The sequence below is a fragment of the Callospermophilus lateralis genome, chromosome 4, assembly GCF_048772815.1.
Source record: "Callospermophilus lateralis isolate mCalLat2 chromosome 4, mCalLat2.hap1, whole genome shotgun sequence".
NCBI classification, from domain to species: Eukaryota; Metazoa; Chordata; class Mammalia; order Rodentia; family Sciuridae; genus Callospermophilus; species Callospermophilus lateralis.
In genome coordinates, this window is record NC_135308.1 from 60965287 (window position 1) to 61037375 (window position 72089).

Below are 72089 nucleotides of genomic sequence, written 5' to 3' on the forward strand. Positions count from 1 at the left end.
CAGAGAATTAACATTTTCTATAGCTTCCATTCAGACTGCTCTTACTTCAGAAATGAACTTCTCCCTCAATCTTTTTAGGTATTGTGTCAAATGTCCACCTGAGTTCTCAGCAATGGCACTGACCACCTTATCCAAATGCCCTGTCTCTCCCTTTGTCCATACCTTGCTTAACTATTTTTATAGGACTTATTAGTATTTAACATTAGATTATATCTTTGTTCATTTTCAGTCTTCTTCAGCACAGGCAACTGATTCATAAGAGGAAAGACTGTTTCTCTGTCCCCAAATGAATGATTTTGCTCCTTCAGGAAGAATTCAGCCTCTTTGCAAAGACAGTCAAGCAAAGGAGTCTTGCCAACAGTGCAAGGTGTTTCTGGGAAACCGAGACAGCACATAGCTCTAGCCACTAGGTCCAGGTTTTATAGAATCCTCTTTGAGAAAACAATTGAATATAGGTTGTTACAGATAGCCTAATGTGAGGAATACACAAATGGGGAAAAGCCAGTTCTTGAAAGAGACCCTTGTTATTTCACAATAAAAAAATCCAGGGGTTTCACCACGAACCTCAAAATGCTTTGATTGACTCATGAATAATACTTTCAATTTGTCATTACTTATTTCTATGCTTTTTACAATCATAAAATGCTTTTAAATAGATAATGAAATTGTGAGTATGTGAAAGTTATTGATTATCTCTTGAATAGGAATGGACTTAATGCACTTAAATCCCTTAAAAATTTTGAAGCATCCTACTATGTTTCACGAGGGGACGGGGTTGGATAACTGAAAATAGGACAACCCAGGGTTTATGTAATGATCTAAAGGAATCCCTTAGGTTTGTGCTTCTCCTAGCCCATCATTCTAACATAATATTTCTCAAAAGGGTGATCTATGACCACTGAGCATCCTGAAACTTTTCCGGGAGTCCATAAGATTGCCATGGTAATTTCATGATATCACCAAAGTCTTGTTTACTTTTTTCATTATTTTTGTCACAAGCTTACACTGGCATTCACCACAGGCTACCTGTGTGTGGTAGTGCAACAGATTAAATGTAGAAGCAGATATGAAAGTGTAAGTATCTTCTACTTAGCCAAACATTAGAGATATTTGCAAATATGAAAAACAATATCACTCTTCTCACTGAATAATTTTGCTTGGAAAATGTAGTTTGGGTGGAATTTGTGTAGTGTGCACTCTATTTTTTTTTTATTTTTTATCTTTTTAAATATTTTTTATTGGTTGTTCAAAACATTACAAAGCTCATGGCATATCATCTTCCATACATTTGATTCAAATGGGTTATCAGCTCCCATTTTTACTCCAAATACAAGTTGCAGAATCACATTGGTTACACATCCACATTTTTACATAATACCATATTAATGACTGTTGTATTCTGCTACCTTTCCTATCCCCTTCTATCTCCCCTCCCCTTCCCTCTCCTCTTCCCTCTCTACCCCATCTGCTGTGGTTTAATTCTCTCCCTTTTTTTCCCTTTCCCCTCACAAACTCTTATATGTAGTTTTATGTAACAATGAGGGTCTCCTTCCATTTCCATACAGTTTCCCTTATCTCTCCCTCTCTCCCATCCCACTCGTCTCTGTTAAATGTTAATCTTTTCCTCATGCTCTTCTTCCCTGTTATGATCTTGGTTGCTCTCTTTATATCAAAGGAGACATTTGGCATTTGTTTTTTAAGGATTGGCTAGCTTCACTTAGCATTATCTGCTCTAATGCCATCCATTTCCCTGCAAAATTTATGATTTTGTCATTTTTTAGTGCTGCGTAATACTCCATTGTGTATAGATGCCACAGTTTTTTAATCCATTCATCTATTGAAGGGCATCTAGGTTGATTCCAAAGTCTAGCTATTGTGAATTGTGCTGCTATGATCATTGAAGTGGCAGTATCCCTATAGTATGCTCTTTTGAGGTCCTCAGGGAATAGACCGAGAAGGGCAATAGCTGGGTCAAATGGTGGTTCCATTCCCAGCTTTCCTAGGTATCTCCATACTGCTTTCCATATTGGCCGCACCATTTTGCAGTCCCACCAGCAATGTACAAATGTACCCTTTTCCCCACATCCTCGCCAGCACTTATTGTTATTTGACTTCCTAATGGCTGCCAATCTTACTGGAGTGAGATGGTATCTTAGGGTGGTTTTGATTTGCATTTCTCTGACTGCTAGAGATGGTGAGCATTTTTTCATATATTTATTGATTGACTGTATGTCTTCCTCTGAGAAGTGTCTGTTCAGGTCTTTGGCCCATTTGTTGATAGGGTTGTTTGTTATCTTATTGTTTAATTTTTTAAGTTCTTTGTATATTCTGGATATTAGGGCTCTATCTGAAGTGTGAGGAGTAAAAATTTGTTCCCAGGATGTAGGTTCCCTGTTTACCTCTCTTATTGTTTCTCTTGCTGAGAAAAAACTTTTTAGTTTCAGTAAGTCCCATTTGTTTATTCTTGTATTTAATTCTTGGGCTATGGGCGTCCTATTAAGGAATTTGGAGCCCGACCCCACAGTATGTAGATCAGAGCCAACTTTTTCTTCTATCAGGTGCAGAGTCTCTGGTTTGATATCTAGCTCCTTGATCCATTTTGAATTAACTTTTGTGCATGGCGAGAGAAAGGGATTCAGGTTCATTTTGTTGCATATGGATTTCCAGTTTTCCCAGCACCATTTGTTGAAGATGCTATCCTTTCTCCATTGCATGCTTTTAGCACCTTTATCAAATATAAAAAAGTTGTAATTTTGAGGGTTGGTCTCTGTGTCCTCTATTCTGTACCATTGGTCCACCTGCCTGTTTTGGTACCAGTACCATGCTGTTTTTGTTACTATTGCTCTGTAATATAGTTTGAAATCTGGTATCGCTATACCGCCTGATTCACACTTCCTGCTTAGAATAGCTTTTGCTATTCTGGGTCTTTTGTTTTTCCATATGAATTTCATGATAGCTTTATCTATTTCTACAAGAAATGCCCTTGGGATTTTGATTGGCATTGCGTTGAACCTGTAGAGAACTTTGGGTAATATTGCCATTTTGATGATGTTAGTTCTGCCTATCCATGAACAGGGTACATTTTTCCATCTTCCAAGATCTTCTTCTATCTCTCTCTTTAGGGTTCTGTAGTTTTCTTTGTATAAATCTTTCACCTCTTTTGTTAGGTTGATCCCCAAGTATTTTATTTTATTTGAGGATATTGTGAATGGGGTAGTTTTCCTCATTTCCATTTCAGAAGTTTTGTTGTTGATGTACAAGAATGCCTTTGATTTATGCATGTTGATTTTATATCCTGCCACTTTGCTGAATTCATTTATTAGTTCTAGTAGTTTCTTTGTAGACCCTTTTGGGTCTTCTAGGTATAGGATCATATCGTCCGCAAATAGTGATATTTTAAGTTCTTCTTTTCCTATTTTTATGCCTTTAATTTCTTTTGTCTGTCTAATTGCTCTGGCTAGTATTTCAAGGACTAAATTAAATAGAAGTGGCCAGAGAGGGCATCCCTGTCTAGTTCCAGATTTTAGAGGGAATGCCTTCAGTTTTTCTCCATTTAGAATGATGCTAGCCTGAGGCTTAGCATATATAGCTTTTACAATGTTGAGGTAAGTTCCTGTTATCCCCAGTTTTTCTAGTGTTTTGAACATAAAAGGATGCTGTACTTTGTCGAATGCTTTTTCTGCATCTATCGAGACGATCATATGGTTCTTATCTTTAAGTCTATTGATGTGGTGAATAATATTTATTGATTTCCGTATATTGAACCAACCTTGCATCCCAGGGATGAATCCTACTTGATCATGGTGTACAATTTTTTTGATATGCTTTTGTATTCGATTTGCCAGGATTTTATTGAGGATTTTAGCATCTATGTTCATTAGAGATATTGGTCTGTAGTTTTCTTTCTTTGAAGTGTCTTTGTCTGGTTTTGGGATCAGGGTGATGTTGGCCTCATAGAATGAATTTGGAAGAGCTCCTTTTTCTATTTCTTGAAATAGCTTGAAAAGTATTGGTATTAATTCTTCTTTGAAGGTTTTGTAAAACTCCGCTGTATAGGCATCCGGTCCAGGGCTTTTCTTGGTTGGTAATCTTTTGATGGCTTCTTCTATTTCTTCCTTTGTTATTGGTCTGTTTAGATTGTGTGTGTCTTTCTGACTCAATCTGGGCAGCTCATATGACTTAAGAAATTTATCGATGTCTTCACTGTCTTCTATTTTATTAGAATATAAGGTTTCAAAATACTTTCTAATTATCTTCTGTATTTCTGTAGTGTCTGTTGTGATATTGCCTTTTTCATCCCGTATGTTAGTAATTTGAGTTTTCTCTCTTCTGCTCTTCGTTAGCTTGGCTAAGGGTCTGTCGATCTTATTTATTCTTTCAAAGAACCAACTTTTAGTTTTATCAATTTTTTCGATGGTTTTTTTTTGTTTCAATTTCGTTGATTTCCGCTCTGATTTTAATTTTGTCTTGTCTTCTGCTATGTTTGCTGTTGTTTTGCTCTTCCTTTTCTAGGGTTTTGAGAAGTAGTGTGAGTTTGTTTATTTGTTGGTTTTTTCTTTTTTTGAGGAATGAACTCCAGGAAATGAATTTCCCTCTTAAAACTGCTTTCATTGTGTCCCATAGATTCCGGTATGTTGTGTCTGTATTGTTGTTTAACTCTAAGAATTTTTTGATTTCCTCCTTTATGTCTTCTGTAACCCATTGATCATTCAGTAACATATTGTTTATTTTCCATGTGATGCAGGATTTTTCCTTCCTTCTTTTATCATTGATTTCCAGTTTCATTCCATTGTGATCAGATATGGTGCATGGTATTATCTCCACACCTTTATATTTACTAAGAGTTGCCCTATGGCATAATATATGATCTATCTTTGAGTAAGATCCATGTGCTGCTGAGAAGAACGTGTATCCACTTGATGATGGTTGATATATTCTATATATGTCAGTTAACTCTAGGTTATTGATTGTGTCATTGAGCTCTATAGTTTCTTTATTCAGCTTTTGTCTGGAGGATCTGTCTAATGGTGAGAGTGGTGTGTTGAAATCACCCATAATTATTGTGTTGTGGTCAATTTGACTCTTGAACTTGAGGAGCGTTTGTTTTATGAACGTTGCTGCACCATTATTTGGTGCATATAAATTGATAATTGTTATGTCTTGTTGGTGAATAGTTCCTTTTAGCAGGATATAGTGTCCTTCTTTATCCCTTTTGATTAGCTTAGGTTTGAAGTTGATTTTATTCGATACGAGTATGGCCACTCCTGCTTGCTTCCGAGGGCCATCTGAGTGGTATGCTTTTTCCCAACCTTTCACCTTCAGCCTGTGTATGTCTTTTCCTATCATATGAGTCTCCTGTAGGCAGCATATTGTTGGGTTTGTTTTTTTGATCCAGGTTACTTGCCTGTGTCTCTTGATTGGTGAGTTTAGACCATTAACTTTTAAGGTTACAATTGAGATATGATTTGTACTTCCAGTCATGTTTATTTATTTATTTATTTTAGTTTGGCTAGTTTTTACTTTTTGGTTGTTTTCCTCCCCCTTTACTGAGATACCTCCCTCTGTTGGTTTTGGGCACTATTTTTCATTTTCTCTTCTTGTAGAATTTTGCCCAAAATGCTCTGCAGTGCTGGTTTTCTGGCAGCGAATTCTTTTAGCTTTTGTTTATCGTGAAAGATTTTAATTTCATTGTCAAATCTGATGCTTAATTTTGCTGGATACAGTATTCTTGGTTGAAGACCATTATTTTTCAGCATTTGAAATACATTGTTCCATGATCTTCTTGCTTTCAAAGTCTGTGATGAAAAATCAGCTGTTAACCTAATTGGTTTACCCCTGTATGTAATCTGCCTCCTTTCCCTCATAGCTTTTAATATTCTCTCCTTGTTCTGTATGTTGGATATCTTCATAATTATATGTCTTGGGGTTGGTCTATTACAGTTTTGGATGTTTGGGGTCCTGTAAGCTTCCAGGATTTGGCAATCCATTCCATCTTTCATCTCTGGGAAGTTTTCTAGGATTATTTCATTTAATAGGTTGTCCATTCCTTTGGTTTGAAGCTCTGTGCCTTCTTATATCCCAATGACTCTCAAATTTGGTTTTTTGATGAGATCCCACATCTCTTGAATAGATTGCTCGTGAGATTTAAGCATCTTTTCAGTGTTGACTATGCTCTTTTCAAGTTGATAGACTTTGTCTTCATTATCTGATGTTCTGACTTCTACTTGATCTAGTCTATTTGTGATATTCTTGTTTGCATTTTTAATCTGGTTTAAGGTTTCTTGCATTTCTAAAATTACTGTTTGGTTTTTTTTTAAGATCCCTATCTCCTGGTAAAGCTCGTTCTTTGCAGTTTGAATTTGTTTGTTTAGTTCAATTTTGAAATATACTTTCAATTCTTGGACTTGCTGTCTAATGTCTTCTCTAAGATTCCGTTCCATCTGAGTTAGGTATGCCTTGATTTCTTTCCCTGTCCATGTTTCTGATGCTTCTAGGTCCTCCTGTAGATTTAAATTGTCCTGCATTATCTGTAATCCTTTTTTCCCTTGTTTTTTCATGTTGTTCATGTTACTTTCTTGCTCTGTTTGACTGCTTTGTAACTGCTTTCTCCTATACATTTGTTTTGGCTTTGTTTATCACTGTTGTCTCTCCTTTGTGGTGGGAGATTATGCCTGTAAATGTTGGGCTTTATTGTTCTTTAGAGCTGATTCATTCAATTTATAAAGGGCTTCGGGATTTTGTATGCATATAGTGGTTTGTTTTTTGTTCTTAGGACTTTAGGTTAGGTGCTATGCAGGTATAAGGGTTAATATGTCTAGGCTACTTTAGAAGATTGTTCTACTGAAGGGGGGTACTAACCGTCGATTGGATCAGGGTGTTGGTAGTAGCTAGGCGTTTAGGAGCACTATAGACGTCCTCGAAACATTCACCTATTTGCATTTAGACAGTTACACGAAATAGAGGACGTAATGCTTGGGATGAAAGTTGGGGGGAAGGGGAAGGAAGGTGCTCTTGAAAAGAATGGAGAGGGAGATAGATAGCATAGAGGAGAATGGCAGGAAGAATAAAACTTGGAAGGGGAGAGAAAGCGGGAAAAAGGGAGAGAAAAAAATGAAATAAGAAATAAAATTAGGTCTTAGAGATCCATTTTCTTCTCTCCCCGTAGGCAAAGCTGTGCCCTCCGGGCTGAGATTTGCCCTCAGTGTGTCAACAGCAATCCCTGTAAGGCGGCTCCTGGGAGTCTCTCAATCCTGTTGGTCCAGAGCCGTTTCACTTCTACGGCCCCTCCTCCCCTTCCTCCTGCCAGCCAGCCAGGTCCTGGTCACTGGAGGCAGTTCCCCAGGGATTTGGTTACACTTTCAGCCCCACCGAGTGCTCTATTTCCCTAACGACTGAGCACTCTCTCTGTCATTCATCTAAGCCCCAGTGCTGTGGAGCTGTGGTCTGGGAATCAATAGTTTAATTTTTCCGGACCCCTTTGGTGAGCACTCCTTCGGAATCTGGCGGCTAAGACCATTAGTGTCGCCGCTGGTGGTAATGGGAGTTGGGGGTTGAGGATCCCCTCTGCTTCCCTCAGCCCCTACATCAAGACCGCTCCACTGGCGGTAGGAGGAGTTGGGGGTCTGGGGTGTCCTCTGTTTCCCTCCGCTCCTACCGTCAAGCCCTCTCAGTTGGCAGTTGGGGGAGTTGGGTGTGGAGAGTCCTTTGGCCCTTACTGTCACGCCCACAAAAAGGTTATGAAGTTTCCCGGTTGTTTGTATCTGATGTGAGTGGGAACCACACACCTGCTAAAGTAGAATCCGCTGGGAAGGAATCTCTTTGGCCGATCTTTGGTGACTTCCCCTCTCTGCTACGGCGGGCCCCTGGCTCCTTGCAGGAGTGACCGAAGGGAGAGGTGGAACTGGCTTGTCTCTGGTCTGACACAATCTCTGGTTTTAGATCCCAGTTCGCTAATTCATAGAGGCTTGGTTAGATTTCCTTCCAGTCCTCTCAAGGGGGGGAGCCCTTTCCCGGGTGGGCAGGGCCGTTAGCAGAGCCGGAAGGGCACGGGCCTTCTGTCCGGCCAGGCGGGGACCCTTCTGGCTGCGCTGGGCCGCCGGGGGCGCCCGCAGAGCCGGGCAGACGGCGCCCGCGTGGCTAAGAGCCGGGCGGGGTGACCCTTCGCAGAGCGGGCCGGGATGGCGGGAGCTGTCTGCCGGCCGGGCAGGGACCCTTCTCGCCAAGCAGGGCCTCCGGGGGCACTTGTAAAGCTGGGCGGCTGCAGTCGCATGGCTAAGAACCAGGCGGGCGGGGTGGCTGTTTGCAGAGCAAGAGCGGAATGGCAGAAGCTGTCTGCCGGCCGGGCGGGGACCCTTCTCGCTGAGCAGGGCCGCCGGGGGCCGCTTGTAAAGCCGGGTGGCTGCAGCCGCGTGGCTAAGAACCAGGCGGGCGGGGTGGCTGTTCGCCGAGCGAGAGCAGGGCCGCCAGGGTAGCCGGGATGGCGGGAGCTGTCTGCTGGCCGGGCAGGGACCCTTCTGCCGTGCTGCTCTGGGCCGCCTGCCGCTTGCAGAACCGGCCGGTGGCCGCGGGATTGGACTCTGCGCCCGCACTGCCGGTCAAGTTTCACTTGTCTAGGGCAAACTGTCACGTCTAATAAACTTACTAATTCTCGGCAGGTCTCCTTTTAACGGAATTTTGCTAGAAGATCCTCAGTAGGTAGAATGTAGCTGTTTTAATGGGTGTTTCTGATCCCGTTAATGTGGAGATATTGAAAGTGCTGCTTCCTCGCCGGCCGCCATGTTGGATCCCCCTAGTGTGCACTCTAGTAATTGAACACAGAGCCTCCCCCATGCTCAGTGTGTGCTCTACCACTGGCTTTTATCTTTAGCCCCAGAAAATGTACTTGTATTTAAAAAACCATTAGTTGATAGACATATAATGATTATATTATTGTCATTTTTATATGAACTAATATTAACAAATTATTTTCATATTTAATGACTTCTGAATTCTAATTTCTAATAAAATAAATGTCTATAGATAGTCTTCACAAAAGCAAACATTTGAGTGCTGAATAACTTTTAAAAGCAGAAGGAAGCTCACAAAGTTTAAGAACTACTGTTCTAAGACATTAAGCTGTCAACAGATACACTCCTAGTGAATATTTTATAAATTAAATTTTAAGACAATGAAGACATAGTGAGACTTTGATCATTTCAATTAGCTGATTAATTTTAATTAGCTATATTTCTCTGGACTCCAAGATAATTGTGATTCATATTTGTATTCATTATGTCTTCCTCTTTCCACAAAGGTTTTTATAAGAGACATTTGTTTCAGCCTATCTGTACATACAGTTAAATAAAGTCTTGCAGATACGAAACCATGGAAGCCAGTGGAAAGTTTCTGTCCTAGCATTGTGACTATGAGCACAGGGTCCTGAGCTGAAATGCCTAGATTTATTCAACCCTTGGGTTTCCTTAAAGTATGGGTTATATTACTAGTTCAATCAAAATTCTAGTTATATGATTACATAACTTCATACTTACAAAGAATCCAGAATAGCACTAGACAACTTAACAAATGTTAGTTACCCTTGTATCTAATTTAGTAACATTAGCTATCATTATATTCATCACTGAGAATAGTGTCAAAATAAGACTGGGAATTCTGGAGGGAAAGGGCTATTAAAAACTTAGGAAGTATTGATGAATCAAAGGAATTAGTGGATGGTAAATAAATCTTCAAATGAGTCAGTTTCCTTTTCTGAGAAATCCTTTATGTTTTCATCCAAGAGTGAAGTTCTCCTTCTGGTACACTAACTAGTAAGCATATAATAAGGCTTCATTATGCAGTCTAAATATATGCCCCAACAAAGAAAACAAAGACTGCATGTTATGAAGACTAGTAATTATAGAAAAGGCAATCTGTTAACTCCCAACTATATCATCTCTTAATGACATTGTTTCCCAAGCTGGGACACCATCTTTAAAATGATATTGCTAGAGGATAAGAGTCCTGACATAGCATCCTGAGAATCAATGAAAACCAGCCTTATAAAAGACAGTCTGTTGAGACCTGCTCTCATTGTTTGTACTACAGAAAGGACAACAGTAGGAATCATTTTAAATAGAATACCCTAGATCTCATAAAATATTCTTATATCTGCACTGTGACTATGACGACCTGTGAAATGTTAGTTTTTGTAATTTCTTTTTTTCATCATGGAAAACTGAACCCAGGGCCTCATGCATACTAGGCCAGCACTCTAACACTGAGCTATATCCCCAGCCCAGGTGATTTTTAATCCTAATCAGTATATGCAGATGTTTATATTGAATATCTCTCCATATTAAAATTAGAGTCACTAAATATATTTTTCAGAGCATCATAATTTGGTCAAATGTAAGAGTACACTTTCAAATATCTGGTTTGCCCATGAGGTGGTGAGTGCCCCACAATTGGCTGCATAAAACAAAAGTCTACATATCTTCATTAGAAAGAAATTTTAAATCCCACAGATCCATTTAATTCTGCTCTTTACTCTTTGCAGTAATGTGCAGCAAACAAGCCCACTGCCCTTCTTTTGCCTGTGACAGAAATAAACCATTCTGCACAGCTACCCCTTTCATATCCTGGACAACTCTCATTCAATTATCCAACAAGTATTTATGGACCAGAAATTCTTCCAGGAACTTAAATTATGGCAAGGAACAAAGCATTTAAAATATATGCCTTCACATAACATATTATTTTGGGTGAATGTAAATTAAAAATAATAAATTAATATATAGATTGACAGAAAGCTGTATGTGCTCTGGAGAAAAGCAGGACAGAGGGAGAAGGAATTTGGGGATGGAGGCGAGATGTTAGTGAGAGGGGAGGAGATTCTCAGAGGAAATAGAAGAGACAGGTGTGAGGGTTTTAGAAACATTTATATTTGTCTATTGATTGAAATTTTCCACCTGCAACCACACCAAATAAATTTATTTATAATCAGGCATATTTAAAGTCTTTCATCCAAATATCTTCCATTCTTTTACCATTTATCATGTGCTCAAATTTCTACTTCTTCTATGCCTTGGGTTTCTTTTCCTTTTACAGACCATGCCAGAAATGGGATAGTCTGAAATACAAAGTAGACTGAGAAAATGTCCCACCACCCTCATTCTGTGTTCCCTTTTCTGATGTGAGCAGCACTTCCTTCAGACTTTTTTTTATGACATCCACATTTGAATTACAAGTCTCCTCCTCACAATTATCTTAGCTTTATGATGTTTCAATGCACCTTAAATTTGTGGAGCTCTAGGCTGCCTTCTAACAAGCTCCATGGCAGCAGGCATTCTGAATATTTCATTTCATCATTGTTCTTGACATATATTAAGTGCTCCTAGTAGGTTGAGTTAGATGAATTAATATTAAAAACTAAGGAAGCAAGTTTTTAATGTTAATTATTTTACTATTATTGTACTTTCCACTGATTCTATATGTAAACTCCAAGAGGCCAGAAAATTTTACAATGCTAATTGTTACATTGAAAGTTTCAAGAACAGGCATTGTCTGTATTAAGCATTAAAAGAACACTTGTTGAAGGACTGTACTTTATGAAACGGTCAAGTTTCATGTACAAATAGAAAATATGTAATAGGCAAAAAAATTTTGAAATTCAATCTTGTGTTGATATGTTACTTTATATTTCATGAAAGGTGTTCTAGCATAGTCTCTGCAATTCTATGGGGGTTCATAGGATAGAATGCTTTATTTCCATTTTATTAAAAGAGCAATTTTATGAAATTCTCAGAGATTAAAGAGTTTGAGGCACGGATGTCGTCAGGCTTGAATCTACATCTTCCATTCAAGCTCTTACTTTCTTTATTCCACAGTGACTGCAGGGTTCTCAGGTGAAATGGACATTTCCTTGCCAAATCTGAAGTCAGAAGTTCCCCTTTGTCAGCTCTGGATCTTTCCTTCCCCTTCAATGGGCTTCCATTGCCCATGTTTACAATCACCCCTGGTCCAGACACAGGTCAAGTCTGTTGACAGTGAATCATGATCATTCCTTTCTCCAGGAGGAAGAGTTCTGTATACTAATCAGCCTGATACTCTGCCTTTTTCATTGATTTGCTATGTATTCCAGCTAGTTTAAAATTGTTTAAATATTTTATTTTATAAAATTTTCTAGCATGATACAGAAACATATGTACTGAAGTATTATCTTCAGAAGTTTGCTTAAAAAATAGACCTTGCCCTATCTTGCCAGAGTTATCTGATGTATTTTTATTTGTAATTTCAAAACAGAAATCATTTCTATTCATTGTAATTGTGGTAATCATTTCAGATTTCAACTTTATTGCCTTGGGTGTGTGAATAGAGTATTTCCAGATGGATGCCTGAGGTCAGTAACTTCTTATTTTAATGAAGGGAGTGCTTCCCCTATATGACTGATGGAGAGACATTATTTTTAGGGAGCAACAGCAATTCAGTGTGTTTAGTTTACATGGTATTACTTTCTCAGTATACAGGGCAGGCGGGAGTTGCATCTCCCTGATTCAGAGGGGCTGAAATTGTGCTAATGTCATGAGAGTTCAGACATTGATGAATAAGGTAATCTATTCCAACAGAAATGTGGTGACAGAGAATTAAGTAAGAGTGTTTCTGTGTGGTTGAGGCTTGTCAGATTGGACTTCCAAGGTGGAAAAGATGTGAATAAGACATGTGGAATACAGTGGTCAAGCAGGGAAAGAATGGACACTGGGAATACAAAATTCTGGGTATAAGTCCCTGAATAGGAGCTTTTCCATGGTCTCTAAATGTCTTCTAGATATGGGCTTTTCCATCTTCTGTAAAGTAAAGTTATTCATACTTATGTCATAGGGTAATTCTAAAGATTAAATGGCATAATGTGTATAGAATCTCTGTGCACAAGAGAACATTAGCAATGACAGATGCTTCTGGTTGGGAAGCTAAGGCTTTAGTGTAGAGTTTCCAGCAGCCTATCACAGCATAAAATCAGAAAATTTACAGGTGATAAGCACTGAGTCTTCACATTCCATTTAGAGAGTTGTTAGAACTCATAGTAATAGCAAAAAACTGATCCTTTTTTTATAATTTGCAGCATGATATTTAAGAGAAGAATAAACAGCAATATGCATTAGACATGATTGGCAAAGTCCATACTAACATGGTTAACTGATATTTGGCAAGGATGCCAAGAATATACAATGGGGAAAGGTCAGCATATTCACATAATGGTGCTGGGAAAACTGTATCCATATGCACTTGTGTCACACATGAGAAACCAACTCAAAATTGATTAAAAATGCAAAACTAAGACTCAAAACTAAGTCAAGAAGAAAATATAAGGTCCTTGATACTGATCTTGGCAATACTTCTTGGAAGGAACACCAAAGACACAGGCAAGAAAAACCAAGAGAGAAATGTGGCTATTTCAATTTAATTTGTTTCTATACAACAAAGGAAACAACCAAATAAAAAGGCAATCCAGAAAATGGAACAAAATATTTGCAAACTATGTTATCTTATAAAGGGTTAATATCTGAACTATATAAATAACTACTACAATTCAATATCAAATAATAAATTTCTCTATTACAAAAATGAGCAGAAGATTTGAATAAACCCTTCTTCAGTGAAGACATACAAATGGCCAACAGGTATATGAAAAGTACTCAATGTCACCACCCATCAGGGAAATGCAGATCAAAAACAAAATGTTTTTGTACACCTATAGGTATGATCATTATATATACATTAAATAACTAGTATTAACATGGATGTGGGAAAAAAGGACCACACTTAGAATTTAAACTGGTGCTGCCACTATGGAAAACAGTATGGCATTCTCTCCAAAAAATTAAAACTAGAGCTACCATAGGATCTAGCAATCCTACTTGGGTATGTATCAAAGAAACTGAAATTAAAATATGTTAATTTCAGGTTGTTCACAATGACCAAGATATAGAAGAAAATTAAATGTTCTCAGAGGATTAATGTATAAAGATAATGTGATACATACACACAATGCAGTACCATTCAGTTTGAGGATAGAAGGAACCTTGACCACTTGTGACAACTTGGGGGAACATGGAGAACAACCTAGTGAGGTAAGCCAGGGTACAGATAATATAAGCGGTTATATTATGAAACTAACACAAACTCAGAAGAGGTGAGTGCAGTGGTGGTTTCAGGGGATGGGAAGAGGGCAAATGTGGAGAATGAAGCAAAGGACTCAAAATTCTGGTTCTACCATATAAATAAGTCCTAGAACACTACTGCAGCACACAGTGCCTATAGTTAAAACTGAAGTCTACTTAAAGTTATACTAAGATAGTAGATGTTAAGTGTTCTCATCATACAAAATAATAGTAATAATAAATAAAAAGCTAAAAGGAAATTTTTATAGGTTCTGGTCAGGTTTATGACAGATCATAGTGATGGATTCATGAATATATAGATTTTGCCAAAATCATCAAGTTGTATATATTAAATATGTACAGATTTTGAACATCAAAATATCCCCAAAAAGGGTGTTTTTAAGGAGAAAAGAAAGATATATATTCTCTTCAACTAATCTATCTTTTTTCAGTTAAATTTGCAGAAACACAGATACTGAATCTAAAAGGGTAGAAGAAAAGATGTTCTCCCCAACAAAGCCTTTGGCTGCAAGAAACAGAAAAGTCATTAAATAAAAACTGAGTTCAGCAAGGACATTTTCTATGGCATATAGGAGTTTGGAGCTGTGGCAAAATAGGAATAATTAATGGATTAATTAAGTTAAATTATTAAGATTTCTTCAGTCACTTTTGTTTTAACTTTGGTTCTTTCCATCTTCCATACTACAATCATCAGAATGGAAACATATGTCTTCAGGCTGGTCCTAATTATTGACAGCAAGATGGCTGCAGCATCTTTATCACATCCTTCCACAACAACATCCAAAAGCCGGAATGGAGAGAGGGCATATTCATCTCCTTGTATCCCTAAATAAGAATGACTAGAAATATCCCAGAAGTTTCCCACCTGATTTCCCTTCATGTCCTTCTTGACAAAATTCTGTCAATGCCCATGCCAGCATGAATCAGTTGGCAGGGATGTAGAATTACCATAATTGGCTTGGACAAGTCAAGCTTCACCCCTGGAGTTGGGTAGGAAGCCAAATTCTCCTGATGCTTAAAATCCCTAGGCAAAGCATGGACAAAATCAGTGAATGCTTGTAGGCCACCAAACAACACTATCTTCATTGGTAAAGCTATCCCTTGTTGGTCTCATCCATTTTATTCTCTCCTATTTTCATTATAGTGTATTAAAAGTACAGACATTTTTTTTAATCTTTCACAACCTCGGGTTTGTAGCACCAGTTTCCACTAGACCACTTGGTAGCATGTCTTATAAACAGCCTAACATTCAGTTCACAAAAGAAACACTTATAAGCACGTTAAGAAATGTAATTGTCCATTAAACTTCCAACTCTCTGAAGATCAGCAATGTAATCCCTCACTGTACCTGGGAGGTAGGAAACAGCCACAATATGTCCAGCTGATTCTATTGCTTTTAGTTCCTCACAATCAGAGACTGTGAGTTTTGTGGTACCTTATAAAGTCTTTAGGGGCAAGACTCATCTCCTTCAGTGGTACATTATGGGCAGCTAATATTTATTGGATGAATTAATCCATTTGTGTTATGCTGTTTGTGGCTCTACAGTCTGAATAGATGAGTATTACCTTTGGGAAGCTCATTAAGCCCGTATCTATTTATGGTCTGACTCTTCTTTACCCCAGGGAATCTAGATTAATCCTGCAAAAATGACCACTGTTTTGTGTTAGACTGAACCATCCTATTTCACAACACTTCACAGATTTGTGTTATTACTGAACATAGTGTGCTTGAGGAGTATAATTACAGCATTATTTCTTCTGACATTTCAGAGTTGGACAGGTTCCACTGTGGGACATTCTAACATGGCCTAGTGTGCAAGGCTCTCCATGAGCTGCTTGGGGCCACACTTCAGGATCCTGTCTTTTGATGACTGCACTAGCAGCCCTTCCTTCATTTTGCAATTTGCTTAATACTCTCTCCTTTAAGCCCTTTTGGTGCATTTATTTGTCTAGATGTTGCCTCTGCCTGAAATGCCCTTTGTGACCTGATCTACCTTCTGAAATTATCTTCAGATTCATTTTTTTTGCTAGACCCAAGGAGAAAAAAGATACCTTGATTATTTTTTTCCTTTTCCTTCTTTTTGAGAGAGAGAGAGAGAGAGAGAATTTTTTTTAATATTTATTTTTCAGTTTTCGGCGGATACAACATCTTTGTTTGTATATGGTGCTGAGGATAGAACCCAGGCCGCATGCATGCCAGGCAAGTGCGCTACCGCTAGAGTCACATCCCCAGCCCGGACACCTTGATTCTTTTAACCATGTTTTACTCTAGCTTTGGTTTGGTTTGGATTTTACCATGTTTATTTCCCTGTTGAGATGGTAAATTTCTTGGAAATGGATTCTGTTTATTCTCTTAAAACTTTGTCCCCATTGCCTTTTATAGTAACTTTAATGTAGATAATACTCCATAAATATTCATCCATTAAAATTTTTAATTCCACATAAACACAACAAGCAAGGAAAGATTTTAATATTAGAGAACTAGTGTCTGTATAAATTGTAATATTTTACTTGTAATCCATGTTCAGAATTAAATCCTTTGATGGACAGTAATTTTAGAGAAAAGCACATTCTCAGCGTTAAACTCACATTGAAAACTTCAATATGTTGAAGTATTTTGTTTTATATAATGTTTACATAAACAATTCAATGTGCTATCTGGCTGTCCAAAGCACTTTCATTTTTTTTTCCATTTCTCTTTCTACCTCCTGTATCCTTTTTTTCTTTTCTGTCTCTATCACCTCATTCAAATTGATGAAGTATAAAATGATTCTGAAATAATTTTAAGTATAAATACTCTTGAGATGCTTTACTCATTAGTTCAAATGGGATATTAATGACCAATAATATCTAACTCCAACAAGCAAAATTCCAGCCTACAGTTTTGCTGCAAAAATTTAGAAATAGCTCCACCACTTCATAATAATTTCCCCTGTCACAATCAGCATTTGTGCTGCCACAGTTGTCCCATTCACAAAGAATACCTGTGGCATCCTCTAGGAGGCAAACATCTTGGGAGTCATAGCTTTGCTTTGTTCATTGATATATTTCAGGCATCTAGAAGTGTAGTTGGCTCACAGTAAAGACAATAATTGAAGTGAATGAGGGAATTCATATCTTCTGTAATTATACCTGTTTAATTGTAGTTGAAAGCTTCAATCTTATCATTTCCTCTAATCCTTATTTCTCCTTTTTCTTTCAGCAAATGAAATGTTCCATGTACTTCATATGTGCTGGGTAAAAATGAAAATAATAGTAAATAACATCAACTTCATCTCTCTCCATTTCCCAATCTCATTCACACACCAAAATTTCAACTTTCAAAAACAGTTAAAGATCTTGTTACACTGATAAAGCCTTAATTGGAATCCAAAGTGTGCTGCAACTTGGCCCACCTGGCAGCTCTAATTCAACTTGGCAGTTACTCAACATTTTCTTAAAAAATTACTTACTATTTTGCTGTGTTCTATCATCCATTCACATTGTCATCCTTTCATAGAATGCTCTGCCTTTTCTCTGTATGTCTCCACTATAACACTTTTTTTTCACACAAAATTTTGTTGCCAGGCTTATCTTATTTTTCAAAGAGACCATCTTTGATTACTCCAAAAACTCCATAAACAATGAGAGCAAATGTGGCTCCAGAAATTGGAGAGACATTAATGAAACATGTGATCCTTTCTCCAAGAACTATGTGCATGCACATCTTCCCAATATCCTCCCAAGGACTCAAAAATGTCTTTATTCTCCTGACCCACAGTGAAATCTGTGCCACTCACAAATAAACTTATATCCTCATGGCATCTACTTCTTTTCTCTTGAACTGAATTACCAATCCCTTGAGAATCAGGACCATGCCATGTACATACATACAATCCCTGGGAATGTCATAATGCCTTAATCACTGTTTAAAATTTTTAAAAACTTCAAAATCTGTACATTACTGAAGTCCATCATATGAACAATTCTTATCAAGATTAATGACAGCTAAACATATATATATTTTCTGTGCACACTACCTTTGTATAATTACTTAGGCTTGTGTTCATAGCTACATTTAAAAAAACATCTCCAAATGATGTTTGCAGTCATTCCAATTTAGTAAAATTTAAAAATTTAACTATGATTTTTGATAATACTTTGACCATATAAAAAGACCAAAAATAAATAGAAATAACAGTGGGTAATTTTGTGACCTATATCTGCACTTTCCCTTATTTTTTCTTCTCCAAAATCAAGTATTTATATATACATAATGTTAAATAAATTGTTATCTATTACTTTACAGAAACAAACCAGGGATACCAGTAGAGTAGAGGAGGGGAATCAACCAAAGGGAGGAGAGGAGGCCAAGGGAAAGTACTGGGGGAATGAAATGGTGCTAATTATATTATGTACACATATGAATATACCACAAGGAACCCCATGATGGTGTATAACACTAAGGCACTAAAAAAAATAAAAAGAAACAAACATACATTTTTAAGTCAAGTTTATAGCCAAATGTTTAAGAGCCAAAGTACAATAATAGAGAAAGAAGATAGCAGAGAATGCGATGGGGGAGAGAAAGAATCTCAGAGAGAAATCACTTTGCCTTCAAAAGTTTCCCAGTAACATGTAGAGGAACTAGTTTTAAATTGCTAAATCAATTTATTTTATGTTAGGAGACACTCTTCTCTTGAATACGCCAAATCCCTTATCTATTTTAACTTATTTCTACAATTTTGTCTCTGCTATTAAAATATAAAATATCTTGGCTTTTTAATATATAGCATTCAATTTATAGAAAATTCTCAGAATCAAAGATAAAGCCAATTTTAAAGGAACAGGTAATCATATTAGGATTCTTCTGCAAGAATTTACTTGTGTCACTCAGATTCTCAAAAGAGGATATAAACAAATTTAGAATATACAAAGAACCCATTCATCATTTGGTTAAAAGTATAAATCATCCACTGGGGTGAAATGTGGGGAGAAAAACTCAAGAGCAAAATGTGACTCTGGAATGCAAAATTAGTTTGGACAAATCATTAAAAAACACACTGTATAAAAATAATTCTTTGCTACTCCCCACAGACTGAACAAAGAGAGAAATTCAGATTTCTGTCATCAATAGAACATTCCATCTAGAATAACAGAGAATAGAAATCAACTTCTCAACAACTAACCATTTCTTAACCTGCACTATTCTTCAATTTCTACAAAATATTGTCACATTTCTAGGATTATCCATATGGATACACCATGGATCAAATGAGACTTTCAAATTCCCAGGTCCCTACTTAAAAAACTACACAAATTTCAAGGGCTGGAAGATCATTAATGTGCCCAACACATGCAACACCTCTGAACCATCTCTAAATCCTTTAACCTGTTGTGCGTGGATTAATGTCTAGGGTTTATGATTTAGTATGGTGTTGCTTATAGAAGTCCCAAGGATTCCTGCTCTGAATATTCTTGAGACCCGTGCAAATAAAAATTTAGTCTGATTTTACTGTTTGAGTTCTCGACAAGCTTTGCCACTTCAAGTAGGTACCTGAAATCTTATCTGACTGCATTAATGTTACCTCTAGGCTAATCTGACATGTTTGGGCAAGAACTAAATTGGCCTTGTAAAACTGGAAAATAAATTCTACATTCACTCCATCTTTCACATACCACAATCCACATTTCCAATTCAACTCTACCTATATCACACTGGATTTTTTTCACCTGAAGTAGTAATCTTTACCATTTCTCTCATGAGGTAACCATTCATACATACTTTAATTATTTTTTATATATTTAATAACCATTTGCTATTGTCTAAGTATTATTCTAAGTACTTTAAGTATATTATTTTAATTAATTCTTACAACAATCCTTTGATATGTATATCATTATTTTTCCCATTTGAAAGATAATAACACTGAAGTACAAAGAGGTAAAACAATTTGCCCAAATCATACAGCTTGTAAACAGTGAAGATAGAAGTTTTAATTCTGCATCTTCTTAAGTACTATGGCTCTCTGAAATTAACCTCTCTAGATACCATTTTCATTCTATGATATTCTTCTACTCAAAAAAGCAGAAAGAGGTCACTGACCCATTAAGTTAATATTTTTGACAAGGGTCCACCCTGTTTGATCAGGCCACTATGTCCATGGTTGAAGTTGAAGTGACTTGGTTGTTTTGTATCATGAGTTCACCTGCTTTGATAGCTGAAACCACAGATCATGCCCCCCTCTTCTTTTCCCCTCCCATGTTTCTTTTCTGTACCATGTATTCTTTTTTCTTGTAACTACATGCTTAAAGCATCACATACAACTGTAATTTGTTGAGTATTTTCTTACTTGAGTCATCTGATAAAACCTCCTACTCTGTTCGCTGGATATGACCTCTTGCATATAAGACTCTCTTAACCTAACCAGATATTTGGACTTGATCCTAAATAGCAGGTTTTGCCTTGATATCATCATTGTACAGCAATGTATATGTCACTATGTTAGCCCACTAAGAATGGAGGATGGATGAAGAGACAGAGAACAAGAGAAGAATGACCCAAAACGGTATTTATCCTATGTTGAGAAAACAGCAAATTACAAGTGCTTATTATTTAAATGAAGTTTTGACTTCCAAAAGATGATATAACCATTAAATTTTCAATTATATCCATGGCCTAATAGACATACTGTTACATAAACTATGATACTTCTAGCACTATCTCCTACAAAATATTTATATAATAACCTCAAATTCCATTTTGAAAACTCAATCTTTTAAGTAATGATTTATTTTTTGTAATTTCTACAAATGTTACTACAGGGGGAAATGAGACACAAAAAGATAAATGTAGAAATTAAACTAGAATTATCTCTCTTATGCTTGATGATGCATTTATAAAGCCACATAAAAATATGAATCATCTTTATGACAATCATTACAAAAATTACTAGTACTAGTCTTGCTTTAAGTAAGGAAATAGATTGCTTTGCTCAAAATTTAATCCAACTATTTCTTTACATATTCACTAAAGTGAACAGCATATTAAATGCTAGAGGGCAGCCAAGGACCCTAAACTCTTTGCAGGGAACAACTGACATGTTTTTATCATTACAAAATCTCTAAATTTTGACAGTATAATTAGACTAAATTGCTATAGAGGCTTGTTTGTTTTGATTTACCTGACTTATCAAATTAAGTCAAAATCATCAAATAATATTTGGCAGGGATAAATAACCCCCTGCCTAAGAATACCCTATTTCATAACTCATTAGAGTAGGGATTTTTAGGTAGCAGTAAATAATAAAGACATTGTATATGTCAGTAATAATACTTATCATAACAGGAGTTTCTATTTTCCAAGGCTCATGACATTTTATCTTTTGCTTTTCAATTTCATAAGAATTACATTATCTTCTGTTGTTTTCTTGTTTATGTACCTTCTTTTTCTTTATTCAGAGAACTGCCTTTTGGATATTGTTCTAGTAATTTACAGTTTGTGGGCTTTAGAGAAAGATTTAGGAAAAGGAAACAAAATACACGCAAAAATTGCATTTGCTTTTGGATATTCGTAAAATGTTGTTAGAGGAGACATATTTATTTTTAAAATTAAATTTTGGGATTATAAAGTTCTATCTCAGTAACATATATAATAGTAACTTGGACTCAAGATACCATAAGGCTTAAAAAAGTATGAAGATGCACTAAAATCATCAGAGGTTGATAATTTTTTTTAACTGTGAAATTTTTGAAATTTAGATATAAGCATTATTTTTAAGTCTTTAAATATCATCTAAAAGTAAAACTAATGCTAGTAAGTAACATATGTAAGAGAGGTTTTCCAAGTCTTTCAAGAAAAACCTATGGTTTCATTTTCTACTGGAAAAAAAAAATCTTAGACCAGTACCATTTGTACATAATTGGCTCTGCTATCAGTCTTTTCCTATTTGACACAAACTCCATAGTATCACTTTATAATCTATTATTAAAACCCATTAATTTGTGTCAATCCTTTGCTTTAAAATAGGCCAGCTCTTTATGCTTACAGAATACATTTTTATAATAGCATAATCCCCTTCTTATCCTGACCTTAACTAAGCTTTAAGCTCCTTGGTTACTTTCCCAATCCTATGGATTTCAACTTCTAGGCCTTTTCTTAATTGACAATACTCTTTCATACTGTTTTTTCTGTTGGAATGCTCTTTATTTCTAATAAGCGTGATATATTTCTATACCTATGACTTGGTGTATTTATATGTTCAAAGTCAATCTCTATAAAGATTCCATATTCCATGAGCTGGGGTTGTAGCTCAGTGGTAGAGTGGTTGCCTAGCATATGTGCGGTACTGCGTTTGATCCTCAGCATCACATAAAAATAAATAAATAAAATAAAGGTTTTATGTCAGTGTACAACTTTAGAAATGTATATTTTTAAAGGTTCCATATATTTTCAATATTTCTGCAGAAATTAAAACTATATCCCTAATGACTTTAAAATGGCTTCTTTTATAAGTGGTAAGAATGAAAGTGGTAAGAATGAGTCTTTTGTTGACAATTCTAAATCTTTGATAAAAAATATTTTTGTCATTTTTACATTTTACCTTTTTTATTTTGTGTCCAGTCTTTTACAAAACCTACGATTTTGAATAAAAGGCAAGGATAAGCTATAAAACTAATAAGATCTGTTTCTAGCTGGAGGAGTACTTGTAATTTTCATAGAAACCCCCACAGGTGGCATGTTAAAATGAACCATAGAAGAGGTATAAAAAGAGGAGTAAAATAGAGGAGATAAAAACTAACCCATACATCCCCTACCACTAGTCATGCATAAGTCATCAAATCCAAAATAAGCAAGAGAAAAGAAAAACTAAAATAAGCCATGTCCTTAAACTAACCAGATTGAAGGATTATAGGCAGAAATTATTGCTGATTTAGATACTCAAGATGTTTTCTTTCACAGATCTAGATTGTCATATACTCTTGATGCAAATTATTTTGAGTGTATCCTTCCTAAACAGTATAGGAAACTGCTACTCTGATGAGGATTGCTAACTTGCATATGCAGCATCAATACATTTTTTGCACAAATTATTTTTGTATTAGAGGCATATTTTAAAGCAATTTTACTCAAAATAAATATCAGAAATCAGATTTTGGTTTCTGCAATAATTTTATGCTAATTGAAAAACTAAAGAGATTGGCTCATAATCACTGAGTAGTCCTGGTTAGGGCAGCTGGATTCATTATCTAAACACACAGGTCTAGACCAGTGAATCTCAAATATATTTCTGGTTGTGGTGGTTTAGACCCTGTGTTAAGTAGGTAAATTTCCAGTTTATTTAATTTATAATAAAATGTCCTCACAAACAGTATTGCTAACAGGGCCAAAATGAATGTGCACTTACACGTGTGTTCTCTCCACGTATGCAGCATTTCAAATTGATGACTTGTAAACTATTTAGAGACACTTACAATCCCAGATGGCTACTTAATTTTATCATGAAATTATTTAAAATTTTCAAACATTAACCAATGATAAGCTATATTGACAAAAATATATGTGATTGATTAAAATTGATGTTTATAGTAGGTGGCCAAATTATATAAACCTGCTTTGTTGTGAAACTGTATTGAAAACACCAATCATAAACATAACCCGCCATTTTAAGAAAACAGTTTTATCCAATCAACTAGCTGTTGCATTTTAAATTTTTTTACCATTTATCTGACTACTCCCTAACAAAATGCTAATATACATCTGGAACATAATCCATAAAAATAATTCAAAACTACCAAATGGAATGATTATCCAACTCTCACACACTACCTCAAAATAGTAGGCTGAAAACACTCCTAAAGTCGTATTTTTCCCCTTTTGTGTGTTTAATATTATATTTCAGGAACTTGTGAGGAAAATGTCATGATGGCCATAAGAAACATCCAAGTTGTCTTCATACTCTACTTAGATCTATTATGCACTCGGTAAGATGGTGAATAATTAGCTTAAAGGGGAGAAAGCTCATACAGGTCTGGCAACAGATCCCTATCTCATCAGACAGGTAGAATATGGGACTTCAGGGAGAATTTGAACTGACACCAAAATTCAAAGGTTTTATAACCAACATTACTAGCTAAACTGACTTTGGACCTCAGGAGGTGTCCATCACCAAGTGACAGAGGTAAAAGAAGTCAATGCTGGTTTACAGATATATCCACCAATAAACTTGTACTACCTTCTGATATTTCAGTTCCACAATGTAACAGCCTTTACAAAGGGCAAGAAAGGAAATCTTTCTAGTAGTCAGACCACATTCATTTTCCTTAAAAGGCCTACACAGTGGACAGTGGATAATGATTTTCCCATTTCTTAGAATTTTGAAAGCAACAAAAACTGAGGCATTGATAACAAGTTCTGAATAAGAAGCAATAAACTTCTGGAAATGGCAAAAGTACAAAAGAATTTGTTTTCTAAGTTAGTGCCCAACTGCAAAGCATTTTCTCAGTAGCAAAGTGGAGATGATAATCCTTTCTGTGAATATCAGCCAACATTTCTCCAGTCACTTCAGCTTGAACAATGGGTTCATACACAAGACAGTTAAGGCATCAGGTATAGAAGCAAGACATGTGGTCATAAATTATAGTTTTCCCTTCAACAAGACTACTACAATTGCCACTGTCAATAAACACATCACATGCCATCAGTGGTCCTTGATACCGACTCCTTGTGGCTCCATTCCCACTGGGATATGCTCGCCAAATTGACTGTTTCCATGATGGAAGAAGGAACATCCTTCACCAGAACAAACACAGTAGATATAAATTGCCTTCCCTAAGTGCTCTACTTTTTCAATAACTATTAACCATAGGCTAATAATTATTATGGTTCTCTATAATGATACCTACTCAACTTAGATTCTAGCTCTCTAGGGAGAGCTTCACATCTGTGGAACCTCTTATCCTATACCACATCACCTCAGGTTGGCTTGCTTGAGACAGCAGTGAAATATCCTACTGAAGAGTTGTAGTGCTGGCTAAGTATTAATAATACCTCATTAGGGATGTCCTACAAGATTTTGTGTATTTTCTGAACCAGCAAAAAGTATGATACTACCTTTTCCCATAGCCAGATACATGCATCAGGGAAACAAGAGGTGGGAATGGACATGGTTCTTCTCTCCTGCAATCCTTAAGGGCCAGTCACAAAGCTTTCCATCCTGTTTTCCCCTTTTGGCTCTGTAGGTTTAGAGTATTGAATTTCTGAAACTAAAGGCTTCCACTAGAAGACCTAACAATGAGTCCATGGAACTTGCCTAGTCACTTTGAATTCTTTATACCATCAAGGAAATAGACAAAGGATTTGCATGCTAACTTGAGAGCATAATACTAATTACCAAAGAGAAAAAAGAGTTGTGGCTGCATGATAAATGCAACAAGGATTCAAGGAATTCACTGAGTTGCCTCCTAGTACTCATATAGCTAATGTAAAAGGTTAACAGAGGAGAAAGCAGTCCAATGAAGGGAAAGCTCTAATAACTCCAGCCTTTAAAAAAAAGGAAGGATTTGCATTACATATTTAGATAAAGAATGATGATGATACAAGGTATTTACTGAAGACAAAAGGAATGGGTAGTGGAAAGTGAATTAAAAATACAATTATGGGACTAGGGTTGTGGCTCAGCAGTAGGGTGCTTGCCTAGCACATGCAAGGCCCTAGGTTTGATCCCCAGCACCACGTGAAAATAAATTAAAAAAAATAAAGCATTTGTGTTCAACTACAACTAAAAATATAAATATTTTTTAAAAATTACTAATATGACTATTTATTTGTAGAAATGAAGCATGTAGAAGTTAGGCCTATTTGTTTCCATTTTTTACCATTCTCTTCTAATGATGCATATTAGTAACATTGGCTTTATAATGCAGCCTAAAAGTAACACAAAATTAATGGAGAATTGGAACCAAGTCAAAAAAAATTAACATCACTCAGAGATAGATGCAGTGGTTCACAAAACTTTGTATCCACCCTTCTGTGGAGAGGGTAAACTGGATGGCCATATAAGGCAGAGTTATCATATCCTGTGGAAGATGGATCAGGTGGTGGGTTTTGAAGCTCAAATATGCACAGAAGAGAATCTGAGGATTCTGAATTGACAAAATTTGGGCCAGTTCAGATTTCAGTTCAAACTGACATCATTACTTTCCCTCTCATATATTTTTGTGTGCTTCAAAGGAGAGAAACCTGAAAGTCAATTTTCTAGAGCTCTTTTAACTGGATTGTTACAGAATTAGTCTGCAAATGACAAACAGGCATTATGATGCAGAAGGAAGCAAAAAATAAAACAAAACAAAACATTGCTTTCTGGCAGAAGTTTAAAGAAATGCACAGGGAGACAGGAGCTTCAGTGTGAGAGGGCTTCCAAATCAGTCACTTCAGGTGCTTAAGGCAGCTTGAACATTAGAAGCCATTTCCTGGGGATTTCTGAGATTCACAGTAGCATCCAGGTGAATTTGAGGATCCTCTTTGGGACTACTGGCCTCTGATATCAGCATATAGGTTTCCCTGGACTTCAACTCCACAAATACAATGGCTATACCTATAATTTCTTTATTGTAACCCCTGCTATTTGAATATTCAGAGTGACTTCTGACATCTGGACTAAAATCCACTCTTTTTGTCAGCTTTTTTTACTGTTGTGGCCAAAAGATCTGACAGGAATAATTAGAAAAAGAAAAGTTTAATTGGGGCTCAAGGTTTGAAGGTTTCAGAGCTCTCAGTACATAGATGGTTGCCTTCATTCCTCAGGGCCTTAGATGAGGCAGAACAACATGGCAGAATGAGAGAGAGAGAGAGAGAGAGAGAGAGAGAGAGAGAGAGAGAGAGAGAGAGAGACAGCTCCACTCTTCAGGTACAAAACATATAGCCCAAAAGTATATCCCCAATGACACTTCTTCTCCTACCACACCCTACCTACTATTACTCAGTTAATTCTGTATCATCAGATTAATTTAGTGATTGGTTAAGGCTTTCTTAAACCCAATCATTTTACCTCTAAACCTTACACACATGAGCTTTTGGACACCTCATATTTAAACCATACATCTATCAACAGGAAAAAATACTATAAATTTGAAATGGACCAAGTCTTTTTTTAGAGTATTTTAAATGGAAAACAAACAACATCAAAAACTACATCAATGTTGGTTCTGGTGAAGTCCTAGATCAGGACTTCATGCTATGCAAACTGTCTTCCTCAAGCCTGTGTGTATGGTGTAGAAATGCTGTTGAATTTATTCAAAATAACCACTCTTCTCTTGTTACACTTTTTAATAGAAAATGAAGGGAAAAGAGTTCACCACACAAGCATGAACTCAAAATCTTTAGTCCAATGTCTGAACCCCTTCCCAGTCCCTACTCACAAGGCAGGATAATCCTCTATAGATATCTCCACAGATTCCACTGTTAATCTCAGAAAATTCATTATTAGTTAGATGGTATTATTACATTTAGTCTAACAACATATTTAATCTAACAACAACTGAAATATTTTATGAATTACCCATCATCTGAGTTTATTAAAAATATGGCATTTAATATGAGGTGATATTAAATGCTGATTGGGACTGTGGGAAGGAGAAAAAAAATTCCAGTCTCCTGGGCCCCAAAACATTTCATGCCAATGACCCTAATTAAGGTTTTTATTTTAAAATTAGTCCTAAAATTAATGCTGATTTAGAACAGATTCTTATACTTCTATAATTAGGGACAATACCTCCATGGGCATTCTGAACACAGGCTGAATTCTAAGTATTAAAAATTCAATACAAAAGTCCCTTATGGAATCAACCTAACAAAAGAGGTGAAAGACTTATACAATGAAAACTACAGAACCCTAAAGAGAGAAATAGAGGAAGATCTTAGAAGATGGAAAAATATACCCTGTTCATGGATAGGTAGAAGTAACATCATCAAAATGGCGATATTACCAAAAGTTCTCTATAGGTTTAATGCAATACCAATCAAAATCCCAACGGCATTTCTTGTAGAAATAGAGAAAGCAATCATGAAATTCATATGGAAAAATAAAAGACCCAGAATAGCAAAAACAATGCTAAGCAGGAAGTGTGAATCAGGCGGTATAGCTATACCAGACTTCAAACTATACTACAGAGCAATAGTAACAAAAACAGCATGGTACTGGTACCAAAACAGGCGGGTGGACCAATGGTACAGAATAGAGGACACAGAAACCAATCCACAAAACTACAACTATCTTATATTCGATAAAGGGGCTAAAAGCATGCAATGGAAGAAGGATAGCATCTTCAACAAATGGTGTTGGGAAAACTGGAAATCCATTTGCAACAAAATGAAACTGAATCCCTTTCTCTCGCCATGCACAAAAGTTAACTCAAAGTGGATCAAGGAACTTGATATCAAATCAGAGACATGGCGTCTGATAGAAGAAAAAGTTGGCTATGATCTACATACTGTGGGGTCGGGCTCCAAATTCCTCAATAGGACACCCATAGCACAACAGTTAATAACTAGAATCAACAAATGGGACTTACTCAAACTAAAAAGTTTTTTCTCAGCAAAAGAAACAATAAGAGAGGTAAATAGGGAGCCTACGTCCTGGGAACAAATCTTTACTCCTCACACTTCAGACAGAGCCCTAATATCCAGAATATACAAAGAACTAAAAAAATTAGACAATGAGATAATGAATAACCCAATCAACAAATGGGCCAAGGACCTGAACAGAAATTTCTCAGAGGAGGACATACAATCAATCAACAAGTATATGAAAAAATGCTCACCATCTCTAGCAGTCAGAGAAATGCAAATCAAAACCACCCTAAGATACCATCTCACTCCAGTAAGATTGGCAGCCATTAGGAAGTCAGACAGCAACAAGTGCTGGCGAGGATGTGGGGAAAAGGGTACTCTTGTACATTGCTGGTGGGACTGCAAATTGGTGCGGCCAATTTGGAAAGCAGTATGGAGATTTCTTGGAAAGCTCGGAATGGAACCACCATTTGATCCAGCTATTCCCCTACTCGGTCTATTCCCTAAAGACCTAAAAAGAGCACACTATAGGGACACTGCTACATCCATGTTCATAGCAGCACAATTCACAATAGCAAGACTGTGGAACCAACCTAGATGCCCTTCAATAGACGAATGGATAAAAAAAATGTGGCATTTATACACAATGGAGTATTACTCTGCATTAAGAAATGACAAAATCATAGAATTTGGAGGGAAATGGATGGTATTAGAGCAGATTATGCTAAGTGAAGCTAGCCAATCCCTTAAAAACAAATGCCAAATGTCTTCTTTGATATAAGGAGAGTAACTAAGAACAGAGTAGGGACAAAGAGCATGAGAAGAAGATTAACATTAAACAGGGATGAGAGGTGGGAGGGAAAGGGAGAGAGAAGGGAAATTGCATGTAAATGGAAGGAGACCCTCAGGGGTATACAAAATTACATACAAGAGGAAGTGAGGGGAAAGGAGGAAAAATATAAGGGGGAGAAATGAATTACAGTAGAGGGGGTAGAGAGAGAAGAGGGGAGGGGAGGGGGGAGGGGGGATAGTAGAGGATAGGAAAGGCAGCAGAATACAACAGACACCAGAATGGCAATATGTAAATCAATGGTTGTGCAACTGATGTGATTCTGCAATCTGTATGTGGGGTAAAAATGGGAGCGCATATCCCACTTGAATCAAAGTGTGAAATATGATATATCAAGAACTATGTAATGTTTTGAATAACCTACAATAAAAATTAATTAAAAAAAAAAAGTCCCTTATGTTTGTGATTTTACATTTAGTTTTAAAGAGATTACCCCTGCTTAAAAGAAAATACTTTTGAGTGTCAAAAAAATGATATTGTGGATAAATGCTCCTAGTTAAAGCATTCAGATATTTAATTGTTGTAGAGAATCCATCATTCAAATTCACTGAATATTTATTCCCTTTTCATGTCTTAAAAACAAGACTAAGTTAAAGAAGTTATTCATTAAAGATCTATTTAGCCCATAAGCAGTAAATGAAGGGCTGGGGTTATGGCTCAACAGTAGATTGCTTGCCACACATACAAGGTGTTGGGTTTGTTCCTTAGCACCACATAATAAATAAATAAATTAAAGGTATTGTGTCCAACTACAACCACAAAAATACATATTTTTTTAAATTAAGAAGTAAATGAAGCTTTTCAAAATAAAAATAATCCTGGCCTCTTGGTATGCTTTCAGCAAGATGGCAAATGACATGCGATATGGGAAAAGCTAGACAGCCAGAGTGAACTCACTGTCTTTCGGCACAGAGTCAAAAAATCTATCAAAAATTCTATCAAGCTTCACGACTGTCTACTATACAGTGTGACACCTACATCTACCAGTTATATCATCTTTAGCTTCCAGATAAGTTTTACTGTTGACATGTTCTTCGTAGCATCAAGTGACAAGAGAAAGTGTCCAGTAAAAGTTCTGAACTGCAAGCACTCCAGAGGCAGGACAACCTAATCTACACCCAAGGAAGCATTTGGGTCAACTGATAAAAATGGCAACCAATTGTGAAGGAAGTTGATTCTGAGGCAGTTTCACAGATGGCAGAGTGCCTGAAATGATTCCATAACTCGGCACAGTTCAGCCTGAAACATGCAGGGACAAGGAGAAGAGCCAGAATAACAGCAGAGCAGCCATCACTGTCAGAGAGAGTGTAGGGGAGAAAATGTGAGTTTGAGAAAGAACGAATAAAACTGCAATCAGCAAATATCTCCAAGAAGTAGGATTTTCTAAAGGAGAGAAAGCAGAGTGGAGAAGAGAAATGCTGAATATTTTTAGGCAATACCCTTAAGTCCTTTAAAAATATAGTATATGATGATCGGCACTGTGGGAAAGGAGAAAAAAATTCCAGTCTCCTGGAATTATTTTTAAGAGAAAATAATGATAACTGCCATTTGTTGACACTTAACGATATGCCAGGCATTGTATCAGGCCCATTATTTCATTATTGTTTTCCATCCTTGGAACAGACAACACCTGAAGACACATGTTATTATCATTTTGTACATGAAGACACTATGGTCTGGAAGCTAAGTGACTTGTCCAAATCACAACCAGCAAGAGTCAATATTTGATTCCAAATCCATGTGGCTTGTGGTCCAAACTCTTCTCTCATTGAAAACTGTGTGAACCCTATACTTCACAGGGTATATGTACATATGTAGACACATTTAAACATAGACCAGTCATATGTACATATTCTCACAGTATCATTCATACACATATCTTAGGGCATTGTGACCACTGTGCTCAGCACTGTGAGGATAGACCATATCTGCACTTGGCTCACTTACTACTTTGAAAATCTGAGAAGGCATTAAAAATCATGAAGAAAGGGACACATGTTTAAGAGATAAATTGCAATAGGTTAGGTTAGAATATGCAAAACATTTGTAACCCTTTTCAGGGACTTTCATTGTATTGCAGCCTTTTCCCTAGAGAGGGCAAATACTACATAAAATTGTAAGATGTAGAAATCAAGAAAGGACATTGTAAATTTCTTTTACAGGAAAAAATATCAGTATTCAGTAAAATTCTGATATCTCAAAGGAAATTTTAAAGTTCATTGATATTATTTATCACATAAATAAGTAGCCTTTGGGGGTATTGCAGGGGAGAGATGGAAAAGCACATAGAAACTATCCAAATGATTCATGAACTGAAGGTTGAGTTCCCAGATAAAAAGCTAAAACATATATATACATGTTTCCAATAAAGAAACTTCCAGAGATTGGTAAATACTGTTATTGTGTTTTTACCTGCAATTTGAAACTAAAAAATGGAGGCTTCTACAATGTATTCAAGATGATAGTGAAATCATAAACTACCACTTTGTTTGCCACCTTAGTCAGCTTTCCTTTTTAAAATCTCTTCCATGCTCAATTTTAGTTCATGAAATCTAGGATAACTTTCCCTGGTAATGTAAGAGGAAAAAACATGTGGATAAATAGTTTCTGTGCCTATAGGTGACATGAGAGCAAACCAGGATCTTCTCAGTACCAGCCAAGCTTCAGCAACTCCATAGCCTTCTTTGTATCTCATTGTTCTCTAAACTAAGGGAATTGGATTAGAAGATGTGTACAAATTTTCCAGGCCTTTCTTTTATGATTGTATGTGTTGAGCTGCTAACCAAAGCTGACTCCAGGGAGTAGCTTTCCATGGGAATGACACCATCCATATCATGTACCTTAATTTCAGTTCTGGTTTATTTTCTTTGGGTATGAACTGCTTCACTTTTGTAACAGAAACATCAATATCTATTTGTTTAAACTGATATTGTGATAACTGACATGATGGAATTTTGTTACTTTGAAACCTCTCATGGAAACTTCCCCCTAGGTGTTTTCTAGAAATAATGCCCTATCCACACATTTTAAACACCTGGCAGTGTCCTCTCTTCCTCCTTTAACAGAGGGTATCAGTTTCATTGGTCCTTTTCAATGAGGTCAATAAATACCTCATTCTTTCCAATCTCTCCTTTTCTTTCCCAGCTTTATTTTATATATTCTAACAAGTGACTTTGCTGAGCCTCTTAAACACTATGTGACCAAACTCAGTGTGACCTGAATATCAGAAAAGAAAGCCCTTGCATTTCCATTTTGATCATTTGAAGAGTACGTCAATCACTTTCTTATTCTAGCAAGAATAAGTCTGGTCACCACTGCCAAGTGATTATCAAATTTCTCTTGCTTTTGTAATAAGCGTTTGGGATTTCAGCTAACTGAGGAAAGGCTCCCTGAGACTCTCGCTGCAGCTGGATTCCCTGAGTTATCTTCATCTGGCCCACATCTCAGTACCTCACTTGAGCTAAGGCCTGACAGCTAGATTATAATGTTGCCTTTGTGTAACATGAAAAATTGTCATATTTGTCCATCATATGTAAATTTATCAAGTCTGGCATTCACCAGATAGTTTTGAGAAAAGAATGCTTTTGGAAGTGGTCTCTTTTGAGTTTTGAAGCAGCAGAGGTTTTTTGTTAGTTTTGTTGTTTTATTTCCAAACCAGTAATTTAATCCATTCATTTAAAAAGAATTGTTGTTCAGGTTGAGAAAAATTAGTCTAGAAACTTCCTTTGTAATGGTCTCCATGTTGATAAACTATACCATAAATCCTGTTTACGAAAATGCATATGATTTTGAAGAGTAATGCAGAATTTGGAGAAATAACAAATGGACTATGGCCCCATTTCCCACCTAGGACAGTAACCAGAAACCATCTCATCTGGGTGGTTCAGTGGAATATGTCAACTGAAAGAGAGACAGGCAGCTAGGGAGGAGCCCCTGCCCTCACATGCTCCCCCATCACTCTCCTCCCCTGTGGCCTTATGATAGCAAGTGCTCTTACCACTGTTCTGCTGACCTACCACCTCTGCATACCTGCTCTTCAAAACTGATTTTACCTCTCATAGAATTACCAGCACACTATTTAGAAGGACTTCATCATAGCCAATCACACTGAGGATGTTCTCCAATGTAAGGGTTATTTTAATCACTGTACTCACTTGCCAGTGCTGCCCTAAAACAAACTACCACAAAATTCTTTGCCTAAAAGCACAGGAATTTGTTTCCTTATGGTTCTGAAAACCAGAAATCAAAAATCAAAATGGCACAGAACTGCAGTCCCTCAAGTCGCTGGTGTCTTGCCTCACTTCTTCCACCTCTGGTGACTCCAAGCACATCTTGGCTTGTGGATTCATCACTCCAATCTTTACCTCTATCATCAGATCACTGTCTCCACTTCTGTTTGCCCCTGTTGGTATTTCTGCATGGAATCTCCCTCTGCCTCTATTTTATAAGGACCCTTGGGACAGTATTCAGAGTCCACCAAGGTAATCCAAGGTAATCTTTTCATCTCAAAATTTGGGTTCATCTGCAAATGACCCTTTTTTTCCAAATAAGGTTAAAATATAAAAATTCCAGAGCTTAGGACTTGATACTTTGTGCAGCCAGTATTCAACCTACTATGGTCAGACAGAAGTTCAGGGCCATAAAAATTTAAGTCCTTAGGATCCTTAGGAAAAAAAACAATTTACTATTTCCTCTGTTAGAGACTTACTACCAAGTACCTCCATGTTCACATATATCACACTATAAACTGTTCTCTTAATATTCCTTATTAACAATGAATATTTGTCCGAAGATTGGGCATTTATCCTATGAAATCCTCTACATCAAAGTGTTCTCTGTATTTTATGTCGTACCCACATCCTACTTATTCTCTGAAACACTTTTTAATATTTTGTTTAATAAAAATATTTGCTATATTAAAAACTATATTTATTTTCAGACAGACAGGGTATTCAACTGGCAATACTAGAGTTATCATTCTTTTCTTCATCAACTATTTCTTGAGTTCCCTACACTGTACCAAGGTCTCTGAGAGAAACTGCCTTTAATGCCCAAACCCCTTACTTTTAATTTACCAAGGTGTCCTAGGGGTTCTTAGGAGAACATTCTGGTAGCCTATTTTACCAGTAAACTCCTCAGTGGAGACAGGCATATGTGTAGTGAGGTGGAGCCAAGTTTCTGAGAAGTGAGGCCTGCTTGATGTACCCCCTTGACATCCCCAAGTTTTAAGTAACATTTGGGGCATTCAGTTTATTACTAGAAAATCCTTATAAAATTCTTTCATGAAAGCATGAAGTCAGCCAGGGTGTCAGTGAGCAAATGAAGGTAGAATGGAATGATTTACATCTCCATCCCCATATGTATTCAGATAAGGAAGTTCCATAATCAATAGTTGACTATGGTGGGGGCTAAATTCCTAAGAAGAATAAACTAAAATCTTCTAAGTCTAATAAACTAAAATCTTCTAAGTCTACAAAAAAAATCACTTTACTCTGAAGATTCAAAAATTAGCCAAAGATTTTATTTTCAGACAGGCAGGGTGTCTGACTGACAAGGTAGTTGGGCAGGGAGCCATGTGAAGGAAATCTTCCTGAAGAGAAGCCAGGAATCACATTGAGCCAGAAAAAATTAAGCTTATTATTGGAATTATAAATTGAATGTATATTTATTGTAGATTACTTGTAAATGAATTCTAAAAGACTAAAAACATTCATAATTCCTATCACCCAGATACAATTACAAATAACATTCTGCTCTATTTCCTCTCCTTCTGTAACAGTATCTGTTTATTGTTCAGTAATTTGAAGCTGTTTTACATATACTCTTTTGCATTTCACTTTTTCACTTAACATTGCAAGCAGAATACTTTTCCACTTTATTAGGTATTTTTTGCAAACATGATTTCAAGAGTGTATAATATCCTATTATGTAATTGTACTTAAGCAGTCTTCATTGTTAGATATTTGTTTCAAATTTCATGCCATATAAATCACGCTGAAGCAAATACATTAGTAAATAATTCTTTATATGAATATTGATTATTACATAGTATATGGTCCTAAATATAGAAATACTAGATAAGGAAAATTAACACTTCTAAGACTCCTGACACATCACAAATAATTGTTATTAAATTATATGTATAAACAGTATAGTTCCTGTCATATAAAAAGTACTAAACCATATGTAATTTTTATTAATTGTTTGCAATTCAAAAACATTAGGCCAATTTATATTCCCATTTCCATATCCTTTAACTATCATTTTATCAGAAATACTTCTCTGGATCCCATTTGAAGTTTGTGATGAATCCCAAGTTCTATCCATCCATCAACACCAACTACCTACTTCTAGTTTCTGTGCTGGAGTCAGATGTGGCACTAGCTGTATTTCAGTCCCTCTAACTTATCAATCAGAAATGTTCCAATGTTCCAACAAGCTCTCTCTAAATCTAATCCATTAGGGACATTCAGTACACAGTTAATACTTTCTAAAATGTGTTAAGATAAGAAAGATTGACACAGAAACAGACAGACAGCATATATGTCCACATCAAAACAAGGATTGTTCTACATGGTTTGGTATCTTCCACAAAAAAATCTTTCTTTTACATAAACCATGTCCAACACAAAAATAGCAAAGTTAACTTTCTATTTCATAAATCACTTAAAACCCTGTTACTATAAACATTTGCTTCTTCATCCCATATTGTAAAAGACACTCTTGATTTAATACATAGACTTGTGTTGCAGTTGCCTTGCACTTGAACATAAGGATGATTTATAACAGCTTCTTACAAATGTGTTCTGCACACAATCCAAAAGGACTGACCTTTGGTCACTATTAAAATTGGGAAGAAACTAGCTCGCTAAAAGGCAATATCATATCCCTTATTCAGCTGTTATAAACTTCCACTTGAAATATAACATATTTTAAACCTATGTTCCTATTCTTTCCATGTCTGGATTTGATATCATACTCCATACTATTACATCAGTGGGTCGGTGTGTTTTGTAAAATTGTAAAATTTCACCCCAGTGTTTCTTATAATAACAAGAACTCATTTATCTTGTAAGAAAAATGATCTCTTCCTTGAAGTTTCATCATGAATTTCTCTTGTTTATCACCAAGTCAACATGGGGCCATTATCAAAGGCTTTTTGCACCACTGTTACAAGTGAACTCTACTTTACAAGATAAGTAACTGTAGACATTACATTGCATAGAATGTTCATTTCAGTTTGAAAGTCAAGGGTAGAGTTTCTGCCCCAAAGCCCATAACTTTCCACAGCACAGGCCATGTGTTCAGCATTACATTCATATTTTAGATTGTGAACAACCAAAACTCTGCAAATGAGCATTCAAGATAAATTAAACAAAGACAAATATTAACCTATGGTCTCAACACACATAGTCTGAGAACACTGTGAGGACAGGGAACACACATATTCATCATTATAATAGACACTTTAAACAGTGCGTTTGGAGAGATGATTGTTGGAAAAGGAAGAAAATGGGGGAAGGAAGTTGAAGGAAGAGAAAAGAGGAAGGGAAGGAGAGAAGCAGGGAAGGAAGAGAATCAGAGTCAACACCCACATGCAACAACTCACTTAGCTTTACCACTCATTTCCTGCTGGTTCACCTGTCCTTAAACTCTGATGCTATTTGTTTTGATTTATAACCTTTGTCATACCTGACTTTGACCTGGGTTCCTGGCTTTATTTTCTTTTATTGCTGATTTTGGCTTTTGTAATACAATCTTACTAGTTGGTGATTGGGTCTCTGATCTCTAATTACTATCCTTAGTCTGCTCTTCAAGTGGATTACTTTATTTTTTCCAGGTTCTTCTGTGTGCATCATTGATTTAACTTGGAACTCTCTAAAATGGACTTTAGCTAAATTTGCCTTTAAACAGAAACAGTCAAATCTCCTAATGCTGAATATGAACCTCACCATAAGTTCAAATAGTCCAGCTATTTCAAGAGAATCTATAGTCAGATTTCCCTAGAACTCTAAATTTTTAATTGCTCTGAAGGTAATTCCAAATGTTCTTATGAATCTTCAATAACAACCAATAGAACTCAAAAAGAAAGGATTGTTACATGCAATTTAGGAAGGATTTCCCCATCTGCCCAAAAGTAATTATCATGAAGGTTGTCTACACAGAGAACAGCTATAGGTAAATAGAGGCTCTCTGACAGATGTGCTTGTGTGCTTCCCACCCTCCCCTCTCTCTCCCTGTCCCTCCCTCCCTCTCTTTCACTCACAGACACCCAAACACCAACAAAAGTATTTGAAAGCTTTTCTTAGACTTAGATAGTCAATCTTTGATAATAGTAAATAGAATATAACCTTATGTTTCAAATCTGAGTTCTTACGTTTACAATTATGTGTATATGTATCTATGATTCTAAAACAATATATTGTTTTTTCATTTCTTCTTTCCTTCTTTCCTTTTGCAGTACTGGGGGTGGAACCCAGGGCTTCACAAATGCTAGGCAAGTGTTCTACTACTGAGCAACATTCCCAGCAAAAATATATTGTTGTTGTTAAATAAAACTGAGACTAGAGACTTGGGAAGCCAAAGCAGGAGGATTACAAGTTTAGGCTAGTCTCAGCAATTTAGCAAGACACTGTATCCTGTCTTAAAACAAAACAGACAAACAAAAAACAAAATCGGGAAAAGGACTGGGGATGTAACAGGATTCAATCCCTAGTACTGGTGGGGATTGGGAGGGTGGGTTGAAAGAAAAGAAAACACCTTGTGAAATAGTCATAGTCAGAAATTTAGAGTAAATAAAAGAATGAAAATAACCTGTAATCTATTACCCTGAAATTAATGCTAAAGCAAATTTTAACAGGTTTTTCTATTTTTATGTGATTTGCTGTTTTTATGTGATTCTGTGAGTCTGTCTTATGTTTTTAACTTACTTTTTAAAAAGGTGTACACACATAAAAAACATGTATGCATCTTTTATCTATTTTTAATTGCCAATATCTACTATGTATTTTATGTCATCAAATAATAATAACTTACTACATTTTCTTTGCCTATTTTGTGTTGTGATAAAGAGACTATGAGCTTATTTAAATAATTGACTTTTGACTTTTTTAGAATGTTTACACCTTAGTTACTTAACTTCTTGGTATTTTTTTTTCTTCAAACCCTATAAAATGCAAAAGAAAAAAAAGAAAGAAAAAAATGAAGAAAAAAAAAAGAAAGACAGAAAAACTCAGAACCTCAAAAACCTCAAAAGGCAATTGTGAGATTACTTATACAGTGCACATAATAAGCATTAAATAAGCATAGATTCTTATCTTTTATTTTTCATAAAGTGAAGACATATTATTACCTCCTACACTCCTCCAAAAAAAAATATCAACAGTAAAAACAGATCATAAGTAAATATTGCATGCATTTTCAAACTGTACAGATAATCTGGATAAACAAGAAGTTGACTTTTCCTATTATTACCAAGAATTGCAAACAAATTTTAGATGGCATACTAAATTAAATTAATTTGAATTGGAAATTGTGAGATTATTTTTAGAGTACGTTTAGAGAAAACAGAATTCAGATTATTTCTATAAAATGAAACTTACTTTAGAGAATATAATTAATTGTAGAAATTAAGTTCAAAATTATAAGATTAGAACTATTTCAAAATTAAATTAATTTACTTACTCAAATTCTAAAATAAATTAATGTTATGCACATCCTTTTTACTGCACACATTTAATGGTATTTAAATGTGTAATTTATTCCTCCTAATGTATTTTGAATCTTTTAATTCAATTCATATTTTTTATTTTTTTGAAAGCTATGATATAGACTATCTCAGAATATCCAAAGTTTATTTTAGGACCCCAATATTACCTTCTAAAATATCATCTCTTTTAATCTTGATATTCCATGGAAGTAAATTTACATATACTTTGAAATTAATCACTTAAAGACTTTAACTAAGTCTGTGAAGTTTTACTTATGCATATTGGAATTTGGAGAGAATGAGTAATTGAAGAAGATAAAATCTTATGTTTGAATGTTCTGTATTGCACTTGATTTAAGGGATCATTATAGAAACAGAACTGTCCCTAACAAAGACTTCAGAACCACTTAGCACAGAAATGGCCATCAGACAAACTAAAGGGGAAGAGCTAGGTGACAAAAAAAAAATCCCTGGAATATACTGATATACTGAATAGCAATACTGAAAAGCATTGCTATTATACTAAAAATATATGTATTTTTTCAGTATATTGTTAATATATTTAAAAGCAATCACAAATACTGTCTTCCATACCATGCCCTGGCTCTTCTTTCCATTTAATCCAATAAAAAAATGCTTAAATTTATCTTACAAAAGAGCATGCCAGGGTTGTAAGAGACAAAGTGAGGAGAGCCAAGAAGAATTCTAAACTCAAAACTCAGAGCTGACATTTCTAAAATGGGATCCAAAGTCAGAAGTAAAATTATGTTCATGAGTTGGAAGTACACAAAAGTCAAATATCAGAATGAATTAAATTGTTGAATAAAAGTGCAGAGATAAGATGACCTTGTAATTGTACCACTTTTGACTTCCACAAAGAAACATTTCATGCTCTAGCCAACTGGCACATGACCACTGTGAAAATCAACTGTAGGAAGCAAGTTAGTAAGACAAAAATATAATAAACAAGCCATGGTGATAAGAGTGAAAAGCAAAAAACATGTGTGGACAAAAGAGAATTCGTCTGTCCATAGACTAGCAGGATGCCTTCTATTTTAGGCCCATTTGCACACTTCTGATAAAGAACATTTTGGCCATAGTGTCTTCTGTCTGTCCTTTAAAATGCTTTTATACCTGCCTACTCTTCCTCTCTGTAATTTAATTGAATTAAAAATGAAATATTTGAGCATCAGATGTCTATCTGTTTATCCATCTATCTGATATTGGTCTAAGGAGACAAAGAATACATATCTCAACAAGAAACTGTGTTCCTTCCAGGAAGGTGAAAAAGAGTGTGGGAAATGAACAAGTAATACAAGTGGATGTCACAAGGTGAGGAGTGAGATTCTTTACAAGGGCAGCAGAAGGAGAGATTACATTCAGTTGAAGAGATTTAGAAAAGGCTTTAAAGCAGGTGACATTTCAGAAACAACCTGAAAACATGTAAGATTTTTGTTAGGTGGAGCAAGGGAAGGGTTATTTTCTAGATAGCATACAACCTATGAATCTAGTTGAATAAAAGAGATAGGAGCTGGGTGTCAGAAAGGAGTCACCCATATGTGGCCAGGGTTTCACAAGCAGGAGCTAAGAAACTGCCTCAACATCTCTAGTGTCAATTTTATCCATTCCAAATGGAGATTTTGATGCACTTTCTAATGCTTTTTAATTGTTCCCAACAGCCCTCACATTAGGAAAACTGGAAATCAATCTTATGAAATAATGTTTTATTATATCTAATAATAACTAGGATGTTTCTTAGGATCACAGAAATTGAAATACTTTTTCTTTGTGGGCAACTTTTGGCTATAATTGGTTTAATAAACGTTTTAGAGCTATATGCCTCTTTTACAAAGTATCTTTGTGCAGTTCTTTTAAAAATTATTTATGCCCATCAAGCAAGACATGAAGCCTTTTCTAAATCTCTTCAACTGCATGTAATTTCACGAAGACTTGAAAATTTTTATGTCAGAGTTTAATCTTACATTTCCTTAGGTTATATCCTAAATAAAATATACAACACATGTGTGTATCCATGTGCTTATATTGACAAGTGCTGTGTTTTTCCAAGTCTTAAAGTCATGCATTGTGCTAGATTATTGAAATATTTAGATAAACTTTCTAATTCATTTCCCAACTGAGAACATTTTAAGTCAATTAGAAAGTAAATTACATTGACCAATTATAGCTTCATAGGAGATTTTTGGAAGTTCTGTGGTTATAATTTTCTGAAGTATCTAGAGTGCCTTTCTGATTCTAGAGAGACAACAGTCTTCTGTCCCTCCTGATATGAATTAGATAATTCTATTGCTCTGTAGATGTTCTGAAGGCTAAAGACTCCAAATAGCAATGCTAAATTTATTGAGAGCATAGAAATCCCATTTTAGCCTTCTTGTCTCTGCCCTTTGGGTGAACAACAGACCAAAGAAATAAGAAGACATGTATTTATTCACAAAGGATACCCTCATATTCATAAATTACTGACCCCTTTTGCAGGATTATATAATGGGGGTACTAAAGTTTAAGGTACTATAATGAAAATCATTAAAGGCCAAAGAAGACCAAAGAAGACATAAAATTCCATATATTTTTTATTCTCTAAAAGTAGCTAGTTAAATAAATTAGGCTGAGTTCATTTGGTGATTTTTTTCTTTAATTGACTTTAAAACTCAAATTTATAAGCCTATTAAGAAAAGAAGAAAAATTTCTTCTTGTAGACAGTATGTAAAAAATTTTGTGAACATAAAATAGCCTGAATAAATTATATTGCAAATTGTTTAAAAAAATAGCCCTATAATAAAGATAACTTGCTATATTAGCTAAGATGATCTTTTATTATTTTATTATGTGTATTAATTATTACGTACCAACTGGTTAGACAGGTAAGCTTAAATTTGTTCCTGTTGAATATACAATTAAAAGATACCAAGAACTTTGAAGAATTACAATAATGATATATTTATGACCACTCTGAAAATCTGTTTACAAATATCTGTCTGCTTTTCTTGTCTATCATCTGTTATGCTAAAGAACTGCACAGGGAACTGAAGAAATGAAAACAGCTTTTATTTAATGCTCACATGCTTTGCACATACTGAAAACCATCCAGTCTGAAAACCAGTCTTTGCACATATAGTAATTGTGTGAGAGGTGGTCTCTCTCTTGTCACACAATTACTCTATACACAGTATGAAACTAGAATCCAAAGTAAGATGATAGCTTGCAGTCACGTACACAATCAAGGAAAGAGTCCCCTTCAGGTCTTGTGATGGATGCTTCCTATGCTAGATCAGCACCTGGGCACTGTGGGGTACTAGGACCCAACAGGCTGTCAATCAGGGCACATAGCCCAGTCTTTAGTCTTTTGTCAACCCTCCCTCTATAGCATTCTTGAACTTACTTCCTTGACTCTCTTAACCTCTAGCTATCCACTCAACTCCTTAGTTCTTCATTTACTTTTCATTTCACCTATTTGAAAGAAATTTATTTATATATTCTTTAAAAATTTATATAGTATACTCACCTTTGGCGAGATCTGTGCATAGTATGTGGGGCATTAAAGATGAGAACAAGTGATGTCCTTGTCCTTGTGAATTTTTTATCTTTTGTGGGTGGGATAAGCATTTTTCAAAGACTCGCTTAAATCTGTATGATGCTGACTTGGCTGAGTTAAAGGAAGAGGCTGGCAGGGGGCAGGGGCAGGCGGCTCAGGAGCTGTGACCACTGCGGAGGCCACAGAGGCAGCTTCTGGGCCCTGGTCCAAGAGTCAGCCTGCTCCCTGTGGATTCGAATCGGCCTTGGCACAAATGGCGGCAGAGCAGTTGATGGGCTGGTCCAGCGCGAGCGCCCAGGACGAGGCCAAGGCAGGTCGTTCCTGGCCTGTCAGCGGCCTCAGCAATGTCGCTGCTGCTGCTGCACAGGGCCCAGGCAGATGAGCAGGAACACAGATTCTCAGCAAAGGCTCCATCCCGGTGGTCTGTACCTTGGGCCACTTCTGAACCTAAAGTCTCGAATTTCCCAGTCGAAGGCCTGGCCCTGGAATAATCTCTTGCATTTGGTCTAAAGTTGATTAGTGGTTTAATTGCATTTTCACATCCAAGCATGGATGTTAACGACTCTAGGAGTGGCTTTCACTTAGGACGGATGGTTTTCAGAATGGTGGACTGGAGCAAGGCAGGAAAGTCAGTTTCAAGATTAAGAAGAAGTTGTTTTATGGATGAATACTGTTGGTCCCTTCCAAAATCACCACAAAACATAAAAGTACTTTTCACGTCTAATCTGTGGGGTCAAAAAAAAAGTAACAGTCATTAGCATAAAACACTGAGAGAAGCACTTCAAGGAGTTGAATTGGAATTTAATGGTCTGGATATTAAATTTAAAGATGATGTGATGCCAACCACTTACTGTGAAATTGATTTTGATAAAGAAAAGAGAGATGCCTTTGTTTATGCTACAAAACCCCCTACCGGTACCAGATGTACATAGAAGATTTACCAATGTGGGGTATTGTTGGTGAAGCAGACAAAAATGGAGAAGATTGTTAAATTTGGACCTACAAAAAGCTTGAAATAGTTTTGGAAGTCAAATTGATGAAGGAAAGGTGAAACTGGTTCCCAATAACAAAATACAGATGTCACATTTGGTAAAATGGAAAAAGTCAGATGTAAAATTTGAAGATCGATTTCACTAATATCTTGATCCGTGCTTTTTTCAACAGAGGATTCACTGGTTTTGAATTTCAACTCCTTCAAGGTGGTGATCTTCTTGGTAGGCTTAGTTTCAATGATTTTAATGAGAACTTAAGGAAAGAGTATGCCCCGTACAGTAAAGAAGAAGAAATGGAGGACATGGATAGAGACTTAGGAGATGGATATGGATGGAAGCAGATGCATGTAGTTGTATTTAGACCATCAAGTCACCAGCCAATATCTTTCTCTCTAATTCTTTCTGGATGTCAGATAATTGCTGTCTCTCATTGGTATTATTGTTGTAATGATACAAGATTTATATATTTTTCTATGCTACTACATCTCCAGGGTATGGTTATTTTGGAGGAAGTCTCTATGCTAGACAAGGAGAAAGAAGATGGATAAAACAGATGTTCACTGGGGCATTCCTTATCCCAGCTGCAGTGTGTTGCAGGCCTTCTTCATCAATTTTATAGCCACTTCTTACCATGCTTCAAGAGCCATTCCTTTGGGAACAATGGTGGCTGCTTTTGCATCTGTTTTTTGGTTATTGTTCTTCTAAATCTTATTGTTATAATACTTGGCTGAAATTTGTCAGGTCAACACAAATTCCTTTGTCTGTCAATGCTATACCTCATCCTATGCCAGAGAAAAAAATATTTTATGGAGCCTGCAGTTATTGTTTGCCTGGGAGGAATTTTACCTTTTGGCTCTATCTTTATTGAAATGTATTTCATCTTCACATCTTTCTGGGCATATGAGGTCTATTATGTCTATGGCTTCATGGTGCTGGTGCTGGTCAACCTTTGTGTTGTGACCATCTGGGTTGCATTGTGTGCACATACTTCTTACTAAATGCAGAGGATTATATGTGGTAATGGACAAGTTTTCTCTCTGCTGAATCAACTTCAATCTATGTTTACATGTATTCCTTTTACGAAGATGTATTGCTTATTTCAAACATCATTTTACTTTGGATATATGATGTTATTTAGCATAGCCTTGGGATAATGTGTGGAGCAGTTGTTTACATGGGAACAAGGACCTTTGTCCAAGAAAATCTATACTAATGTGAAAATTGACTAGAGACGCAAGAAAACTTGGAACTTTGGATCAATTTATCTTTTGTGGGGGTGGAACTTGCACAGCAAAAAAGCACAAGAAGAGATTTGGGCTTTGGGCTGGGGATATGGCTCAAGAGGTAACATGCTCCTCTGGCATGCGTGGGGCACTGGGTTTGATCCTCAGCACCACATAAAAATAAAATAAAAATGTTCTGTACACCGAAATCTAAAAAATAAATATTAAAAAATATCTCTCTCTCTCTCTCTGAAAAAAAAGAGATTTGGGCTTAATACTGGGTACTGTGTGGGTCTCTATCACCATCTATTTCTGGGGATCCTAGGTTTCTACTGACTGCTTTCTCCACCTGTTCACAGCAAATGGTTGGATTTTATGCAGTAGGCATTACTACAGTACATGGCTAACCTTCCCCAAAACCAGCTGATTAAAGATGAAACAGATAAGCTCAGTAAAGAGGACAGATAACTTATTTAACTCATTTGTTCCAATAAAATAAATAGAAGGAAACTTGGATGCTAATATTACATGAGTAGAAATCTTCCTGGCACTTAGTGTTTCTACATTGTTGAAAAATGACCTTCCAGAAAGATTACTTTTCTCCTCTTATTTTTACTGTCATCGTCGACCTATCATGAGATATTTTCATATATTGAATCTGAGTTCTTTTTGACCTGTTATAGGTTTTCTCCCCTCCAATAAACTGCATCCTTTTTTAAAGAGAGAATTAAAAAATATTAACTTCTGCATGTAATATATCTGCTGTCATCTTAGTGGAACCAACTTCCCATTTATTCATCTTAAAATTGTCCAGTTACATCTTAATTCTAAGAATAGAAGATACAGTCTGAAGATAGAGGTGTACTCTCTACAATGTAATCTACTCTACAGTTAGAAAGTCAAGTTGTAAATGGAGAATATAATTTGTTTTTATTAAACATTTTGAGATAAACTATATTTTAACTGAATGTCTAAAGGATTATCTTCCCCCACCCAGGTTAATTTTATACCTTTTTGAGTTTGAATGAAGGCTTTACATAAGATATTAAAAGCAAAGGGGGGTGGGTAATAAATGTATATAACATTAAGTAATATAATGTAGGTATAGATTCCCAGATGCATTTGAATGTACAGATAGAATATGGAGTATTTTTTTTTCCTGATGATGATTGGTGTAGACATGTGTGAATTTGGGTAGCTTTTTACATCTTGCCTACCATTGCATGAAACATTGGGGTTTCTTCAAAATGTGTGTGTCATACTTCTTTTGGAAGTGGGTTTGTTTTCTTCTGTTTCTTGTGTGAGACTCCTACAGGAGCTAAATTTGTAATTAGAAACATTTAATTTTGTTGAACCTCTCTGGGACACATAAGTAACATCTAAAGCATTACTGCTTTAGAATATTCAAATAAAATTTCCTGCCCAAAATATATATGTATATATATATATAAACTTTCCAAGAGTCATAGGAGAAAAGATACAGGATGATGAAAGTGTCTGATGAAGTGAAAGAGAATTTTCTTTCTTGTTTTTTATATTCTTTATTAATTCTTCCTTGTCCTATTTATTTCTCTTCTCAGAAGTTGTGCATCAGTTGCCCATTGACTAAATTTTTGTTTTTCAGACATCTTCATACCATTGGGAACTATTATATGAGAATATTCTACAGAGACATTGCTCTGATGTGTCCAAATATTTTTAAATACATGTATATAATTTTTAATTATGTATTTATTTTCAACTTGTGCAATTTTTTGGAATAATTAAACTTATTGCCTACTTTGTAAACATAGGAAAGAGAAAAATTCGTTATCAAATGGCCTTTAAAGAAACTTTGGGGCCTATTCCAATTGATGAAGTTCTATTTAAATTGTATCAAGTTTATGAGAAAATGAAAATTCTCCTTTTTGTGAGAATTTGTGACTAGAACTAGATTGGAGAGAAAAGTAAGAATAGTGTTTAAAGTCCCATGATTTTCCTGAGGATTAATAACAAAGTTGTCTTATGTGGGATACTAAATTACAATGTGCTAAAAGTCCCAGCAGCCTCTTAAACTATGATAGTTCTATGCCAAGATAAGATTCAGTCATACCAGATGTCATTTAAAGCACTGTAAAACCAGTGTCCACTGATGACACTTGAGACCGACTGATTTTGCATATGGAGTAAACTTTGTATAAATATTAATTTGACAGCTGTCAGCTCCACATATTCAGAGTTAGTTTTATATAAATTGTCAACCCACAGTCAGGTTGCAGAGGGGGTCGATATACTCTGGGGAACCCATCTTATAATTCTCCCCCACATATTTTTTAAGGAAGGGAACTGACAGAATCAAGGGCACAATAAGGAGAACTGCAGATATTATGGGTCCTCTCTGAGGATTGTGCTGTTTGAGGACAATTGCACACTTGTCTTTATGATTCCCCATTTCTTAGTACCAATTTCCCTTTTCCTAGCACCAGAGAATGGGTTTACCAGTCAGGACAAAAATTAGTAAGAAATTTTAGTTCAGAACACAAAGCCTTTACCTGAGGAATTAAGGATATGGTATTATTTCCAGGAAACGGGGCTTTTCTAGACTTTTTTGAAATTTTGAGAGCTGTGAATTCCACCCCATGGGGGAGCAGGAAACACAAAGAACAGAGCTTCCCTTAGCCAAAAAGAACTGAGGCAAGTCATTTACTCTCATAAGTCACAAGTTCATGCAGCTCTTGCTATGCTGGCTTCTGCCTCACCTATCTGACCTATTTGACATGGTGCCAGATTCAATCTTTCAGATTAAGCCACTTGTTTAGTCCCTTCTTAGGATTATGATTTAGGCTGACTGCAGGAATTGAGGTGCCTCTGGCTAGTTTGTTGCTCCGTAAATGGCTCATGCTGATTCTCACCCACCGGAGACTTTCAAAGTCATGGGCAAAAATAGCTAGTTCTTGTTGAAAATTATAAACACGTTCATGGTCAGTGCCTACTGCAGAGCCTCACCCTGAGCGTGAATCTCTATTTTATGCTAAGTTGGATTAGCTCAACACTTTTCTTGAGAAAGCTCCAAGTACCCACTTTCTGCCTCATCTGCTTTCGCCGTTTATCAGCAGCATCTTACTATACAGCATCCATTTTACCGCCCCCCCCCCCCCGTTCTTCTGGTGAAGGTTTTCTACCTCAACCTCACAGAGTAGCTATTTAGGTTTCCAAAAAAGTATTAATTAACCACATACTTCCTTCATAACAAAGTTATGTTGCAACAGCATCATTTCTTTGGCAAAACAGTTTTGAGTCTGTTAAATCAATTTCTACTTATTGGTTAATATTAATGGTGGTTTAAAGATGACAGTGATAAAAATAAGGTATATTTAACAGGTAGAGCTTACTAAGCCATATACAAAATTGGAAAGTACACTAGACTGTCCAATTTGAAGTGCTTCTTTCCTGTATGAGTAGCTATTTGTAAAACTGATTTACAGCATGGCAAGGAAGAAAATAGGATGGTATATATCCCTAGAGATGCTTCAAGAATTGCAAAGAAGGCATTGTTCTCAAGCAGCATGTACCATAAATTCTTATGGTATAGCAGAGGAAGCAGTGAACCATTTATTTATACTCTTTCCATCCTGCCAGAATTCTTAAATTAAAGTAGGAGAGAGTGAACAGGAGCCACTACTCTGAAATCAGAGTGGACAGCACCAAACTGCAGATCTGTGACTGGTTCTAACTCCACATGAGCAGGTGTGACCTTGGACAAGGATGAACTACAGTATTCTCAGCTGCTTTCTGTTGTTGATTTTTTGACAGACACCAAATATCTTCTCTGCTATTGTGAAGGTAACATGAAATAATAGTCTTCATATGTCACAAAATTGTGTAATATTTCATATACCCAAAACTTGTATATATGAAAGATTATATAATTTGACATGTAATAAATAATGAATACAGATAAATGAAATATATTGGTTGCATATTTCTAGCTACTGATTATGCAATAAGGCTTTATTACAATAATTCCATTGGTCATACTTTACCATTCTACATGGGTTTCCTTTCACTTTGATTTCTTTACTTGTATCTTAATATACTGATTTCAGTGGCTAAGTCTACTGACCAATAGGCAAAATTTTTTAGATGAATAGAATATTTTTATGCATTCATAGAATAAATCAAGAGTTTGTGCCTTCCTGTTTTCTTAATCTTTTTGGATTACAAATGCCAAGTCACAGACACCTTGTCTAGGATTTTCAGTGGGTCCTCAAGCATAGCTTATTAACTAGACATTATCTAGCTAATTGTGGGCTAACTAACAAGGCAGTGAAGAGTAGTTTCAGCATTATGAAGGCTCTCAGATTTCTATTCTATTCATCTTTAAATTACAAGATTCTCCTAGCTTTTTAAAGTTTACTTCATGTGATATTCTGAAAACTAAGTTTTTGTAAGAGAAAGAAATTAAGAAGAATTATATTTGATACAGAATCTATAAATCATAGCAAATTAACATATTTAAGGAAACCAAGTGAGATATTTGAAATGTTATTTAAATTATTATAATTTACTTCTTTATTGAAAAGCAATTATATGATTGCTGAGCACCATAGCCAAGTAGGAATGACGCATGGCAATTTCTTTGTCAGCCTAGGTTATGGCTCTCAGAATATGATTCAGATTCAAAGTATGGTTTCTCAAAGAAATATGAAACCTGAATTGGAAAGTGAGAAGACCCATCACAGAGCTATTTTGTACACTAGTAATGCAACCCCTGGTCAGTTTACTAAAGATCCCAAGTGGCAGATTAATTATTTAGCAGTGGAATAAATTGAAAAGTTGGCCCCATCTACTTCAATACAAATTGAAACAGCCGACTCTGCAAAACTCTCAGCAATAATCACAGAAAAATGCAAGTGCATTTGAAATCAGATTTTGCATTTGGTCTAACATTATTGTCTCCCATTTTTTTCCCACTGAAAAACCCTCAAATCCATTTGCCTCCCCAGCTCATCCATTTCCCAGCCTCCAGTCCCACTCTTGACACTAACCAATATCTCCCTAATGCAGTATTTCTTGCCTGCATCTTCCCTCTTTCCCTGCTTCTTCCTTTCTTCCTACATATAATGTATACAGGGCACTGAGGGGTAGGTGAGAGAGCACAGGACCATATATTTCCAAGAGCCTAAGTTACCATCTAATGGTGAGTGTGGGGGACAGTGAGAATGACATGAAAAAAAGAATTAGGAATAAATGCAACAACAATAGGCACAAACTCCGGTGAAGACACAGATAAAGGGGTAATTAATTTCTGTCATTCTCAATCAGGTGACAAATATCTTCACTCTGCTTATTCCCTTCCCATCACTTCTAATGGGGACAATTTGGAATCTGGTTTGTCAGGTTCTGCTACCAAAATAAGAAATTGGAATATAAAATTTATTCTGATGTGAACCACAGAAGATGCTGGATTTCACTTAATACAATGAAGGAACAGTTTAGCAATGAGGTCTCTGTAAGGAACAACAATCCTTAGTCCCTGTAGACCTCAACCCCCAATGCTGATTGCTTTCTGCCACTCTCTCCTTTATCCTTCTCTGCCCATTTCCCAACTCTTCTTGGGATTTAGAAATAAGTGGGAGGGAAAAAAAAGCATAATCATTAGAGACATTCTTATTCAGCTGTGTTAATTCTCCTTAGGCTGCAACTTTGCATATGAGCTCTTAACCCCACAAAATGTATTTTTGAATGCATGGTCTATTTAATTAGTTTTAAGTCATCCTCCTTCCTGGCTTTTCTGAAATAACAAACACAAAATATCTCAGGATAATGCACACATTCAAACCAGAAGAATTTATTTATTTATTTATTTATTTTTGCTTTGAAATTTAGAAACAAATTTTATTTAAGATCTGAAATACAATTCCTAAAATATCAACTTCTCCAGAAAACTGTGGCTACACAATAATGCATTGCCTCTATCATGTTAGAACGTGCATTAGACTCAAATACAAAAACCATGAAACAAACCACCATCCTTCAACAATTTGAGCAAGGATAGAATGCCTAAGGAACAACATAGATGGATTTGCAGAGGATGGGCTGTTTTACTTCAAGCACCATAAAAAAAAAAGAGCACAAATGCATGGGTTTTCAGGTATATACATTAAGTTGAACCTTTGGCACTAGGAATCAGGGCATTTCGTCACATAGCATTTAACACATATTAGAAAAGTGTGTAGTGTCAAAGGGATAGAACCACCAGCATTCAAGCAATGTTGTTAACTAGGCAATAAAATGTTCTACTGAATGTTTTCTTCTTTATCTAATTACTGCATACACTGGTAGCAACTTTGAATTGAGGAAAGGAGCTTGTACTCCTTTTATTTTGTTTAAACAGAACAGAAAACAAACTGAAACATAAGCCCTGTTATACATTAACAATTTTAAAGAACATCAATTTTACAAGGAAAGGACTAAGAACAGAAAGTGTTTACAGATACCAGACATAATAGTGAGTGGTCAGTAGACCCTCACAGGGCTTTGCGGTGGTACTCAGCAGAAGCCACTTTGTAATCATTGGCAGTAAACAGAGATGCAAAATTCTTTTCCAGATATTTTAGGAAATCATGCAGATAGCCCAACAATAATGCAAGGCTCTTCTCATCAAGAGGTGTATAGGCCAACATTGCTCCAATTCTTACAAATAATCTCAGTAGGTGTGGCGCTACATAAACCTGGGACATTGGCGCATCAGGGTGGGCCAAAAGGATCTCAGCATACTGGGGCCTCTCAAATTTGTACAGCAGCTGAGTGCCCAACATCACATTGAAATACTCTTTTATTCCTGCCACAACTTCATTAACCGCATATTCCTTATTATCAACATTCCCCTGTGATTTCTTACAATTGGCATACTCTTCCAGAATAGCATCTACATTCTTCTTAGCTGGGAGCTGAAACAGCTGCTTCTGCCTGGTTACCAAGTCCCAGTCTTCGACGAGCCATGGTTTTAATTCTTCAGGAATCTTCACTTTAACTTCCATTCTATTCTTAAATGCCTCTTCACTTTCCACAGTGGGGTCAGCCCGGGCCCTTTTCTTCCGTGGGGGCTGGGGTGCTTCACTGGTACTGCCACCATCTCCATTTCCAGGGGTCTTCTGTTTGTTCTTTCTTGTCTTCCTCACAGATCCCGAAGGGGGGTTTTCTGCAGAGCGACCCCCCCATCTTCCTGGGAGAGCTGGCTCAAGATTCTTTGGCTGTGGAGCAGCTGTCTTCTTTCCTGAGGAGGCCCCTCTCATCTTACTTCTCTGCATGTTGCTTCGAGTTGGTTTTTTAAAGTTGTCTTCTTCGGCAGATTGTTGTCCACGAGTTTGAGAACCCTGCTTTCTGGAACTCATTCAACCCTGTTTTTATTCCAACCAACAATCTTCCTTCTTTCCCTTCCAAGAACTCCTAGTGATTTCCCAGATGGAATCTTACAGATCTTCTGGGATGATCTGGAAGGATGAAGTGAGAGACACAGCCCAAGGCTCTGTAATCAGGGATGGTTCTGCAAACAGGATCAGATCTCCTGATCCTTACTGTAAGGCAAACTTAGCTTTTCTGATAGTGATCTGAAACGAGAATCCAGTTCTTTCCAGCAGCCGACGTGTGATCACTGCCGTCCCTCCAACCGCCATAGTCCAGAAGAACTTAAATAGGGTTCAATGGGATGCTGTATAGCAGGTGCCTTTTATACCCTTTTTTCCCTCTAGCGTATCTGGAAAATCAAAATACATTTTGTGGGAAGGGGGTATGGAAAAATACTCACTGGTATAAAGAGAGAATAAAGTATGATGTAATGTCATAGAAAAATAATTTAGCAAATTCATAGTAGGTTAGTGTAAAGTCAAACATTCTTTTTTCCCTCAAAACTAAATCCCTTAGTAATATCACTGGACTAAACATTCTAAAAATGGGGGAAGCTTTCAAGTGAGAGTATATCAGCTCTGAAGTGACTGTCACTTTCCCATTCCTCTACCTCAATCCAGTTCACACTTTTATGATTGGCTTCTTTTTTGACCGAAGTTTGTTAATTGTGTCCATCTGAAGGCAAATTGCTCTTCCAAATTAGCAACACTGAGCTCTCAAGCTGCTCACATTTTTTTTCCTTCCCTTGATAAAATCTTTGGAGCATGCATTTTCTTGACACTTGTTTCTGAAATAATCCCCAATTATGGATATTTTAAAGGGTTCAAGGGGCTCACAAAATAACTCTGGTTTTTCATATAGTGTATTGCTTTTCATCTGATCCAAAATTGCCTAGAGAAGAGAATTTCCTTAGAGAAATAGGCACATTGGCATCAATATTCCTCTACTTTCTAGAGACTGGTGGTGAGATCTAAGTAGTAACTGGTCAGGGATTAGGGTTTCCTCTATTTCACCAGACCAACACACTTCCAGAACAACAGCTTCCAAGGGTGTAACAAACTCCTTGTCTCCTTTCTGGATCTTCCTGACCTATCCAAAGGCTTTATTGTCAGAAATTCTCCATTATATTCTCTTTCCTGGGCACTCTATGACAACACACAAACATTTGAAAGAATTTTACTATAGGAAACTGTTTTTAATATAGTGTTTTTTTTTTCTTTCACCTTTCAAAGATAAAATAGACCTGAATTTCCATATCCAACCCAAGGGGCTTTGCCTGATGAATTAGCATTGAGTAGGAGAACTAAGTACATAGGAATTGGGGTGGGGAATGAGATGTAGAGCCAGAAGACCCAAGTCAGAGTTACAGTTTTAGGATTATCAGCTGCATAACCTTGCAAGTATTTTCATCCCTCTGAATTGTGGCTTTCTTCATCAGTTAAGTGGAATTAATAACACTACTTGACTTTCCTGATTCCCAGGGTTGGAATGAGGCTAGATTGAAATCACATGGGTGAATATGCTAAACAAACTGAAAAGCATAATAGAACCAATTAGTTCCTATTAATATGCTGAGAATATTATCTAATTGCTTATAAATGCATGTTGCTTGTACACTCACACTGTCACTGGGTAAATAAAACCTTGCTTCTGCTGAGTACAGGTTAGTGCATATAACCCTTTAGTGAAGAAAATTACATTTACTTTTAAGCAACTATTTCATACTTACATCTGTTGCCAAGTTTACATCTCCAAGAAAAACACATCTCTCATTCAATCCTCTGAAAAATCAGATTCAGGAATCTCATTTTTCTCTGCAGGAAATTGAGATATAAAGATACTAATTGTTGTTGAAGGGAGGGCTTCCCATATTTTCTTTCCTGTAACTCTAGTCCTGAGTGATATCCTTGTCACAGATGGGGTCTTAAATGTCAACCAAAAATTCATCTGGTGAGATTTGGTCCTCAACCTATGGTTCTATTGGAAGTGGTGGGACCTTAAGGTGGGGAACTGGGATAGCAAGGTAGGCCACTGGGTTGTGTCCATAAAGGGAATATTGGGACCTCAGCCCTCCTCTCTTGGCTGCCATGAGTTCTACAGTTTCTCTCAGCATGTACTTTCCACTGATGTACTGTTTCTCCACAGGTCCTAAAGCAATGAGGCCAACTGATCATGCACTGCAACCTCTTCAACCATGAGCCAGATATCTTTTCTCCTTATAGGTTGATTATCTCAGCAACAGAAAGCTGACTAACACACTTGTTTATTTGTGTTCTGTTGTCTACAACTTTGAGATATGTTGTGTTTTCCTTTCAAATAGGTTCCCAATGCATAATCCCATATTGGTAAGTATGGGAGAGTTTCTATAGTAAATAAATCTAGTTACCTTGGCTCAGTTTAGAGTTCTCTTATGTTGATCTTAAGACCTTATTTTTCAATTACACATGTTAAAGTGTGGTAGAACTAGATTCTAGAGAAAACTTTTTTTTTTTTTTTTTGACAAGTGCAGGTTTAAGTTGATGACTGGAGTTAGTATGTAGTAACTCTGTAAGAATGTAAATCTGTGCTCTTTTAAAAGACTATTACTAAACACGCCACACAAATAGGAAAACAGAGAATGGTAGATATAAAGTTTTGTAATTCTATCTCTACTGCTAATTATATTAATACAACTATTAATATATTGTTATACACTTCCATCCTTCTCTAGAAGTTACATCTTCCTACACTAAAATTCTGTGTTCTTTTTTATCCAGCATTCTCTCATAATCATTCTTCCATTTCACAATTTACTTTCTTTATGATTTTCATTTGTAGTGATCATGAGTTATTCTCTCATATAATGCCCACAAATATACCTATTTATTGGATATTTATGTTATTATTTTCATATTTTGGAATATGTCCCTAGAATATTCTGCCTACTAAATTAAATGTTATTAGTGATTTTAATGTAAGTTATGAAGTCATTTCTCAAAGTTATAGAAAAAATTTTAATTGATCTATCGATTGATTGGTATATTCTTTTAGTCTTTCAAATAAATACAAACTTAATAAGTTTCTAATATTTGCCAGGTACTTTGGTATATGGAAGAAACACATGATCTTCATTCAAATGATTTTAATTCCTATGGGCCAGCATTACTTAAGGACCCCAAGGACAAAAGGACTGACTTGTTCAAATTTTTATTGAGAATACATCATTGTTAGTTTGCTAATTCCCTTTGAGAATTTCCTTCTTTCTTTTCCTTTCCCTCCTCTACTTCTCACTTGTATAGGTGTCCTGGGGTCAGTTACTGATTTCCTCCTTTGTCAAATGAGAATAATTTTATCTACACCAAGGGATTGTTGCCTGAACTCAGCATTGTATGTCCCAAGACAGTGCCTAGTATATAGTAAGCACTCTCTACACATTACTTGGTATTGTTCTTATTTCTATGATAGAGAAAGTGAAATAAATCCTCTCAATTGTCCCAAGGAATGGACAAGTAAGAACTGTGGCATCATGTCCATCTTTTAAGAAGCTGTTTGTGTATTTAAACAAACAAATGACAAAGCAGTAAATTTCATCTTTCTTGCAAGTATAGAGGAACAGATAAATTAGTACACAGACAGTAGGATTTTGTTTGTTCTTACTGTGGCAAATTGTTGCTAAATGTTACAAAGGTCTGCTAAGTCCGGAAAAAGAAAACATATGCCTTTCAGTTTTTGGTTACCTGTAACCTAGGAAAGTTTCTAAATTTAAGATATGGGAATGGTGACAGTGTGCTCAAAGTTATATGTGTTAAAACATCTACATTGTACCCTAAGATAAACTTAACTATGCTGAATTGAATTGATAGCAGTCTGATAGGTGTGCTGAATGATCAAGCCACACAACTCAACATGCTGTTTAATCCAACTTGTGTTCTAATCAAATTTTTAAAGAAGTCCATTCTTCCTTACATGTATGTATAATATACATATAAGCAACATGTCTGTATATACATGTGTTATTTATTTTCATTTATATTTCTAGGCTTTGTTCTAAGCCTTATCATTAACAGCATATATTTGATTAAAGAAATATGTGGCTAGGTAAGTTCTATGGATGGTATATAAATTGAAATTCACATTGTCTTGATTTAAAAAGGCTAACTCAACAAGGATGCATATCTTAAGATGTCTGACATTGCTGGGAGCCATCAGCCAAGTAGGTATGACAAATTCCTTGCCAGCTTACTCCCATGCTGTCTAGTGGAAGGACTTCTGAAAGGTGACCTTGCTCAAGGACCAGGGCAGGATCCGTGTTTAGGGTGTTCCCCCTTTAGAATAGGGCGGTTTAGCATAATAGGAGATTAGGATGTTCCCCCTTTAGAATAGGGCAGTTTAGCATAATAGGAGATTAGGGTGTTCCCCTTTAGAATAGGGCATATCCTGCTGCTGAGTTCCTCGTGAGTTCTTAGGGTCAGACAGTATATTTTTGGGAGACAGAAGCCCATGCGGAGTGGATTTGGGAGAGAGTGGATTTGGGCAGAGAACGTGGATTCCCCCAGAGCGTGTTTGTAGACGGCCGGTGTGAGTTCGGGAATAAAGAATTGCTGTTTGAATCTACAAGATGTGTGGAGACTCGTGATTTGTGCCCAGCCAGAGACTGCGGCATCTGGTGGCTCGTACGCGGAACGCCTGAAGCTTGGAGGTAAGTGAAATTGTTCATCCCTGAAGGAGAGTGAAAGAATGGGTGAGCATTTCAAAAAACAATGTGTTCTTGTTCTAATTTATTTTGTTTTTATTTCAAGCTGCCTGTTCCTAGAACTTTCTCAGGCAAACTGGGGAAAATGGTTGACTCAAAGTTTGAAGTTGTTCACCTCCGAGGAAGAGAAATTGTTAGAGAAAGGAGGCAACCCAGTAAGACTAAGAACAGCTAGGGCATATGTTGATACAATACAAAAATGTAGCTCATGGCTTTTAAATGAGAAGTTGTTAAATATATCAATGGGGCCATCATGGTATCCTGTAGAAGGATTTTTCTTCAACAAGAAAGAGATGGCTAGTTCTGTTTACTACAATTGTCTAAGATCTTGGTTTTTACAGACAGTATATTTTGGGAGACAGAAGCCCATGCGTAGTGGATTTGGGCAGAGAACGTGGATTCCCCCAGAGCGTGTTTGTAGACGGCCGGTGTGAGTTCGGGAATAAAGAATTGCTGTTTGAATCTACAAGCTGTGTGGAGACTCGTGATTTGTGCCCAGCCAGAGACTGCGGCATCACATATGTATGTCAATCAACAAACTATTGTTAGACATTACATATGACACAAAAATTCTGAGTAAGTTTTATTTATTCCACTGTGATCACACCTATTTTTGCGATCTGCTACATATAAAAGTATGTACCATATGTTCTTACCACAGAAGCAAGTCAGGGTGGTATATGGCAAAATTATTCCAAGCTGCCAAAGGAATAAAATACTTCACTGTCATAGCTTTACTTTCCTACAGATCAGTCCATACATCGCTGTTTTCATTGTCGGGGTAAAGTCGCTTTCTTAAATACTTACATCTTAAATAGCTACAAGATATTTTTTAAAATCCCAAAGTCTTTTCTACTCCATTAGACCTGTACGAAAGGAAAAGAATACACTGAGTCCTGATGCAATTCTTAGGTGACAGAGAAGTGGGAAAAGGCCAGAAGGTTTCAGAACAAGCAGCGAAGTCAGTGAAGCAGAAAGTAAATTCAAATATTTGGCCAATGACAAGTAAACCAGAAAGGAGACACGCCAGACGTTCACCCTGGAAAGTCACCGAACATTTATTCTGGTCCAAGTTTTATTTATTATACGAAAAAGGAACAAGTTTTTTATGGGGGTGGAGTGTCTTACTCCTTATTGGATAAATAAGGAACTAAATTTCCCTGTAGGTCGATATTGCCTTAGGGGTTGCGTCTACAGGCCCCTTTCTTCCTAGGAATAATAATGTAATGCCCATGGGCAAATGCTCTGGTGGGACCGCCGCCTTGGGGACATAACCCCTAGACACCTCTCCTAGGGCGGCTGTGGGGCTGTGGTCTATTGCCTGGCTCAACCTTGGTAGTCCGGCCACACTGTTTGCAAACTCTCCTCTCAAACTCCATCTTCTGGGGCAGGGCAGTGAGCTGTGCCACATCCTCTTTCCCGCTTGCTACCTCTGAGCGGCTGCGGATGGTGAGGCTTAGGCGGCCAACACAGGCAGCAAGTGGCGCTGAGCACTGAGCACCCAGCCAATGCTGTTGTGCCTCTTTCCTTCAGGAGGCGGCGGTGCAGAGCCTAAGTCCGAGTCCGAGCCCCAACACGAGCCAGAGCCCGAGCCCGAGCCCAGCCCAAGCAGGAGCTCGAGATCAAGCTGAAGTCCGAGCCCCAACCCGAGCCCGAGCCCCAGCCGAGCCCGAGCCCAAGCCCGAGCCCGAGCCCGCCTTTCTTGGAAGCCTTTTGAGTCAGCAGGGCGACGTCGCCCGAGGCTCCGCCTCCGCTCCTCCCCAAGCAAAGTAACAAAGTAACTGAGGAGCAGCCTCTGCCGAGTGAGCAGAGCTGTGGTTGTGGGCAGCCAGCGGCACAGAAGACCCTTTGGGCCCCGAGATAGTTTGGTTTCTGTGAAGAGGAAAGAGGGGTTGGCGGGCAGCTGTGGAGGCTCCGCTCTGAGCCTGCGAGGCCCACCTTGCTACTCCCTGGTGGATTCCACACCCACCCCCCACCATCCCCCACCACCCCCGCAGCTCTTTGCAAAGCTGCTTGAAAAGTCTCCACATGGATTTGGCGGCAGTGGCGGCGGCACTGCCTGCTTTTGTGGTGCTCTTGCTCCTCTTCCTTTGGCCTCTTCTGGGGCCAGACCAAGGCCAGTTCTCTGCAGCTGAGTGTCCCTGGTAGCTTGCGGGTGGGTTGGGCGTCCGGAGTTCCAATGAATGACCCCAGCCCCGGGATTGTGCGATGTGGAGCTGGCTCCTTGTCTGGGCGGGGAGCAAGGATTTGGGGGAAACTTTCGTGGCCCTCTGAGGTGAGGTGGTCACAGGGTAGAAGAAGAGATGACCTGGAGTTTGTGTCACATGGGACGCAGGACACTGAGCTGGGCTCCACTTGCGCAGGTAACTTTGGTCTTCATGATCCAGTGTTCTTCCCTGAGGCTCTCTTGGGGAGCAGGTTGGCACGACTGTGCTGTAGTGTATGGAGACATTGCTTTTCAGGGGGAACTAGTGGCCTTGGTGTCCAGTGCAGGCTGCACTAGGTTATCGGGGAAGAGAGAGAGAAAGAGTAGGTAGGTTTCTGGGGACAACTGCTCTGTTGCTTGTGGTGCTGGATTGTTGCTGTCTGCCACCAGAGTGTTCCAAAAATTCTCGGGGAAGCCATTGTCAGAAACGCAAAGGCACTGACTGACTGCTGGGAGCCATCAGCCAAGTAGGTATGACAATCTCCTTGCCAGCTTACTCCCATGCTGTCTAGTGGAAGGACTTCTGTAAGGTGACCTTGCTCAAGGACCAGGGCAGGATCCGTGTTTAGGGTGTTCCCCCTTTAGAATAGGGCTGTTTAGCATAATAGGAGATTAGGGTGTTTCCCCTTTAGAATAGGGCAGTTTAGCATAATAGGAGATTAGGGTGTTCCCCCTTTAGAATAGGGCGTATCCTGCTGCTGAGTTCCTCTTGAGTTCTTAGGGTCAGACAGTATATTTGGGAGACAGAAGCCCAGGAGTAGTGGATTTGGGCAGAGTGTGGATTTGGGCAGAGAACGTGGATTCCCCCAGAACGTGTTTGTAGACTGCCGGTGTGAGTTCGGGAATAAAGAATTGCTGTTTGAATCTACAAGCTGTGTGGAGACTCGTGATTTGTGCCCAGCCAGAGACTGCGGCATTTGGCGGTCCGTACGGGGAACATCTGAAGAAAAGGTAAGTGAAATTGTTTGTCCCTGAAGAAGAGCAAAAGAATGGGTGAGCATTTCAAAAAACAATGTGTTCTTGTTCTGATTTATTTTGTTTTTATTTCAAGTTGCCTGTTCCTAGAACTTTCTCAGGCAAACTGGGGAAAATGGTTGTCTCAAAGTTTAAAGTTGTTCGCCTCCAAGGAAGAGAAATTGTTAGAGAAAGGAGGCACCCTAGTAAGACCAAGAACAGTTAGGACATATGTTGTTACAATAGAAAAATGTAGCCCATGGCTTTTTAAAGATGAGTTATTAAATATATCAATGGGACCATCATGGTATCCCGTAAAAGGATTTTTCTTCAACAAGAAAGAGATGGTTAGTTCTGTTTACTACGCTTGTCTAAGATCTTGGTTTTTACAGACATCTGATTAATTTACAAAACTAGAGTGTTAAAATATCAACCACTAAATATGAAATCAAGTACTCTTTACTTATTAAGTTCCATAAGATAATATATTTAATCATTATGCGTGTTTTCATAAATTGGTGAATGGAAAAGAGTTTAATATTGCTTTGGTCTATGTCTTTGCTGAAACAAGGTTACTAAGTGTTAAGATTATATCAGGTGTAATTTACATACAAAGAGTATAAGAAGTTTCAGTTGGGTTTCAATTATGGTATTATAGTACCATAAAAAACATGAAAGTATTTCATCTTATTAAAGTGGAGTAATTTGTCTAAATTTTATAAGGGTTATTTCAGAATGTGAATTTATAAAAAGGGTTAACGGTTAAAAAAGAGATATAAAAAGATTCAAGATGTGAAAATATATTTTAATATAAAGGTTAAAAAAAAGAAATGTTTCTAGATGAGATAATCTCTGTGTGGTAAAGTAAAAAGTTGTAAAATGCCATTTAAAAAGATTTTGAGGAAACTAAACTTACTTTAAAAGCTTGAGAAAGGAAAAAAAAAAGGTATTTGTACATGGCAGATTGAGACAAAGCTTCTTAATGGAGTAAAAAAGGCCTTTGGTTGAAGGGCAGCCATGTAAACTAATATTAAGCGATTTAAACAGAGTCTAAGCCTCGTTTAAAAGAGTGAAGCTATAGGTGGTGAAAAAGTACATTTAAAAGTACAGTACAGATGATAATTAAAAGGCTTTAAAAGGTTAATTTGAAGGTGGTTAAGATGCCTTCATGACGGAGGAAAGATTGCGTCATTCGAAGCCTAGTTAATCTTATAAATTGGAAAGGGGTATATATCCCCCAAAGATAAACTTAAAATAACCCTTTTTACTCTAAACTTTTTAAATTTGGATTCATCAGGACTTAGTGCTACAGAAAGACATATGTATCCAAAAAATGTACATAAGACTAAAGTACTTTGGAAAGATATTCTAACAGGACAATGGAAAGATCCTGACCCAGTGATTTTCTGGAGTCGGGGTTCTGTTTGTTTTTCCACAGGAGAACAGCAACCGATTTGGATTCCAGAAAGACTAACTAAAAACGATTTCTACAGATCAAAAAGAAGATGATTTGACTCAAATCCATAACAGCTGATATCCAAAACCCCAGCTTGGCCATTCTTACATCTGCGACTGTGATTAACCAGGATGCTTTTTTCAATATCTATTTTATTATTGCATTTTTCCACATCATAAGGTTCTATTTTTTATTTTTTGAGCTCATACAAACCTAGGTTAATGTTTTTCTGATCAGTTTTATTTTTTGACTATGGAGTTTTTAAACATTGCAATGGAGATTTCACCTAGGTAAAGCTACAAGGCCTTTATTATTATCTTATGTGTTGTACGTTTGTTTGCACATTTGTGTTTTGTGTTATATGTCTGTGTGTGCATATGTCCATATTTCATATATGAGGAGCGCTCATGAGAAAATGGATCCAAATTATTATTTTTTTATTCACGTGATTTAAATGGCTTAATTTAAATTAGGTAAACAGCTGTTAAAGATCGTTTTTAAAGGTGGTTAATAGATCTGCTTGTTTACTAATTTAAATCAGGTAAACAGCTAAGGATTGTTTTTTAAGTAGGTTAACAGATCTGTTTGTTTACTTTCACCTTTCCTTTTCATTATATTTAATAATTCTTTTCAGGATAATGTCTTTTTAGCATCATTGCCAGAATTCCTATCTTCATCCCAATGAATATAACTCAACAAGTGTGCTCAATCAAGGAGCCAACTTACTTTGGGAGGCAACGGACTTTGGAAGGAGACGGACATATTGATAGATTCCTCCACTTTGAACCGCTTGCAGAACTTGCCTGGACTATGTAACTACGTTTAGTGCAGCAAATTGTGGTAATGCTGGCATATCTTTGCTGATGGTGTCACCAGTGATCTTTGCTGATGGTGTCACCAATGATGCAATTTTTCCAAAGGAACTGTCAATTGGCTTGGTGTCATGGCATTTCTGTATCCTCCTCCCTTCTGCTAGTGATGGTCTAAAATTTGGGGGCCAATGGCTATATGCTGGACCGGTAGTCAGTGACGGGTATGATCCAATTGCAGTGGTATCAACCTAAGACAGGAGGCTGACGCCTAAAGGTCAGTTGCCTAAAGGTCAGTTTTCCGATGACGGGTAAGAACCATATGTTGAATTGGACAACCTACCAGGCACGGTCCTTAAGCCACATTAACCTCACTCCCCCACTGGCACCAAGGCCAAATTTGGGGGCCAACAGAGGTGAGGCAAAGAACCTCACCCCCCCACTGGTGCATAGACCTATCCACAAGTATGGCTGTATGCTGGACCGGTAGTCAGTGACGGGTATGATCCAGTTGCAGTGGTATCAACCTAAGACAGGAGGCTGACGCCTAAAGGTCAGTTTTCCAATGACGGGTAAGAGCCATATGTTGAACTGGATGACCTACCAGGCACGGTCCTTAAGCCACATTACTTGTTGTTTAATTAATCAGAAGGGGGGAGATGCTGGGAGCCATCAGCCAAGTAGGTATAACAATCTCCTTGCCAGCTTACTCCCATGCTGTCTAGTGGAAGGATTTCTGTAAGGTGACCTTGCTCAAGGACCAGGGCAGGATCCGTGTTTAGGGTGTTCCCCCTTTATAATAGGGCGATTTAGCATAATAGGAGATTAGGGTGTTCCCCCTTTAGAATAGGGCGTATCCTGCTGCTGAGTTCCTCTTGAGTTCTTAGGGTCAGACAGTATATTTTGGGAGACAGAAGCCCATGCGGAGTGGATTTGGGCAGAGAACGTGGATTCCCCCAGAACGTGTTTGTAGACGGCCGGTATGAGTTCGGGAATAAAGAATTGCTGTTTGAATCTACAAGCTGTGTGGAGACTCGTGATTTGTGCCCAGCCAGAGACTGCGGCAACTGACCTTGGTGCTCTTTGCCAGGTGCTTTTGTCCTGGGAATAACCTTCCTTGACTCTTGTCAACTACTTCCCCATCTCTCCCCTAGTCCCCATTCTCCTGTCCCAGCGCTGCATTGCTCCTGGGTTGGTCCTGTGGGTTAGGGCACTGCTTGGAATATGTGTTTGTTGGCAGAGTCTTTTAAAATGTTTTGATTCTAAGGATCTCTGCAGAATTGTCCTGTGAAGCCAGGTCTGGGCGCCCAGTCCCAGGATCCTGAGCCACCAGTGGGAGCCCGCTCTTCTGCAAAGCCAAGGAGAAGCTGGCTCCGCACCTCTCAGAGCCAGCCTGCTTGATGGTGGCTCTAAACAACTACTGTTCACTGGGGAACCCTAAAAGAGGGATGAGAGGGGATGAGAGTGGTCTTTCATATTAGCCCTTTGGGTTCTAAGGAAAGTCATTCAAATGAGTCCATGACCTCTGTTTTCCTGGACCCGTCCTCTGTTCTCTTCCAGCTTTGTTATTCTTTCTATAGGTTGGTTGCTTCTATCCTTCTCTCCTCAGGCAGGGTGGGGGCTCTGAAGTTTCACCAGGTGGATGCTGGGGAGTGGGCTCCTGGGCGCTTTTCTGCCTCCCGCTGATTATGACAAGTTTTCTGGCAAACCCACCCAGCTCAGTTTGGCTGGTGGGCGCATCTGCTGCCTTGGTTCCAGGTGCAGATGGAAACGCAGCAGTGGCCAAGAGCTGATGGTGAAGAAGGGAAAAGTGACAGCCACGCTCCTGGCTGAGCCTGCAGGATACAGAGAAAGAACTTATTTTGTCCTTGACAATTTCTCTCATTGTTGTGACTACCTGGTTTCCTGGAAATAAATTCACATTTCTTTCCAGAGCCATCATTTATTTACTTTCCATCTCCCACCCCCAGTAGAAAAGGAGTAAGACCACAACCTGAGTCTGATCAAGTGGCAGCATGTACTGTCCACCCAGGCAGCGGTTATGAAATGATAGCACGCAGAAGGAAAGCCATGTATATATTCGATGGACATAGAGGGCAACAGCTCTATGCAATGAGTGATCAGGTGGTTTAATTAAATTCTCTTTGGACTAAGTGTTACTGCATGCATCATTATTCAATGCCATGTTTGGAACCATGCTTGATGTGACTCATTATATGTGACTCATTATATGCAGGTAAGTTGGAGAGAGCATTGATTTGTGCACACTGTTTGTCATTCCACGGAGAGCCTAACTTGAACGGGCATGTAGTTTGTTAATTGAATGTTTGAACTCTACCAGTTGTATGATTAAACTCACATGTATTCAAGAGTTGTAACTTAATGCCCCAACAACTTATGGAAACTTTTTTGTAAACAAACTTTTTAAAAGTGTTATTAATCCTTTCATGAACAAGTAAATATTAAACTTCCTCCAGCACAAAATGCAGATGTGCTTTTCTAATACCTGCAGTTAGATTTCTCGAATGAACAACCAGATTCTTAGACATTCAATTCTAAGTGATTTAGCTAATATGACTGGATTTTCTTTAGTGGCAAAACATAACATTTGACTTTAAGTTAAATTTTATGCACAGAATGTACAGTCCTAACAAATGCAATTCTCAAAGGATTGTATCTCAAAAATTTGCCAATAGTATATACATATAGATCTGTATATGAGTTGAGCCTGTAGAAGGGTCATGGCAAATTTTCCTAATATTATAACTATGGAAAAAATTAAATCACATCTTTGGCCTTTTGTTCAACTGTTGATCCAGCTTGTGGAGAATAAATTGCAGCTTTTAGATGCAGTCTTCTCAATGACCTAGAGAGGGACTATTGTCTCTTTAGTGTGATGCAAGTCCGGAAATGCAGCTCAAGATCAATCTGGATGCCAGTTCCTGGCAGGTCCCAATGCTGATCCTGAGGACCTTGCAACTCATTTAAGCAGTGCCACTTCCCTTGTTCCTGACTCCTTGTTATCTCTGACACAAAATTAATTGCTCTTTTGATTATTTCCTATTAGGGAGAGTCACTATAGCTTGTTTGTTTTAAGGTTTGCCTTTTACTTTTTTGGTTTTGATTGGCCAGCATCCTTGGTGCCTCCATGCCTTCAAACTCCAAGTTCTAATCACTAGTAATGATATGTAACTGCACATTTCTGGGACTGGTTTTCCTCTCCCTAGTTCCCTTATATCTGACTGCTGATTTTCCTAGATTCTGAGATGTCATTTGTATCTGTCCTGCCCAGATGGAAAGAGGCAGGTTGGGCTGCTCTTTGGGCATTGGCATGTGCGCAGTTGACAGCTCTTGGTGAATTTGAAAAATAAATCAACCCCTCTGCTATTCCACCCCTCTGCTATTCCACCCCTCTCCCACACTTCCTCCTACTCCTCTATCAACAAAAAGTTCCACATACATCTATACAAATTTACAACTTTTGTGTTTTCTTTTGGAGCCAGATATATCTTAAAAATTGGCAATAGGACTATCCACTACCCAAGGCCAATACCAATTCTCCCATCCAATCTTACGTGTCCAACAATGATGATTGATTACATATTTTATAACCTTAAATATACAGTCATCCAGCATAATTTCATATAGAGGAAGTGTGTTGGTTCCTGCTAATATTTTTGAAGTGCATATTTTTGAAGTTTACTCCAGGTGTTATTAAAGAGAGTGAATCATACTAAATTTGGATCTGTGCTGTTCCCATTTCTCTTATTTGCTCTTCATAAAGGTCAGGAAGAGGAATGTTGGAAGGTGAAGAACAGGAAACATCAAGGGAGTTTACAGATTATCCTTACAGACAAAAGAAAGAGCACAGGGATTGTGTGTATATATGTGTATTTTTGCTCTCTTAAGAAGGAAAAAAGTCCTATTTTTGACTTGTGTATTGGGATCAGCCTTTGACTTTGTCCAAACAGATTTATTTCTTATTCTGTCAATGTAAAAATTTCCCTCTGTGTATTCCTTTCAGACTCTCCCATTTGATCATATGTATTTGGTCTGTGTTCTTTTATCACATGATGTTTCTCTACCTAACAAGGTTGTAATTGCTTTTGAAACTGACTTGTTTTTTCATCAGAATCCATGCTGTTTGTCATAGTTACTGAAAAATAGTACAAGACATATCAATTTATGATATATCTTTAAATGGTATTTGATAACAAAGTGAATAATACATCAGACAGGCTACTTTTTATTTCAGCTGAAGTCAAAAGCAAACTTCCATATCTATGAAATAATCTTTTAATGTCATAGAATGTTTATTTGTTATGCTTACCTGTTTGTAAAAAAAAGAGAGACTTTATGTTTCATTTTTTAAATGGGAATGGAAAACTAGAGTACTACCTTGGCTGATTATTTTTGAAATAAGTGAAATAAATTACATTAAATGAAATAAGTTACATAAAACTACATTTTGGAAAACTTCTTTAAATTTTTTTTTAATATTTACAATGTGAATTCTGAGGTAGACAGTTCACAAACTTGATACTTCATCTTATTGACAATGTGTTTTATGAAAACATTCTTAAACAATGTAGGTGCACATAAGAAGTTCTGTGAAGACTTTGTTTTCAGAGGTGTGTTTATTTTCCTTTTAGATTCTTGCAGCAATTCTTTTGATTTGCAGTTAATATTTTGGTAATAAAAACTGAATTTACATAATTAAAAACTTGGTTCTTTGAGGTTTTCCCAGATTGTTGAGACCAGGCCTGGGATATGAGATTGTATTGATTCTATGGTGGAACATTGGCACTTCTCCACTTCACTCTGGTTGAACTTTCTGGTGCTCTTCTTTGTGTGTTGATAATCCATAAAAATTCCAAGTGGCTTATTTTGCCACTTACAGTTGTTTTAGGAACAAATTATGTCATCCTAAAGAAATTATTTGTGTTTCTGCTTGAATTGTTGAGGTTCTGTTAATAAAAATGATGTGGGCAGTGCTGATTAAATTCTTCAGGTGTCATTCTAGTAATTTTAATAAGAGAAATTTGGAAATAAACACAATGATACAGCATATAATTATTGCTTACATTTATTTTGTTGGGAGAGCTGAAAATTGATTGTATCTTAACAGTGATAGTATTTCATTGTCCCAAGTTCTAGGTTTGAAAGAAGATACAGGTATTCAGGGATAGGATTCAAACTTTGTATTTATATTATTGGGAAGACTATGGAAAAAAGCTCATTATTTTTCTATAGTTGGAGAAACTGAAGTGGAAAATAAACTGTATAGAATCTATATAGTTATCCCTCCCCACCACAGTTTATCTTCTGCTTTTTTTTAAAAAAAAAATTTAGTTGTAAATGGACACAATATCTTTATTTTTCATTTATGTATTTTTATATGGTCCTGAGAATTGAATCCAGTGCCTCATGCATGCTAGGCGAGTGCTCTACCACTGAGCCACTACCCCAGTCTTCTCCTCTGCATTTTAATGAGAGAACAATCAATCTTCTTTCAGATTCGGATCTATTTATATAAAACCTTCCAAATTAATTCTATTCCTTAAGCAGTTGTTCAGGCTGATTCCCGAACCCTGTTCAAGGCAGTAGCTGACCAGCCACAGAAATCCTCCCAATCCTAGCTGGACAGTGAGTGACCCAGCAGCTGCTTAGGTGGTGTTCTTGTCACAGATTCTTGTAGTGATTTGCCTTGGGTCATTCAGCAAATTCAAAAGGAGAGAGGAAGCCTTTCTAGGGCCCCTACTATCACCCAGGGAATGATGGCTGACTGCATTATGACCAGTGGGTTCTTGTGCTGCAAGGTGCACTAGGGTTTTGCTACTTGGAATTTGGTCATGGACCAACAGCAGCAGCAGCACCTGGGAACTTGTGATGATTTGTGATCAGAACCAATGCCAGACCTACTGGTCAGAATTTGTGTTTTAGTAAAAATCCTTGGGTGATGTTTTTGAATATTTAATTTGATTTTTTATCAACAACTAAAAGAATTTTTTAAAAAATTATGTTTTGGGCTGGGGATATAGCTCAGTTGGTAGAGTGCTTGCCTTGCATGCACAAGGCCCTGGGTTGAACATTTAATTTTGAGAATCACTGCTGTAGGACAAAGTGAGCTTAAAAAGATGGCCACATGCACTTTGTTGTAGAATTGTAAGACTGTTGTGAAAGATAAATTATGACATGAAACAAATTTCCCTGTATTGATAGGTCTCATCAATGTTTACTTTATTATAATTTCACATTTCAGACACATCAGAACAATATGACATAGGCTTTAAAGAAACCTCAGACAGTATGAAGTAAATATTTTCATAAGAAAAGAATAATAAGTCTTAGTAGTTTGGGTTATGAGTTTTTTGTATAAGAATGTTTAGAGGTAACATACTATCTAAGGAACCAAATGGGCTATATGCAAATCATTTTTACTTAGCATAATGTTATGTTGGTACAGGAAATAGCATTGCCTTTTGACATTGTTAAGTTTCTTGATTTATAACACTTTTTTCTTCCAAGTATAATCTAAGACCTTTATAATAAGCAGTTGATTTATAGGTCAGTCAAATTTAATGAAAGAGAGCTAGGTAGAATGCATTAACTATCATAGCATTATTTTTATCATCTTTTATCCTTGTATTTAAGAACAGGAATTCTTGTCAGTTTTCTCAAGAGAAAAACTATGATGTAATAGACACTATTCATATCAAAACACAATTTTGCTTGCATTTTATAGCTTGCTTTACCATTCTTTTAGAAAATGCTTTTTCCCAGAAGACCTAATTGCCTTCTTATTAATGAGCCTGTAAGTGGTTTTTGTTATCCATGTCCTATTCTAAATGTATCTACTTGTTCTAGCTGTTTCAGCAGTGAGGTCTCTGATTAAGTCACAATTGGTATATTTGTTCTTGCCATTCACTAGTGATTCAGAAAAATACTGGCAGAATGACATGGATATTTCAGGGACTACTAAAAGGCAACAAGTATAAATTAATGTTAACCCATAATAGTTGGTCACATTTTGACATAAGCTGGATTTGGGTGCAATATATGGCTGCATTCTCTGTATTTTTATCATTGAAAATCTACTTACTTTGCACAAAATTCAAAGAACATAGTTTTTAGATTCATAAATAGTCAACATGACCCCTGTATTTACTTAATTCTAACATTCATGTTTGAAGAAAGAGTCTCATTGAAGACAGATCACTAAAAGGGGAGAGCTAGTAATGGAAAAACTCTGAAAGTCACTTTCATATATCCACAAGAGTTATAGTGTTCTGACTTGCTACTTTTAAAATTTTACTCCAAATTCTAGAGCTTGTCTTTTTTAATGCCTCTACTTTTATTTCTGTCAACAATAATAAGGGTTATTTGTTCTTTCATGTGTTAAAGAGGACAGTTTTTCCCAAGGCGATTGCAGAAACAGTGATAGGAACTACCATTTATGGAGGGCCTATGACCTGCCAGCCCTTATCATCAATGCCTTACATATTTTCCATTCCTTACAATAAAACTTTCAGATTGGAATCATCTCCATTGCAGAAAAGGCTGAGAGGGGGAAGTAATAGCTGGCCCTAATATGCTGTGTGAGGAGTGGGTCAAGTCAAGCTTCCATGCACAAATACATTCAATGTATACTGAAAGCAAAGTTTTATAGACTCCAAAAACTCTAGAGTGCAGGTATTTAAGAAGCACTTACTGCTGTACTTCATTGGTCTCTAGCACTTCTTCCAGATTTATTTTAACTTTTCTTTCTATTGTTACCAGATTTATATTTAGATTTAAAAAGGCATGTGGAGCTGAAGATGGATCAGGCTTTGCTACTCATCCATAATGAACTGCTGGGAACAAACTTGTCTTTAATGGAAATCGGAACGCTGTTACTGTGTATGTATCGTGTTCGAACTCATAGTTTTGTTTTCCTTGGTGCTTATTTAGTATGATCCTTAATGCCCTCACATCTAAGGCCCTTTACAAGTTACTTTCAGTTTTTATAGGTAAGGAAACAGACAGGTTATAATAAGGAGTTAGAAGAAATGTAATCAAGGGAGAGTACCTGGGTCATCTCTGAGGACAAGCATAGTAAGAACAGTAGGAAGGTGCAAGTTGAGGGAAAGAGCATTATCGCAGGAATCTGCCTCTATGAAAATAAAGATTTATGTATGTAGGTATGTACTTATTTATTTATTTTTGTGTGTGTGATACTGGAATTGAACCCAGGACCTCATATATAGTAGGCAGGAGCTCTACGACTAAGCCACATCCCTAGTTCTTTTTAAATTTTATTTTGAGAGAGGGTTTTCCTAAGTTGTCTAGGCTGGCCTTGAGCTTGTGATACTCCTCAGCTTCCCTGGTAACTGGGATTCAGGTATACACCACCATGCCCAACTGTAAACAGCTTTCTAGAACCAAAATCACCAGTACAGGCATCAACTGGAAAGATGATGGAACAGTATACAATACCCCTGTATTTGATTAAACCCATCGAAAAATCTATGAAAAAAAGAAAACCTGGAATAGTTAAAAACAAAAGTAGCTCAAGACAAAATTTATTAGCCAGGAGCTGTGTTGTGATGCAGTGGTAGAGTACTTGCCTAGCATGGGTAGGGCCCAGGGTCCTATCCCTAACACTGGGAGAAAAAAGTTTATCAGCCTATAAATGGCCTAAAAGAAACCTAAAAAAGTCAATAACAGCTGAAATTAAAGTGACAAGAAACATAATTCAGAGAATGGGCAAAATTTCTTCTAAAAGATTTTAAAAGTCTAAAGTTGGGCTGGGTTGTAGCTCAGTGGTAGAGCACTTGCCTAGTATGTGTGAGGCACTGGGTTGGATCCTCAGCACCATATATAAATAAATAAAATAGAGGTTCATTGACAACTAAAAAATATCAGAGAAAACAAGTTGTTGATTGTGGGTGGGTGGGACTGTACTGTCAATATATGTGATGTAGGGCAAGTAAGAGCATTATTAGAATAAAAAGTAGCCAGGCATGGTGGTGCATGCCTGTATTCCCTGAAGAGGCTCAAGCAGGAGGATTGCAAGTACAAAACCAGCTTCAGCAATTTGGCAAGGCCATAAGCAATTTAATAAGACTTTGTCTATAAATGAAAAATAAAAAGGGCTGAGGATGTTGCAAAGTGACTAAGCGCCCCTGGATTCAATTCCTGTAAAGAAAACAAAACAAAACAAAAACATCAGTCTTACTGATACAAAACATTAAGTCAGGTGACAGACTAAAGAACCTAAAAAACAGAAGGGCTGGGATGTAGCTCAGTGGTAGAGCAACATGCCTGGTATGTGTGAGGCCCTGGATTTGATCCCCAGTACTGCGCACACACACAAATTAGTAATTTATTAAAAGAGCTTAGAGATAATTGTGTCTAAGGAAAATGTGTAAAGGAATGGGACAGAGTTAATTATTATAGTAAGAGAATATCCTGCAATTGAAAAAGAAACTTATGACCCTTTAAAGGTTAAGCAACCAGAGAATGATATCTGTACTTAA

The 72089-nt window shown here is 37.0% G+C and overlaps 1 protein-coding gene and 1 pseudogene across 1 annotated transcript; one reads left to right on the top strand and one right to left on the bottom strand.

The window, feature by feature from the left end:
* The first annotated feature begins 14082 nt into the window (after positions 1-14082).
* LOC143398259 (transmembrane 9 superfamily member 3 pseudogene) lies at positions 14083-45031 on the top strand (annotated as a pseudogene).
* A 6345-nt stretch (positions 45032-51376) lies between these two features.
* LOC143641623 (mortality factor 4-like protein 2) lies at positions 51377-52676 on the bottom strand. Its single transcript, XM_077109215.1, has one exon. It carries the CDS (start codon positions 52399-52401, stop codon positions 51535-51537), a length of 867 nt encoding a protein of 288 aa, XP_076965330.1. The 5' UTR covers positions 52402-52676; the 3' UTR covers positions 51377-51534.
* Positions 52677-72089: the final 19413 nt, after the last annotated feature.

What these genes read in the sequence shown, in the direction of transcription:
- LOC143641623 (XM_077109215.1), bottom strand. Translation starts at nt 52,401, where the DNA reads ATGAGTTCCAGAAAGCAGGGTTCTCAAACTCGTGGACAACAATCTGCC.